The 72,089-nt window shown below is 37.2% G+C and overlaps 1 long non-coding RNA gene across 1 annotated transcript; it reads left to right on the top strand.

The window, feature by feature from the left end:
- The first annotated feature begins 20,108 nt into the window (after positions 1 to 20,108).
- LOC128659501 (uncharacterized) lies at positions 20,109 to 61,397 on the top strand. The gene is made up of 4 exons (XR_008402408.1): positions 20,109 to 20,336; positions 45,904 to 46,002; positions 46,521 to 46,632; positions 60,769 to 61,397. It is a non-coding gene; the product is annotated as an uncharacterized LOC128659501 (long non-coding RNA).
- Positions 61,398 to 72,089: the final 10,692 nt, after the last annotated feature.

Below are 72,089 nucleotides of genomic sequence, written 5' to 3'. Positions count from 1 at the left end.
ACTGTACTACGATCAAAGGCATTGCAAAGCACCTCAATATAAAGTTGTAGATAAGTGCTGGTTGGAGACTAAATTCCTAATTAAAAATAAAAAAAAAAGAATCTTGAAAAAGCCCTAGGAGAGGGGTGAAACGCGTTGATTGTGTTCTAAAGGCGGGGATTTATATACCACCTATTACTAGACTATCCCACTGACCACCAGCTTATTGTTGCTTGAACAGTGTTTGTGATAGAGCGGACCGTCACAGAGTGAACTCTGCTATTATACCACTGCTATAGGGGCAGTCACCTGCATATCTAAGAGGCTATTTCAAGCCAGATATGGGTAAGGAGAAGCCTGATATTCAGCTATTCAGAGGGAAACCCACACGTCATACCGGGGATCTCCCCTATCAGCTGACACGGGTGTAGATTAATAATACACGTGACCTGCACAGTCAGACCCGGAGCCACTGAAGCAAACGAAGATAAAATGACCTTAAGGTAATTCTCATACCTTGAATCGTTAGCCGTATAGCTGTACAGCAGTTGAAGCGGATTGCACTACATATTTGAACTTTGGATTATAAATAAGAGAACGGTGCCTACAGTCTCTTCTTTTTCCTATACTGTGACTTTTTTTTTATCTTTTATTATACTGGACATCCAGGTTTTTTAGACTTATTTGATGTACATTGATGGTGTTGCATATTTTTTACATATTATTTTTAGTCCTTTTGTATTATATTGATTTTTGATTTATGTATAACATATATTTTCTATTATAACCTGATTGTTCAAACTATTTTTTAGACATACTTATTCATTTATCAGATAATTTTGTTGTATACATATTAACTTCTGCCCCAGCTTTATTTTTTAGCGCCAGTACTGCCCTTGTCTGTCAAATAAATTCCTAAACCCACCCATTGCTACAAAAAAATTAGGTAAATTATTTGTTGGACCCTTCAAGATCAGTCAGCTTATAAACGAGAATGCAGTATGCTTGGAATTACCTGCAAACTATAAGATACATCCTGTTATATATGTTTCCCTCCTCAAACCTTTCAAACCTAACTCCATTCCTGATATATAGGAGCAGGAGGTGCGATGTGTCTATGTCAATGATGAACCAGAATATGAAGTGGAGAAAATTATGCCTGGGAGACATAAAATGCTACAAACTTTCTTCTTAAAGGGACATACCTAGGGAGTGTCAGTGCATAGATTGTTTAAATTAACATTTTCAGTAGCTGAGTGTCTATGAAAGATTATTTGTTACAACAAATCACTGACATCTTTGTTTTAATCATATTTGTAAGTAAAACTTTAGCAGGAATTTTTAGCCTATAGCTCAGTAGTACCGGCTATAAAAGGGGATTCACAAGTGTGAATAATAAGCTATAATTAAGGCGTAAGACGAAACGTGTAAGCTTTTAAACAGTGTGGTTCTACTGTCCAAGACATTAACATTAATGTCTTTTATAATAAATGTTAAGTTTTATGCAGCACTTTACTTTGACTGAATTCCTAAAACTTCTACTCCTTCCTTAGTTTTAATTTTAGTTATATATCTATATAAGGGCTTTTTTTATCTTTTGTCAATTGACCTAGATATTTGCCAGATTTTTTTTCAAATCCATTTTAATTTCTTCATTGATATAATCTCTCACATTTTTAGCTTCTATATACTTTTTCAAATTTATATTATTAGGATCATTTTTATATTCTTCAAACAAGTTTATTAATTCATTAGTAAACTGGATTTTCAAAGCTGTGTATTTGTTTATATTTTATTGCAAAATATATTATTTCCCCCTCTTAATACTGCTTTTGATGTATTCCAAAACAAAGTTATATTATTCCTAGATTCACAATTCTGAGAAAAAATTACAAATTTAATATTATGAATTAAATATTTGGGAAAGCAAAAGTAATTTGTTTTTTTCACTTACATCCAGTTTTTTTATTTAAAGAGTTTATTGAATATATAAAAGTAAAGTTACATGGCATGATATATGTCATTTTGACAAAGTACAGATTCTTAGCTTTTAAGTATTAAACAATACAAAAAATTAACAAAAACAATATTGAAAGGTCATATGCATCTTATTTAGCATATTTTAGCTTTGCTAACTTGACAAAAGGATGCTAGTCTGATCCCATCCAGTTTTTAAAGAGATTGAAATTGGAAAGATAGACAAATTAAAGCTACAGAGGACTTGGAAACAAATAAAAGTTAGCAGCCTTAAAAGTTTGTGCTTCTGTTTTTTTCATTTTAAAAAGTTAAACACCGGTCGTTTTTCTTTTACCTTTCATATAACAATAGAATTTCATTAGATTTTTGGGAATTCCTAATACATTTATTGGGCTTATGGTGGAGCCTTTCCTCCCCTTGTTATCTAGTGGTGTTTTAAGGATCTAAGTGATATGTGGGTTTTTACAAACTGCTAGATTTAGTGATCATAGTTTAGTGTTGCATCATTGGGCGCCACAACAAAGACTGGGCCCAGGGCAGCTGCTACTTTTGCCCCGTGTTAAAGATGGCCCTGGTTGCATGTGAAGACTCTTGAAGTTATTTCAAAAGTTGCATAGTTGTCCCACAGTCTAATCTAAATGATTCACTAGGTTAACTGCGTAGTACCAATTATAAATTAACTTATATGTACTTAGCTTTCATATACATAGAAGTAATATGTTATTGTTACTTGCAATATACAGAGCCTCATAACATTCAAAGTGATAAATATATGACAGCATCAGGGAAAAGATCTGAAGCAGCCACCCACGATTATATGTGGGGTCATGTGACATCAGGGTATAGTGTTATAATAATGTTTAAGAAAGGATCTGAAGTAGCCATCCATCAATATATTTGACATCATGTGACATCAGGGTATTGTGATGTAATAATGTTCAAGAAAGGATCTAAAGCAGCCACCCATGAATATATTTGAGCACATGTGACATCAGTGTATAGAGGTGTAATAATGTTCAAGAAAGCATCTGTAGCAACTACCCATTAATATATGTGAGCTCATGTGACATCAGGGTATAGTGATGTAATAATGTTCAAGAAAGCATCTGTAGCAACCACCCATAAATAACTGTGAGGTCATGTGACATCACAGTATAGTGATGTAATAATGCGCTGAGCTCTATATAACATCAGAATGTTGCTTTACCACTAACCACATTTTAGCGACAAAGCATACAGCCGTCTCTAGTGAGACAGAACCATTTCATTTTATATTGAGAGTCGATAACCTATTCATAGATAGAAGACCAGTAACTGTCAGGAAAGAATTCATAATCTTTGAGTCCAGTGAGGATCCAACCACCTTTCATTAGGGAAGGGTGTGTGCATTTATCTGCACTGGTGACTATGCTCTGTTTGATTTTCCTCCTGGTGCTTTCTGAGCTCTATACTCCTCCACTCCCTATAGAGTGAAGAGGAGACTTAGATGAAGAAAATGCTGATGAGGATGTGTTCCATAATTTTCTTGCAAAAGCAAAACACATCAAAGAAACATTGAAAAAACTAGCTAAATAGATTGCAACACAAGCAGATGGAATATTAATGTTCATATGTTTATGTTTACTCTGGGTTAGGCACTTATTGGGCCCATGGATGGGTGGAGCTGAGCTTGGCAGTGATACTGAAAGCATTACCAAGGACTTCAAGCAATCAAAGGCACCAGAGGCATTGAAAGATTAGAAAATTCCATAGAAGCTTTAGTTACCAAGAGTCATTAAAGAGACAGTCTACTTCAAATGTTTTATTGTTTAAAAAGAAAGATAATTCCTTTATTTCCCATTCCCCAGTTTTGCATAGCTAACACTGTTATATTAATATACTTTTTACCTCTATGATTACCTTGTATCTAAGTCTCTGTAGACTGCCCCCTTATCTTAGTTCTTTTGACAGACTTGCCTTTTAGCCAATCAGTGCTTACTCATAAATAACACCACAAGAGTGAGCACAATGCCATATATATGGCACACATAAACTAGCAGTGTCTAACTGTGGAAAAAATGTCAAAATAGACTGAGATCAGAGGTGGCCTTCAATGGCTTAGAAATCAGTTTCAACAAAGAATACCAAGAGAACATAGCAAGTTTGATGATATAGCTGTTCTAAAATTGCATACCCTATCTGAATCATGAACATGTAAATTTGACTTTACTGTCCCTTTAAGGCTGAATCTTCTATGTATATTCTCAGAACTCCCCTGTCCCAATTCCACAAGCCAGAAAACCAGCAGTCACCACAATACTACTGCTAGACCAGCTAGTGGAGAAGAAAATACCTGAGCTCATGTGAACTTAATCAAGATTTTCTTACAGCTGTCTATACGTAGACTGGAACAGATTAGATTTTGTGATATTAGTATATTATTTCATGGTCACAAACAGACAATGAAACAACTAAAATATGAATTATTTGTGATAAAGCAGTGGTCTGTTTATTTCCATTATTATGGATGAGTACAGCTGAGTTTGGAGGTGATACTGAAAAAATTATACAGGGACTTTTAATAGGATTATGGGTAAAATATGCAAATTAAATGTACAATGTATCACCTTTTTGCTTTAATCTGTTTTTATTCAGATTCCCTTTAAGCCATAGCATGGCTGTATACACAGCTGTTAAGCTTAGCCAGGGTAAGTACAGCAATTCAGAACAATCCCAGGACAGCTGTTTTGTGGTATTTGTCACTCATCAGCTGGGAGTAGGTTTGAATTGCTGCTGGGAAAAGCTGATTTCCTAGTGAAAGCCAAAAGCTTTTTAAATTATGGGGAGGCAAAAAGTGAGATTAAAATCCTCCACTATGCAGAAGATGTAGAGAAAATAGCTCACTATGTAACTCATGTATCCAGATATTTTCTGTGGGAAAACCAAGTCTTCTGACTTGTCCAGATTTTTTAATGGGTTACACAATACATTATTAATTATTTTCTTTTTATATATTTATATTGAATTTTTCAAAATATAACAGAATAGAGAAGACATCTCTTACATTGGTTGTTGAGCATTTACACAGATTACAATTACACTCAGTCCTTAAATGATCTGTTTACACCTTCTTATTCATGTAGACTTTATAACATTAAGGCTAAATAAACAGTCATGAAACATTAAACATCATAGCCTTTAAGCATTCCTGTAATAAAAACAGCTAAATTATAATCGTGGCTAGTTTATTCTATTTAAACAGGGTGCTAGGAGTTCCTTAAGGGAAAAGCAACAGCAGGTTATACATACAGTACCTATTAAGTGGTGTGTAAACTTTCTTCCCACAAGAATATTACATTTAGGGGACGAATTATCAAGCTCCAAATAAGCATGATGCACCTGTTTCCGCGCAAGCCTTCAGGCTCGCTGGAAACAGCAGTTATGAAGCAGAGGTCTAAAGACCGCTGCTACATAACTTGTCCGCCTGCTCTGAGGCTACGGACATCAATCCGCCTGATCCTATATGATCGGGTTGATTGACACCCTCTGCTAGCAGCCGATTGGCATCGAATCTGCAGGGGGCGGCATTGCACAAGCAGTTCACCAGAACTGCTTGTGCAATGATAAATGCATAAAACCAGAAAAGGCAGCAGCATAAATTATCACCTAGTTTATTTGGCTATACAAAAGCCCACAACGTTTCGGGGTATTACCCCTTAATCATGTGGATACAGAGTAACACTGAATTTCATCTTTATATACACAGGTGTAATTAGGAAACAATTAGCAAACAGCCATTATTTTAACCTTTTCACATTTACATCACTATCTAGTGGTCAATCCCTAAAATTACATCTTTATTTCTAAATTCTTTAACAATCGATACAAAAAAGAAACGAAGTGCATATTAACTCTGAAAATTACAAATTTAAAATACAGAAAGCAGTCTATTATAAAGAATAGTCATCATCATTAGATAATCTCATAGAAAAATAGACCAGTCCAGGTCTCTATTCATACTCTTGGGTTGTAAAGTTCCTAACGTAAAGATCCAAAAAGCCTCTCTCCTTTTTAAGAGATTCTCCCTATTACCACCCCTCCTGGGTCTATAAACCTGCTCAATGATTTGAAACCTAAGTTGTGAAATATGATGTTTGGCTTTAATAAAATAATATGCAACTGGAGCATCTAAATTTCCCCTCCTAATACTAGATTTGTGTCCGTTCATTCTTTCACGTGCCTTACGTGTCGTCTCACCCACATAGAGGAGCCCACATGGGCATTTAATGATATAAATAACATATTCACTGTTGCAATTGCAATAGCAATTAATGTCAAACTTTCTTCCTGTATGGGGGTGAAAGAACACAGCACCCTTAATCATGTTACTGCAGCTAAAGCGCCCCAAACATGGGTAACATCCTTTATTCGCACTGGTAATATATCTAGTGCCACCAGCTTTAGCTGTCGCAACATCATTCTTCATCAATTTATCCCTAAGAGAGGGAGCTCGTTTAAATTCAGGCATAAAAATATTCTTGAATGGAAGATAAACAAGGGGCGCCAACATAGTGTGAATCGTTCAAACAACAAATATAAAAGTGATGTGCAAAAAACTACTCACAAGGAAAGTGGCACCTTAAATGAATAAGGTGCGATAAAGCAGGCTGACATTCAAATTCCAGCAGTCAGTACGCTGGAGGTCTCACCCAGGGGACCTGTGGAATCCAGATAGGCGTCTAGAAAGTGGCACCCACGTTTTTTAGGGCCAATGGCCGGACCAGGTGAGCTGCAAGATGATAGGTGTTCTCCTGCTGCACTCACGCCGCCGAGACTTTTCTCCAAAACTGACAATGTCAGTGTATGAAAGGTTCCGTGGCAAATGTCCTCACAATATCCTCAGCTCAGCAGAGTAAGTTCTGTGTAAAAAGTTAACTTTTTGCACAGAACTTACTCTGCTGAGCTGGAGAGATTGTGAGGACATCACCATTCACATATTAGGAATGGACACTTATTTTTTACACCACAGAATTTTTTGGGACATTGATAAGTACTTTTATATATATTTTACTCTTCATCACAAATATCATTGTTTATCTGTGATTATCTGATTATTTCAATGTATCACTAATTTCATACAAGAATTGTCCTGAGCACCTGTTTTTTTCACAATTTATTTTCGTCATTATTATTAATTTCTCACACATACCAAACACTGTGCTGTTTATAAAAAACTACATTTAAACACCAAAAACTCTTAACCATCTCCGTGGAGATGTTGCCTGTGCAACGGCAAAGAGAATGACTGGGGTGGGCGGAGCCTAGGAGGGACTATATGGCCAGCTTTGCTGGGACTCTTTGCCATTTCCTGTTGGGGAAGAGATATTCCCACAAGTAAGGATGACGCCGTGGACCGGACACACCAATGTTGGAGAAATCAAGATTACTTTGTCTTTTGAATTCTGTGACAAAAGTTATCCTTTCACCAGGTCCCTCATCTTTCTTAACCTTTTTGTTATAGATTAGATCCTGTCTGGATCTCCCTTCAACCTTAGCCAAATTGCATTTAATAACCTCATCAGGATAACCCCATTCACTAAATAGATGGCCCATCTCATTGAGTCTTAGATTAGATAGGACTGGATCAGATACAATTTGCTTGACCCTCAGGAACTGACTATAGGGAAGAGAATTCAAAATCGCAGGCGGATGCGCACTCTCCAGTGTTAATTTCGTCGACTAAAACTAGACTAAAATGACTATAAAACTAAAGAAATTCTGATGACTAAAATACGACTAAAACTAAAATGACATTTTTGTCAAAAGACTATGACTAAAACTAAATCACAATGACATTTTAGTCAAAAGACTATGACTAAAACTAAATCAAAATTTGCTGACAAAAACATTTTATGCAAGGTGTTATAATCAATCCGTATCCAATTACTGCTCTTTTGTAAAATTTACGAAACTTAATTTTATTAAATTTTAAGATATAGAAAGACATTATTATATACCACAACAGTTAAATCTGTTAAATTTGTATTGCATGTTCAAACCTTAATACCATAAATAAAAACAGGTTAATAAACCTTTACTCCAGGAGTATATAATGAGTTTGGAAGTTCTAGAGCAGTGCTAATATCGTTGCCGAAAAATTTTCAAATCTGTGAAGAATCAATTGATTCTTCCTATAGAAATAAGCATAACCCATGAATAATGGTTTAAGTTATGCTGTGCCTGTGCTAGCTGCAGAAACTTTTTGCTGTGTTGAGTTACTTGATTCTTGTTTTAATTATTAACAGAGAACTGTTAAAGTTTTTATACTGGGTAATATGTTCAATACAGCCAATACAGTTTACAGTTTTGTTTTTTTATATTTTAAAGTTGCACGTCTGTTTGTTTATGAAACTTGGTTTTATTTAATTTTAAGTTTAATAAATATGTTACATATCACAATGGTTAAATCTGTGTCTGTATTACATGTTTAAACCTTAATACCATAAATATTAACAGGTGTTATGTTTACTCCTGGAGTATATAATCAGTTTGCAAATTATAGAAAAATGCTTAAATAATGCATTCCACTTTAACTAAACCCCTTAGATTTTAGTCGACTAAAATCTACTGGAGATTTAGTCGACTAAAATCTACTGGAGATTCAGTCGACTAACACTAGACTAAAACTAAAACAATTCAGATGACTAAAAGACGACTAAAACTAAAATGGCATTTTAGTCAAAAGACTAAAACTAAGACTAAATTGAAATTTGCCGTCAAAATTAACACTGGCACTCTCATAGCGCAAAAGATTATTGCGGTCAATAGGTTTTCTATAAATATCCGCTTTCAAAGAATTCTGTTCCTTATAGATAGAGGTGTCAAGAAATTCACTACGCTCCTCACTCCAAGTTAATGTAAATTGGATATATCTAGAACAGCTATTTAGGTCATTAACAAAACTGTGTAGGGTTCAATGTCGCCCAACCACACGCCAAAAATATCATCAATATACCGCCACCAGGTGGCGCCATATTGTTGAAATAAAATATTCTCAAAAACAAAACGTTCTTCATACATATTCATGTATATGTTGGCATAATTGAAGCACTACGAGATTCCAACAGGCATTATAATAAGAGGCATAATGGGGGGCGGAGCTAGCCACAGCACAGCATGGACGTGCTTTCATTGAGCTCCTAAGTGCTTACAGAATTAAATACTACAAGTACCACAGCTCTATATTGAGACCTACTGCAGAGGTATACCATCTCCGGAGGGTCGGGGCTCCGCTCCGGAGATCTATATAGCCTGGTCACCAGCGGATTTCACTTACCGGCTTCTCACCGCACTGCTCCGGAGGGCCGGGGATCCGCTCCGGCGCATCTACTCACAAGCCCGATAGTGTTTCTGGTAGTGGCCGGGAAGCCGAACTTACTGTCTACTACAGCCTCAAGCCGCTTTTCTCTCACACGGGCAATCCAGAACCTAACCACTGACTTTGCTTTTTGCAGCCCGCTGAGAGGTGTCCGTTATGACAAAGGGCGCGAAAAGGCGCCATCTTGGGCCCACTTACCTGTTCCCTGTCTGGGCTTTAACGCAGATCCACGCTTTAGTTTACTCCCGCTACACGGCTCTGGCCCTTAGAGAATTAGAGAACAGAACAATTGGACTCCCAAGGTAGTGGAACTATCTTACCTGTCTTAGAGGCGACCCGGAGGGTCGGGGCTCCGCTCCGGGGCTGCCGCCAACTGCTGGGTCTTAACTTGCGGGGAGTGCGGGGAGTGCAAGAGGATCGTCTAATTGGAGGAGCGCTGCCTTGGGGGCCGAAACTATAACTACACCCGCTACCCTCTCAATACCTCCGATCGGCTCTGACTGGTCTTTGCGGGGAACACAGGAATCTGACTGGCCCACTAAGAGCTCCTCAACACCTGTGGCGTGCTCCCTTAGAATTTGGAAGCCGGAGCACCAGGCCTGGTCGTGGGCCTGCTTTGAAGTGAGGATTGTCAGGAGCAGATAGCTGGACGCTGTAAGTAGGAATTTTATATATTTAGCCTATACCTTTGGGGCTTTGAATAGTTTCACTTATACCAGACTGCACAGCTACTTAATTTGGAGTGGATTTTTAAAAGGGCCAGCCCACATCTAGAAGGCTATTATTAACTGGGCCTAACCTACTACTTAACCAGCCAAAGCACTGTTACAAGAAAGTTTGACTCTGGAATTAGCAAAGCAGGGAACAGGTGCTGAGAAAGTCAGCATAGTCTCCACAGGGCTTATTTACTCCAGACCTCCTACCTACCTGGCAGGGAAGCCACGTGTACACTGTATCTATAGCAGGCACGTATGAAACGCCAGTGAACTGTTCCCAGGTACCAACTAGCAGCACATCTTTATTTTACTGAGTCAAGCTTCTTGGATACATTTTAACATCCCTTGTGTTTGCTTCACATTGCTGCCTCTTGCCCAGAAACACTGGCCCAGCTCTGTTCCCTAGCTAAGGGACCTTATTTCGTACATTTTCATTCCACTGTGCTGCAACAGCTTTAGAGGAACTTTTTGGCTCAGAACTCTGCTGGTATTTATTTACTAGAATCTACAGTACTGCATTATTATCAAAGGCATAAAACTCAGCATTTGTCCAATCATTAAAGACTGCCCAGTTGCAACCTAGATTGCCTCAGAGGTTGCATATACCACTTAATCTGATCTCTCTCCCCCCTTTCCCGCCGGCCCTTCTTGCCTGCAGGTCATACCCCTAGTGCCTTATCCCATATCGCCCTACAGAGGCAACACCCCAGGAGAGAGATTAGTCACCTAGAAGTATACATTGGGCAAGCTAACAGACTTTCCTATGCTACAGTAGAAACTTGGACCCCAAGAAACACCTATAGTCTCCCCCTTTCTACCAAGAGGCCTTAAGACGCTTTAACATGTAAGCCCACTTACCAACGGCCCATACCCCCGCCAGCCCATGAGCACCTAACTAACATACCAAAGTAAGCGGATTCCCATTGAAAGAAGACAACATAACAAAGGGGAGAAAAGTAAGACGGCTTAAGTCTATGCTAAGGGGCCCTGATACAGGATGTCTCAGCTTCATAAAAGAAAACAAAAATCACACAATACCCCAATGAGAACGGTCGCTGACCATTTCCAGCATCCAAACAGGATGACACATACTAGATCTGAGGATGAGGGGTCTGACACTGGGAGCCTCTCGGATACCCACCCTGGCAAAACATTAACAAAAAGGGCCTCTCGACTACCATCAATAGAGGGTGCTCCAAACAACTTAATGGACTCTATCACAACATTACTAGCATCCCATCATGACTCCTTATCGAGGAAATTCGACAAGTCCCATGCTGACCTTAAAAAAGACATAGGCAGCATTGGGGAACGCACAGATGCACTTGAGCGCAGACAGGAAGATCTGGCAGTGGATCATACGAACCTCCTCAGCTATTCTCAATGCTTGGCTGGTCAGATAACAGACCTAGAACTAAAATTGGCGGACCTGGAGGACAGGTCACGCCGTAATAACATACGAATTAAGGGGATCCCAGAGACTGTCTCATCCCAGGACCTAGACACTTACCTACAGGACCTATTTAAAGCTACACTGGGTCCCGACATGGGCAATGAAACCCTTATCGACAGAGCGCACAGAGCGGTCAGACCTAGATCTGCAGACGAGGGGAAACCTCGTGATGTTATAGCCAAGCTTCACTATTACACATTTCGAGAAAACATCCTAAGAGCTCTTGCTAGAGAAAAGTCATTACCAGACAAATATGCCGACTTGCAGATCTTCCCTGATCTTTCTCCACACACGCTTCAGCTCCGAAGGTATTATGAACCATACACCAAGATCCTCAGGGACAAAGGACTCAAATACAGATGGGGCTACCCAGTGAGTTTGTTCATCACCAAAGATAGCCAACAATTCCTCGCCACAACACCACAACAAGCCAGAGAACTTCTGCAGAAATGGGAACTATTCCCGCCGGACCCGGAAGATCGTGAACCGGGCCCTACCAAGAGCAGTGGACTTAGGGCCTCTGCACCGACCTGGAGACCACTTTCACAACGTCCAACATCTACTTCCAAAAGATCATTGGACTCCAGAGACTTACCCCTAGCTGAAAATACATAGGGAATCCGCTTACAGCCCTATGAACACAATTTGACATTCACTCAGAGACGTTGGGTTTCTCCCACGTACACCCTCCAAGGGGGACTCAAGACCACAGATGAAGATGGGTGAGACTTTCAGATCCCTTGCCAACTTGAACTGTCTGATTTTATATCTCCATAAACTAGCAGTTTAATCGATAACTTTAATATATACAGTAGTTTAAATACAGGTTGTCATTGTTTTGTTTTTTTTGTTTTTTTTACCACCCTAACCATAGAATGTTCAATATATACACCAGTAGTGCCTAATGTAATCAGACTGGACTATTCTTCAACCTATCATGGACTGAATAGAACCTTTACTACAACTTTATCGGAGAGTGGGGCACCATGAAAAGGACCTGGATAGCTGACTCTGTACTATACCTCCTGACCTTTTCCATGACTCCATAACCAGTGAGCCCACATCACCCTTACCCCTACATAACAGTGTAGCAACATTTGACTGCCAAGGGTACTAGATTCACTATGGCTCCTTCAGGACAGCAAGGTCTGAGGTAATAACCCAATTAATGCCGTACTATAAGCTCACCCTTGCTCATTGACAGATCTAGTTTTAGCTGGAGACGGAAGATCTCCTACTACACTTGACAATGCATTGGATATCCAGGGCGACCAAAACATACCGACTCTTTAACCCCGCCATGACTTACGGTCAGATACCTACACAGTTCTGATTACCCGTCACCTCACACCTCTTGCCAAAGAACTACTTGGTTCGATAGTGGAGAGCATTCCCCCTCTGGTTTGATTGCAATTATATGTTCATGTTTATTAATGTTTGCTATGTTACATGTTTATTTGAGTATGTTATGCTATATTCATGTTTGTATTGTAAAAGCAAAGCTGCTTTCTGGGTTTGGCGGGGATTATGGCTGACCTTTGCTAATCTCCGCCCCACAAAAATAGTTGTGTCCCTCTGATAGACTTCAGGGGAGACACTCATTGCGAAAGTGATTTTCTTGACACTTTTTTTCCCTCATCACTCTCTCCTTAGAGTAATATTTAGGACGTTTGATTTTTCATTCTCAGTAGGCATCCCAGTCTGGTAGATTCCCGTGTCTGGCTCCTTGATAGTAAACTTTGTAACCGCCATATTTCCCACCCGGACCTTACCCTTTCCTTTGCCCACAACCGATAGAAATAATGGCCCCAATTCGAATAGCTACCCTTAACGCACAAGGACTAAACTCCCCAACGAAGAGGAAACTTTTGCTTAATTATATCCGTACACACAGGGTTCATATCTTGTTTCTCCAGGAGACACATTGGTCAGGGGACTCTCACACCATTAGGAACTCACGATACTTCCCCATTTGCGAAATGGCTTCAAATACTGCAGGGAAGACCCGTGGAGTGGCAATCCTACTCATCAGATACTTAACCTTCACACTAGACCATATAGAGAAAGATACTGAGGGTAGATTCCTTATACTAATTTGTACACTTAATGGCATACAATACACCTTAGCCTCAGTATATGCACCAAATGCAAAACAAATCCCCTTTGTAAGGCAGTTCCTCGCTAGGGTTGACCAACTCAAGAGAGGCCACCTAGTCATAGGAGGAGACTTCAATATGGTGTGGGACCCACGTAAGGACAAGAGATCCCTCCTCACCACTCACTCAGATAGAAATGTCTTGTCACTCTCCAATGCCTTCCGAAAACTTATGTTCCAGCATAACCTATACGATGCATGGAGATGCTTAGCCCCTACAAATACAGATTTCACACATTATTCCAAAGCCCACAACTCGTTCTCAAGGATCGACTATGTCATATGTGACTCTTGGTCCTTAGACAAGATGACAAATCCAACTGTTCAACCATGCACATGGTCGGATCATGACATGGTCTACCTAGACTTTTCCGAATTACAGACCTTCACCAGCAGACCTCCCTGGAGACTCTCTGACCACCTATTGACTGAGAGAGAGATGCCATCACTTCTCAGGGAGATAACTGACTTTCTAACACATAATGACACAGGAACCACAGACCTAGACATGGTATGGGCAGCCCTTAAGGCGTTTCTGAGAGGGTACTTCATTAAGACGTTAGCCCATCACCGTAAATCAGGTAACCAATCTTTAGCCAAGCTCTATGGAGACCTCTATACTCTAGAGACCACTAACAAATCATGCCCCGAATCCCGATTATCCCAACAGATAGGCCGCATTAGAGAAGAAATAGCCAAACGGGAAACCCTATGAGTGCAAGACAACTTACACAGACTTAAACAGTTATACTACTACAAAGGCAATAGAGCAGACAGACTGTTAGCCAACAAGCTCAGAAAACGCACACAGCAGAGTAGGATAGCCTCTATCACCACCCAACAGGGTCCCGTCCACTCCCCTAAAGCAGTAGGAGTGGCCTTCGCAGATTATTACTCCTCCCTCTATAATATCGCGTCGGCAGAGCAGATCAATGAAGCTACCCCGGATGACATTCGTCAGTTTCTGGGAGAACTGAACTTACCTACATTGGCAGATGATGCCAGAACTGCACTAACGCGGCAATTTACACTGGAGGAGGTCAGCATGGCTATAGCTGATTTGGCCTCCCACAAAGCCCCGGGGCCGGATGGATTCACGGTCACCTTCTATCAGAACCTCAGTTCCATACTTTCTCCAATTCTGCTCCGTCTCTTTAATAGAGTGGCCCAGCGTGGTGAGTTTCTCCCGGAATTTCTGGAGGCCAACATCACCACAATCCACAAGGAGGGCAAAGATCCATCGCTATGCTCCAGCTACAGGCCTATCTCGCTCATTAATGTTGACGCCAAGATCTATGCCAAGATTCTCGCCAACAGACTGAATGTACACCTCCAGTCACTCATACATCTTGACCAAGTGGGTTTTGTCCTTAATAGACAAGGTTCTGATAATACTCGCCGCCTCTTGAACATATATGCAGAGGTGGCAGATTTGGGCCTACCCATGCTCACTCTGTCACTTGACGCTGAAAAGGCGTTTGACAGAGTGAGGTGGGACTACTTAACCCAGACCATGGAGGCGTTTGGTATACCAGATGCATACATCAGAGCCGCTATGGCACTCTATTCATGCCCCACTGCTGTGGTGAGGGGTTTGGGTTTCTGCTCCCCCACAATACGGATAGCGAACGGGACAAGACAGGGATGTCCCCTGTCCCCCTTGCTGTTCGTACTAGCAATCGAACCCCTGGGTGCAGCTATTAGGAAATGCCCTGAAATACAGGGGCTCCAGCTCCATGACACCATCCAGAAGCTGGCTCTGTTCGCGGACGATCTCACAGTCTTCCTCACGGATCCTTTGGATTCCCTCCCTCCATTGTTTCGCTTGTTGCAGAGATTTGGCGAACTTTCCTACTACAAAATAAATGTTAATAAAACTGAGGTGTACTCTCTTAACCTCCCCTTAGAAGAGGAACACAGCATTCGACTCCTATATCCTTTTAATTGGTCCACTAAGGGGATTAGACACCTAGGAGTGTTTCTCTCTCACTCTAAACAAATCACCATTAGAGAAAATTATGAGAAACTGCTGAAGGAGATTACATTCGAATTGACCACCAATAGATATAGTGAGATCTCGTGGTTCGGTAGAGTTGCGGCCCTCAAAATGATGGTCCTACCTAGACTCACATACGCGTTTCGATGTATTCCCATCCCAATTCCAATCTCTCTGACTCGGAAGTTCCAGACTATTTTCAATGCCTATACTTGGCAAGATAAAAGACCTCGAGTTGCAGCCCATATACTACAAATGCCTATAGAGAAGAGCGGAGCAGGTCTCCCTAATGTGAGGAAATACCATGAGGCAGCAATGATCACCCATGCCTCAGCGTGGGGCAACGACCTGCCTGCGACCAGATGGAGAGAGATAGAGCAGGCTTCCTTACCGGCGCTAGTGGAATTAGAGGACCTGCTGTGGCTTCCGCCGCATTGGCGGACAAAAATTCATATCTCTAATGGTATAGTCAAGGGGTGCCAGGAAGCCTGGTTGAAATTGAGACATAGCAGACTCATTGCCCCACACCCCTCGCCTACACATTCTATCCGGGGCCTCCTCCTGGGATTACCTGATATCCCTACCAGCTCGTGGTCTGCCACGGGAGTGGCTTCTCTGGCTGATTTCTATGATAACAGGAGACTGAAAGCCCATACGACCATGCTAGCCCTACCTGCAGTGACCCCGAGGTCCCAATTTACACTTTTGCGCCTCCGAGCACTTATGAAATCCTGGGGTTTCTTAGAAGATGAACTGAGGGGCCCCACATTGTGGGAACAGCGATGGAGGGCCAATCTCCAACTCTACAAACCTCTTTCTGTGCATTACCAGTGCCTACTAGGGGACCCCATCCCCTCTAAAACGACCCATATGGAGGCATGGGAAAAAGATTCGCAACTTTCCTACCCATTGGAAGTATGGGAGGAAACAATCTGCATCACTAAAAGGGCTACTCATTGTGTTACTTTGTATGAGCTCTATTTTAAAATCATTACGAGATGGCATTTAGTACCCACTAAACTGCAAAGACTCTATCCCGATCACTCTCCCATGTGCTGGCGAGAATGCGGTGAACGGGGCACCCCGACCCATATCTGGTGGTCTTGCCCAAAACTGGCAGACACTTGGAAAAGGGTAGAAACCCTATGCAAGAAACTTGGGCTAGTAGAAACACTGGAACCGGCTTTGGCGCTCCTGCATATGGGGGTTGACTTGCTCCCTAGCATTAAACGAAGTTTACTCATATACATCCTCATTTCCACCAAACTGTTAATAGCCAGAAACTGGAAGAAAAGCCAGCCCCCCAAATGGCGGGGAGTAATAGAATGTGTGAACTACATTAGAAGCATGGAGACCTATGTCTATGGTGAACGCAAGAAATTGACAGATTTCTGCCTTATTTGGGAACCCTGGGACACTTACATGTCTGATACAATATACAACCAGACTACATAACACCTGACCTTACCAACATACCCTTAGAGACCTTCCCAGACACTCTGTTAAGTGAGGAAGCCAGACACGGGACGACCAGGAGAGCCAGTGGCTGGATTATTACGGCCTCTCTTGTCTCCCATGTAATGCACGATGTGAGGCTTGACCTCTTAGTTGCCTTCCCACTCGTTATGCCTACAACATCTGTTTTCTTTCCTTCAATAGTCCTAATGACTCTATCTATTGTCTTTAAAGCCGTCCTAGTAACACAACCACTAGATTGGGCAAATGTGTTCTGTACTGCCCAGTTTGATACTAAAATGACGGCCTCTGTAAAAACGAGGTATGTGTTCTATCTGAGGTGTACACACGCCTCCTGTCTTAAAGTTTATGTATCATGTTATGTTGTTGTTTCTATTTGCTGAAATGCATAAGCTGTATGCCATTTGACTTACCTCAATAAAAACTATTTAAAAAAAAAAAAAAAAAAAATAAGAGGCATAATAAAAATAATCTCTCTAAATCTAATTATGCAGCTATTGAGTCATTGAGAAATAGGAAAGACATTATTTTGAGGCAAGCTGATAAGGGAGGAGCCACTGTTATACTTGATAGACAGTATTATATCAATGAGATTCTTATACAGCTAGCTGGTGAGGAGGTATATTGTAGGTTAGACAGAGATCCTGTATTTCAAATTAAAAAGGAAATATCATTTGTGGTTAAAAAGGCAGAGAGGAATGGTCTTATTGATATGAAAACCTTGGAATACCTTTGTGAAGGATGATTATATTACACCAATTTTTATACCTTGCCAAAGGTTCACAAGAATGAAAAAAGTCCTCCTGGGAGAACAATTGTGGCTAGTACTAACTTAATCTTCTCTAATATTGCGATATTTCTTGATAACATTTTAAGACCTTTTGTAATAGCCTCCCAATCTTATATCAGGGATACTGATGATTTTCTGATTAAATTGGAAAATATGCAACTGAAGGATGATAAATATATTCTTTATTCCCTGGATGTGGTTAGTTTGTATACCTCCATAACCCATACTAGTGGTATGGGGGCGGTAGCTAATGTCTTTAAATTTAGTGGTAAATATTCTAATTCACAATGTGATTTCCTTATGGAATTATTGGAAATTGTTTTGAGATGTAATTATTTTCTATTCCAAGATCATTTTTTTGTCCAAAAACAGGGTACTGCGATGGGTTCCAATTATGCCAACATATACATGAATATGTATGAAGAACGTTTTGTTTTTGAGAATATTTTATTTCAACACTATGGCGCCACCTGGTGGCGGTATATTGATGATATTTTTGGCGTGTGGTTGGGCGACATTGGAACCCTACACAGTTTTGTTAATGACCTAAATAGCTGTTCTAGATATATCCAATTTACATTAACTTGGAGTGAGGAACGTATTGAATTTCTTGACACCTCTATCTATAGGGAACAGAATTCTTTGAACGCGGATATTTATAGAAAACCTATTGACCGCAATAATCTTTTGCACTATGATAGTGCGCATCCACCTGCGCTTTTGAATTCTCTTCCCTATAGTCAGTTCCTGAGGGTCAAGAAAATTGTATTTGATCCAGTCCTATCTAATCAAAGACTCAATGAGATGGGCCATCTATTTAGTGAACGGGGTTATCCTGATGAGGTTATTAAATGCAATTTGGCTAAGGTTGAAGGGAGATCCAGACAGGAACTAATCTATATCAAAAAGGTTAAGAAAGATGAGGGACCTGGTGAAAGGATAACTTTTGTCACAGAATTCAATAGACAAAGTAAGAAAGTGTTGAATATTTGGCACATTTTGCATGAATGTAATCCTGATATTAAGGCCTTTAAGGATATTTTTATGCCTGCATTTAAACGAGCTCCCTCTCTTAGGGATAACTTGATGAAGAATGATGTTGGGACAGCTAAAGCTGGGTGCACTAAATATATTACCAGTGCGAATAAAGGATGTTACCCATGTTTGGGGTGCTTTAGCTGCAGTAACATGATTAAGCGTGCTGTGTTCTTTCACCCCCATACAGGAAGAAAGTTTGACATTAATTGCTATTGCAACAGTGAATATGTTATTTATATCATTAAATGCCCATGTGGGCTCCTCTATGTGGTTGAGACGACACATAAGGCACCTGAAAGAATGAACGAACACAAATCTAGTATTAGGAGGGGAAATTTAGATGCTCCAGTTGCATATCATTTTATTAAAGCCAAACATCATATTTCACAACTTAGGTTTCAAATCATTGAGCAGGTTCATAGACCCAGGAGGGGTGGTAATAGGGAGAATCTCTTAAAAAGGAGAGAGGCTTTTTGGATCTTTACGTTAGGAACTTTACAACCCAAGGGTATGAATAGAGACCTGGACTAGTCTATTTTTCTATGAGATTATCTAATGATGATGACTATTCTTTATAATAGACTGCTTTCTGTATTTTAAATTTGTAATTTTCAGAGTTAATATGCACTTTGTTCTTTTTGTATCGATTGTTAAAGAATTTAGAAATAAAGATGTAATTTTAGGGATTGACCACTAGATGGTGATGTAAATGTGAAAAGGTTAAAATAATGGCTGTTTGCTAATTGTTTCCTAATTACACCTGTGTATATAAAGATGAAATTCAGTGTTACTCTGTATCCACATGATTAAGGGGTAATACCCTGAAACTTTGTGGGCTTTTGTATAGTCAAATAAACTTGGTGATAATTTATGCTGCTGCCTTTTCTGGCTTTATCTATTCCTTGGGGTTGCAGGATCCCTGGCAGCGTGCAGTTGGTACATGTATGCTGGACTTTCTTTGATTTTGCATTATTTGTTTCCTGCTTTGTCCTTTTGTCATGATATGTTTAACTTTGCCTTTTTTTGTGTTATTCTGATTACCATTCCTGTACCTTTAAATCATGTTTTCCAATTTGTCTCAGCTATATAAGCCTCCTCCCACATCATTACCTTGCTTGATATTGTTTCGCATTTCCTAAATGTGTTTCAGCTTGCCCTAACAGGGGATCCTGTTGCTCCTAACAAGCTAATCCTCTGCCTTCAGCAGATTTCCACTCTGCTGCAGCTAACCTCGCTTCTGCAATAACCTGCTGTTCAGTACAGCTGATCTCTTCCTACAGCTTCCACCTGCGGTGACGTCACACGCCAACTTCGGCTAGCGCTGCCGCTCTGAACTGCCACCAAGGATTACCCTCTCTAAACCGCTCTGTCTAAGCGCTTTCAAAGTAAACAGTACCAGGTACCTATTGACTCTTATGCTGATTGTATATATTTATCCTGCTTGCTAGAAGTTTACCTTATCTTGATTTTCATTGATTTCTATTATGCTGCCTGTTTCACACATCACGCTGTGTTACTTTACACTGGTATATAGACAAGGGTTTTCTTGCTGCTTGTACCTCCCCAGTTGCCTTTTGCAGCTATAGAAACTTCCTTGCTCTTGTATTACCTGCCAGCAATTGCTGTGATTAAACCTGTGTAATCATTATACATCCCTGCAGTATTCATTGTTACTATCAGGTTCAATCCTTGCTACACATAAACCTCTTATATCTCAGCAGTTGTGGTTCAACAACCTATTACCTATCTTACCAGATTTAATCCGTTGTTACACCTTTGCACCTGATTACCATGGAGGGAGATATCCCTGATCAAGATACCAATGTTTTTGGCTATAGTGAGATGAAAGCAGCCAGAATTACGACTTTAGTGAGGGGCTCCAGAGACTTTTTAACAACCCCCTCAGCTGAAATTTCTGGCAAGGAATATGTGAATTTGTCTAAGAAACATCTAGCTTATGAGCTTCACTCCACAACTCTGGCGGAGTGTCACAGGGTAAAGAGGATTCCTCGGGGTTTAAGGATGACGGCTCGCCCAACACTAATGTTGACTAACAGAGAATACTGCGAGAAGTTTGAGCGTATACTCAACAAGTGCTCTTTGGACCTTATAACCCTAACTGTGGAATGTCTCCAGAAAGAAATGGATGAACAGGAGAAAGCCCTTAAAGATATGGAGAAGTTACAAGTTACGTTACCAGCTGATGGAGTCACGAAGGAGTTAACAGATACCAAGGAGTCGGTTGACGAATTGCACAAACAGCTGGAGCAATGTAAGCGTAGCAAATTCCTGAGAGATACGGAAGACTACCAGACTGGTCACGTGTATCGCTGGACACGTGACCCAACAGCGAGAGACCGGAAGGAAGGAAGAGGCTCCTGGCGTCGGCAGACTCGCAGGGGTAATACCAAAAATAGTGGATCCTCTTCATCCGGATCATCAGATGTACTGACGGGGGACTCAGACAACGATGTCGCCGTGGCGGCATCAGGCACAATCGGAGAGGAAAAAAGGGAAAACGGTGGTACGCCCCATACGACAAACCAGGTCGAAGTTAAAGGGTTATCATCATTGATTGTTAATGCCTCGCCTGTTATGCTTGAGCAGGATGAACTTTTGATGTTAGAAACAGGACTTTCTTTTGTTCCTTATAAGGACTGTGATTACTTTATGTTATACCAAGACCTTTATCGTTTATTCCGTATATTGAAATTAAAAGTGTTTTTTGCAAGCAGTGATATGTGTACTCAGAGTGATACATCAGATATGTTAAATATTAAAACACTGGGGCTTAAAACTAAGATTACTTTTAGCCCAGGGAATCAGAATCACAGTATTGAAACTTTTTCTAAACTTGTTTTACATGATGTTGAAGAACTACGAGATTCCAACAGGCATTATAATAAGAGGCATAATAAAAATAATCTCTCTAAATCTGATTATGCAGCTATTGAGTCATTGAGAAATAGGAAAGACATTATTTTGAGGCAAGCTGATAAGGGAGGAGCCACTGTTATACTTGACAGACTGTATTATATCAATGAGATTCTTATACAGCTAGCTGATGAGGAGGTATATGGTAGGTTAGACAGAGATCCTGTATTTCAAATTAAAATATCATTTGTGGTTAAAAAGGCAGAGATGAATGGTCTTATTGATATGAAAACCTTGGAATACCTTTGTGTGGATGATTATATTACACCTATTTTTTATACCTTGCCAAAGGTTCACAAGAATGAAAAAAGGCCCCCTGGGAGAACAATTGTGGCTAGTACTAACTCAATCTTCTCTAATATTGGGATATTTCTTGATAAGATTTTAAGACTTTTTTTTTAATAGCCTCCCAATCTTATATCAGGGATACTGATGATTTTCTGATTAAATTGGAAAATATGCAACTGAAGGATGATAAATATATTCGTTATTCCCTGGATGTGATTAGTTTGTATACCTCCATAACCCATACTAGTGGTATGGGGGCGGTAGCTAATGTCTTGAAATTACGTGGTAAATATTCTAATTCACAATGTGATTTCCTTATGGAATTATTGGAAATTGTTTTGAGATGTAATTATTTTCTATTCCAAGATCAGTTTTTTGTCCAAAAACAGGGTACTGAGATGGGTTCCAATGTCGCCCCCAATTATGCAAAAATATACATGAATATGTATGAAGAACGTTTTGTTTTTGAGAATATTTTATTTCAACAATATGGCGCCACCTGGTGGTGGTATATTGATGATATTTTTGGCGTGTGGTTGGGCGACATTGGAATCCTACACAGTTTTGCTAATGACCTAAATAGCTGTTCTAGATATATCCAATTTACATTAATTTGGAGTGAGGAACGTATTGAATTTCTTGACACCTCTATCTATAGGGAACAGAATTCTTTGAAAGCGGATATTTATAGAAAACCTATTGACCGCAATAATCTTTTGCGCTATGAGAGCGCGCATCCGCTGCGCTTTTTAATTTTCTTCCCTATAGTCAGTTGGGTCAAGAAAATTGTATTTGATCCAGTCCTATCTAATCAAAGACTCAATGAGATGGGCCATCTATTTAGTGAACGGGGTTATCCTGATGAGGTTATTAAATGCAATTTGGCTAAGGCTGAAGGGACATCCAGACAGGATCTAATCTATAACAAAAAGGTTAAGAAAGATGAGGGACCTGGTGAAAGGATAACTTTTGTCCCAGAATTCAATAGACAAAGTAAGAAAGTGTTGAATATTTTGAGGAAACATTGGCACATTCTGCATGAATGTAATCCTTATATTAAGGCCTTTAAGGATATTTTTATGCCTGCATTTAAACGACCTCCCTCTCTTAGGGATAAATTGATGAAGGATGATGTTGGGACAGCTAAAGCTGGTGGCACTAGATATATTACCAGTGCGAATAAAGGATGTTACCCATGTTTGGGGTGCTTTAGCTGCAGTAACATGATTAAGGGTGCTGTGTTCTTTCACCCCCATACAGGAAGAAAGTTTGACATTAATTGCTATTGCAATTGCAACAGTGAATATGTTATTTATATCATTAAATGCCCATGTGGGCTCCTCTATGTGGGTGAGATGACACGTAAGGCACGTGAAAGAATCAACAAACACAAATCTAGTATTAGGAGGGGAAATTTAGATGCTCCAGTTGCATATAATTTTATTAAAGCCAAACATCATATTTCACAACTTAGGTTTCAAATCATTGAGCAGGTTCATAGACCCAGGAGGGGGGGTAATAGGGAGAATCTCTTAAAAAGGAGAGAGGCTTTTTGGATCTTTACTTTAGGAACTTTACAACCCAAGGGTATGAATAGAGACCTGGACTGGTCTATTTTTCTATGAGATTATCTAATGATGATGATTATTCTTTATAATAGACTGCTTTCTGTATTTTAAATTTGTAATTTTCAGAGTTAATATGCACTTTGTTCTTTTTGTATCGATTGTTAAAGAATTTAGAAATAAAGATGTAATTTTAGGGATTGACCACTAGATGGTGATGTGAATGTGAAAAGGTTAAAATAATGGCTGTTTGCTAATTGTTTCCCAATTACACCTGTGTATATAAAGATGAAATTCAGTGTTACTCTGTATCCACATGATTAAGGGGTAATACCCCAAAACGTTGTGGGCTTTTGTATAGCCAAATAAACTTGGTGATAATTTATGCTGCAGCCTTTTCTGGTTTTATCTATTCCTTGGGGTTGCAGGATCCCTGGCAGCGTGCAGTTGGTACATGTGTGCTGGACTTTCTTTGATTTTGCAATGATAAATGCAGACAGCGTATGCTGTTGACATTTATCGATGTGCGGCAGACATGATACTCTACATCGTATCATGTCCGCTCGCACTTTCATAAATTGGCCCCTAAGTATGTAATCTTTCTTCCCTGAGTAGCTATAGTATATTTTCTCTAGATTGAGCACATGTGATACTTCCATTTGCCACTGAGTAAAAGAGGGAGTCTACTGTTTTTTCCATGCTCTAGGCATCAATTTTTTGGCACATGTGATCATGGTGACAAATAGTTTTCTACAGTTCAGATTGGGAGTGTGGTTGAGTAGTATTGTAAATGGGTCAAGGGTAATGGTGGTTCCTAGCGTTTTATTAATACAGGAAGAGATCTGGTCCCAGAGAGGTTTGAGTAAAGGGCACGAACACCAGATGGTACCTGGTTCGCCACACTGTCTCCAGCAGAGCGGAGATGCTCTAGGATATATTGTATGCAGTCTTCTGGGTGTAAAGTACCATCTAGCTAATATTTTGTAGTTTAACTCCACTAGTGTTGGTGATATAGAGGATGTTTTTGTTTCTTTAAAAAATGTTCACCATTGCGCATCATTTATATTGAGGTGGAGTTCTTGTTTCCATTGTGTGGTGTATGAAGGCCTTCTTTTGTTGGAATTGTGTTTCAAAATATTGTGTATAAGTGTAATGTGGGTTCTGTTAATCTCTGGTGAATGGCAAAGTTTCTCAAATGGCGTGAGTGGTCTTAAAAATTCCCTTTGGAAACCACTAGTTAGGACAAAATGTTTAATTTGGAAATAAAAATAACATCTATGAAAGGGAGGTCCTATTATCTCATTTAGTTCCATTTGTGTTCTGATTTTATCATCTTTTGTCAAATGTAAAATGGGGAGATTAGGTAGAGTGCCCTGCCAGTGGGTCTGTCTTTCTTGGGTAGCCAGGGTAGGTGTGCTAGATTTGGGGTTGCACTTATGTGGCACTCTAATGTGACCCATGGTTTAGAGGAGCACCTATTGTTCCAAGCTACAATACGGGCCAGGGGTGCTGCCTGATAATAGTTTTTCAGGACCGGATCTCCCAATCCTCCTTCTTCTTTAGTAAGATATAATGTTTGTAGAGCTACCCTGGGTCTACAATATGACCATATAAGGGCGTCGATCATTTTCTGTTGGAACGCAAGATAGCTATTTCAGAGATTATAGGAAGGACTTTATAGGAAGGTATAAACATTTGGGTATGATCATCATCTTTACCGTGTTTATGCATCCTGTCCAGGATAGAAGACCTTGTTTATGACAGATGGTTAGAAGTGTTTGCACTTTCCTCTGTAATATGGTGTAGTTGTGGGAGAAGAGGTCGTGGGGGTTAGCCGTGATATGAATCCCTAAGTATTTGAGCGAGGTAGAAATTTTAAATACAGTGCGTGAGGTTAAGAAGTTATGGTCCTGTGGGTTAATATTGATAGGCATCAAGACTGATTTGTCCAAATTTATTATAAAATTTGAAAGTTGGTTGTATTCAGTAAGTAGTTGCAACAGGGTTGGTATGGAGGCGGTCGGGGAGGTAATGGTAAAAAGGATATCATCTGCAAATAGCAAGCATTTCTGTGTGGACTGGCTGATAGACACCTCCTCAATGTCTGGGCGGTTGCGGACTTGAGTTGCTCTACAGCTAAAGCAAACTGCCGGGGTGACAAGGGGCAGCCCTGACGTGTCCCGTTGTTTATTAGGAAATTGCAGGAGGTAGTACAATTTACCTGAACCCTGGCCATTGGGGCGGAGTAAAAGGCCTGTATCCTAGCGGTAAAAATGTGGGAGAAACCAAATTTTGACAGAGTGGACAACATAAAGTCCCAGTCCACCCTGTCAAATGCCTTCTCTGCATCGGTAGAAAACATAAACAAAGGGGAGTTATTATCTATAGCTGATTGTAGGGTTTGTAGGATTCAGATTGTATTATCCTTGGCCTCTCTACCCTTCACAAAACTGACTTGGTCCGTGTGTAGCAGTAGAGGAAGGAGTCTGTTCAGTCAGCAAGCAACTTGATATAGATTTTAATATCTGCGTTTAGCATTGAAATTGGGCGGTAGTTGCCTACCTTGTCATTTGGTTTACCTGCCTTTGGGATTACGGTTATTGATGCTTTGAGTAGGGATTAGGAAAATGAGAGGCCTTGGGCAACAGAGTGGAATAGGGTCAACAAGTGTGGGCTCAGATATGGGTTAAATAGTTGATAGAATTTGGACATGAGTCCGTTGGGACTGGGGGACTTACCAGGGGTTAATTACTTAATAGTGACTTGCACTTCCTGGAGCATGATCGGTGAATCGATGTCAGTTCTGTCATCGTTTGATAATGTGGGTAAGTTGAGCTGATTCAAATATTCATTTATAATATTGACCTTGTTTGGGAAACGTACTGGGCATATATTATAGAGTGACTCATAGTAGTCAGCAAAACTCTTTGCTATGTCCTCAGTTTTATTACAGGTTATGTCACCAGGTCCTGATATGGTCCTAATGAAGCTTTTCAATTGCTTCTTTTTAGAGATCTAGGTAAGAGGCGACCTGCTCTATTATTTTCAACAAAGAATTTGTCTTTGACGTTTAGAGATAGGATGTGTGCATTTTGAAATAAAAAACTGATGCCTCTCTGGCTACTTTTAGTTCTACTTATAATTGCGGTGATCATCAGTTTTATTTGTGCAGATGTTCTGCTCGACTAAGGGCTTCGGTGATGGTGCAAAAATGGGTTGATTTGATTTTGCGGATCCTGTGTGTAATGTTGCAGTATTTTCCCCCTAATGAAGCACTTATAGGCTTCCCATTTATTAGTCAGGGATGTATCGTCAGAAATGTTAAAGGTGAAGAATATTTTTGTGCTTTCTGTTAAAGAATCAACTATTGCAGGATCTGAGAAAATTGAGTAATTAAGTCTCCATGTTGTGGTGTGGAATGTTTTGGACCACAAAATATTGCTTAATTATTTTCTATATAAATCCACTTTGACTATTTTTTGTTCATAATAAATATTCCTTTACTAAGTTTTGCCTTTGCCTAATATCTGAACCACGTTACAGAAGAGGCAAATATAACAGTATTGTGTTAAAATTGAATATTGCAAAATTGTGTTTTTTAATCTGTTCTAGTATGGGATTTATTCAAGATTTCCCATTCAATAATGATAGTGGTAGCAGCAGACATTGTTTAGTGTGGGTGACATAAAAAATGCGAGTTTGGGGCATTTTCTGGGTCTTTCTATTGACTACAGAGTGTCTGTTAACCCTTGCACCCACTAATAAGGTTACAGACTTGCCTAGACTGGCTTGGCTGTGACAATTTAGCTAAAATTTAAGGGTTGCTTAACCCTCTACATCACAAACTTTTGTGGGTTGCGGGGATAGTTTACCCTTTCAGGGATAGCTAGTTTATGATGACAAGTAATATTGATTCTGTTTTAAGCTGCTAAACTACCATCTTTACTGGAGAAAAAAGTGCAGATGATCTTAATTAAGACCATTATTGAAATACTGCAAGATGCTAATACCACAATGTGCTGCATGGCATAGAAGTATTAGTAAATGCCATCCAAGGAGCTTCAAAATACAAAAACAAGAATTATTATTTCAAATAGTTTACAGAAGAACGCATTGCTTTAAAGGGCAGAGTCTTACTTAATTGATTATTTAAATACAGGTAAGTTGAACAAGGGAAAATAATTGGTTCAACATGACACCCTATGTCGATTAGGTTGAATTATCTTATGTTCAAGATGAGTCAATACCATACTTCTGCAGGGTAAGAACACATGTTGATCCCAAAATAAACACAATCTGATAATACGTACACCTATGTTGCTCAGGTTTCCTTTGGCTGTAAAATCCTTGAACCATACAGAATGTGGTAATTTATTAGAATTAAATATTTGGAATATCTCATAGAATACCATTATATAGATTAACCATTTGCAATAATGGCATTAGTTTTAAGGTCCATGAAACCAAATCCACAGGATGTAAACACTGGGTTTGTCGTTCATTAAAAATAGATGTAATTGGTGATGCAACTATATTAAAATAGATATTTTATTCCATGGAGGCAAATTCAAGTCTGTCCATAAAGAGGTGTACCTGAAGTCAGCAGGATTATTAGAACGTATAAAGCAAACTTGCATTTTTTATAGCAATTTGTGTGTTGCTTATGCATGTAAAAGTGGGCAGGTTTGTGTCTGCATTCCCATATGTTATCACATGTCAATGTAATTAAAAAAATAATTTTGTTAAATGTGTATGAATAAAACTTACTTATATAATTATAATATTATGTATTTAATACATTGGTGGTTAAATACAAGCAATTCATTGTATATGCATTGGTAATAACAGCTCAAAATGTTGCTTGACCACGAAACACATTTAAGCGAGAGAGCATACAACAGTCTCTAGTGAGACACACCCATTTTATTCTCTATTCAGAGTCGATAACCTGTTCATAGGTAGAAGATCAGTAACAGTCAAGAATAAAATTGTTTGTGCCCAGTGAAGATCTAACCATTTTTCCTTAGAGAAGGTTGTGTGCATTTATCTACACTGGTTACTATGCTCTGTTCAACGTTCTTGATGATTTTCCTCCAGGTGCTTTCTGAGCTCTATACTCGTCCACTCCCTATAGAGTCAAGAAGAGACTTAGATGAAGAAAATGCTGATGATGATGTATTCCATAATTGTTTTGCAAAAGCAAAACACATAAAAGAAACAATGAAAAAAATAGCAAAATGGATTGCAATAGGAGCAGAAGGATTATTAGTGATCATAGTTTCAGATTTACTCTGGGTTAGGTGCTTATTGCGCCTCTGGATGAGTCCAGCTGAGTTTGGAGGTGATGCTGAACAAAATTATACAAGGGCTTCAAGCAATTCAAGCCCTCAAAGGCCCCAGAGGCATTGAAGGATTAGAAGATGCCATAGAAGCTTTAGGTCATTGAGGCTGAATCTTCTATGGATATTCTCAGAACTCCCCGTCCCAATTCCTGAAGCCAGAAAACAAACAGTCACCACAATACTACTGCTAGACCAGCTAGTGGAGAAAAAAATACCTGAACTCAATGTAAACTTAATCAAGATTGTCTTACAGTTTTTTATATATAGAATGGAACAGATTCAATTTTGTGACAATAGTATATGATCTCATGGTCACAAATGGACAATGAAAGGACTAATATATGAATTATTTGTAATAATTAAAAGTTCATAGCAGGCTTTAATATAGCAAGCTTTAAAAAAAAATGTATTTAAATACAGAATGTGGTACCTCAACAGAAAGAAAGATTTGGAATAGCTCACAGAATGCTATTAACAATAATAACATCCAGGAAACCAAATCCATAAAAAGCTGTGCCTCAAGTTAATAGGGTGATTAGAACGTATGAAGCAATCTTCCAGTTTGTTATAGCAATTTGTGGCCTAGATTTAGAGTTTGGCGGTAGCCGTCAAAACCAGCGTTAGAGGCTCCTAACGCTGGTTTTAGGCTACCGCCGGTATTTGGAGTCAGTCAGGAAAGGGTCTAACGCTCACTTTCCAGCCGCGACTTTTCCATACCGCAGATCCCCTTACGTCAATTGCGTATCCTATCTTTTCAATGGCATCTTTCTAACTCCGGTATTTAGAGTCTTGGCTGAAGTGAGCGTTAGAAATCGAACGACAAAACTCCAGCCGCAGAAAAAAGTCAGTAGTTAAGAGCTTTCCGAGCTAACGCCGGTTTATAAAGCTCTTAACTACTGTGCTCTAAAGCAGTGGTTGCCAACCGCGGTCCTCAAGGACCCCCAACAGTCCTGGTTTTCATTATAGCTGAACCAGTGCACAGGTGAAATAATCAGCTGATGGATGAGAGCAGGTTGGTTACAGATCAGCTGATTACTTCACCTGTGCACTGGTTTAGCTATAATGAAAACCAGGACTGTTGGGGGTCCTTGAGGACCGCGGTTGGCAACCACTGCTCTAAAGTACCCTAACACCCATAAACTACCTATGTACCCCTAAACCGAGGTCCCCCCACATCGCCGCCACTCGATTACATTTTTTTAACCCCTAATCTGCCGACCGCCACCTACGTTATACTTATGTACCTCTAATCTGCTGCCCCTAACACCGCCGACCCCTATATTATATTTATTAACCCCTAATCTGCCCCCCACAACGTCGCCTCCACCTGCCTACACTTATTAACCCCCAAAATAATAAGTATTTAGCTTTAAATAGGAATAATTTATTTAATAAGAGTTAATTTATTTCGTTATATTTAAATTATATTTAACTTAGGGGGGTGTTAGTGTTAGGGTTAGACTTAGCTTTAGGGGTTAATACATTTATTAGAATAGCGGTGAGCTCCAGTCGGCAGATTAGGGGTTAATGTTTGAAGTTAGGTGTCAGCGATGTTAGGGAGGGCAGATTAGGGGTTAATACTATTTATTATAGGGTTATTGAGGCGGGAGTGAGGCGGATTAGGGGTTAATAACTTTATAATAATAGCGGTGCGGTCCGGTCGGCAGATTAGGGGTTAATAAGTATAGGCAGGTGGAGGCGACGTTGTGGGGGGCAGATTAGGGGTTAATAAATATAATATAGGGGTCGGCGGTGTTAGGGGCAGCAGATTAGGGGTACATAGGGATAATGTAAGTAGCGGCGGTTTACGGAGCGGCAGATTAGGGGTTAAAAAAATTATGCAGGGGTCAGCGATAGCAGGGACGGCAGAATAGGGGTTAATAAGTGTAAGGTTAGGGGTGTTTAGACTCAAGTTACATGTTAGTGTGCTAGGTGCAGACGTAGGAAGTGTTTCCCCATAGCAAACAATGGGGCTGCGTTAGGAGCTGAACGCGGCTTTTTTGCAGGTGTTAGGTTTTTTTTCAGCTCAAACAGCCCCATTGTTTTCTATGGGGGAATCGTGCACAAGCACGTTTTTGAAGCTGGCCGCGTCCGTAAGCACCGCTGGTATCGAGAGTTGAAGTTGCGTTAAATATGCTCTACGCTCCTTTTTTGGAGCCTAACGCAGCCATTCTGTGAACTCTCAATACCAGAGGTATTTAAAAGGTGCGGCCAGAAAAAAGCCAGTGTTAGCTACGCGGGTCGTTACCGACAAAACTCTAAATCTAGGCGTGTGTGTTTATTCATGTAAAAGAGGGCAGGTTTGTGTCTGCACTTCCATAAGTTATCACAAGCCAACGTAATTAAACATGTATTTTCTTAAATGTTAATGAATAAAACTTATCTTCATATTATGTCTTTCATACACAGGTGATTAAATACAAACAACTAATTGTGAATGCATTGGTAAAAGGACTTACAACCAGGGATAGGCAAGGTGTCCGTACATGGACACCGGTGTCCGTGACTAGCCCTTGCAGTGTCTGCCACAACCTTATTATATCTTTTCTTTCTGATTAAATAATAGGAAAAAAATTAGTGTGAATAGAGTTAGTGGCTTGTCAAGAGACTGCTAGCAATATTGGGTGATGTTATGGAATAAATAAAGCCTGAGTGAAATACTGGATGTGCATCTGCACAATAACACCCAGCTCTATACAAAGATACACTAGTGACACTGGCACATGCGTATATCCAGACAAGGTCTGGTTATAGGGTCACTGGTATCTGCATCAGTATAATAACACCCTGCGCTATATAATGACACAGTAGTGACACTGGCTCATGGGTATAGCCAGAGAAGGGCTGGTTATAGGATCAGTGGTATCTGCACCAGTATAATAACACCCAGCACTATACAAAGACACAGAAGTGACACTGGCACATGGGTATAGCCAGAGGAGGGCTGGTTATATTATCAGTGGTATCTGCATCAGTATAATAACACCCTGCGCTATATAATGACACAGTAGTGACACTGGCTCATGGGTATAGCCAGAGAAGGTCTGGTTATAGGATCAGTGGTATCTGCACCAGTATAATAACACCCAGCACTATACAAAGACACAGAAGTGAGCCAGAGGAGGGCTGGTTATAGGGTCAGTGGTATCTGCATCAGTATAATAACACCAAACACTATAAAATAATGTTTTTAATTTCAAATGTACCTTGGTGTCCTTCAATACGGTCTGTACTTTGGAAAATGTCCGCCACAGCCTTTGTCTGTGCCTATCCCTGCTTACAACCCAGTTGACAAATGTGTTAAAAAAAACTGACACAAATCTCAAAGGTTTTAAAGATCATCAAACCAAAGGAACTGGGGAAGAGCCTGGCTGACATCCGTTTACAATGCATAATTTTCCTAAATGATGCGAGTTATACTAATTTTCATATTCCACGTCTACTTTATACCCAGTAAATCAAGTTTGAAACAGACATTTAGTAAATTGCAGACATCTAGACTTACTCTTAAAATATGTATTCTAGTGTTAGGACCAGAGGCGGAACAATCACTGGTGCAACAGGTGCAGTGGCACCGGGGCCCCAGACAGTACATATGGGGCCCATAGACATAGCAACTGTGGGGGAGATGCAGCACTCCACTCACTGCTGACTTCATGTCATCTCCTGCAGTGTGTTGCTTAAACACTTGGCTGCTGCTTTAATATAATGCAGCAGAGAGGAGATCAAATCGGTGAGCAGTGACTTTTTACAAGCAGCAGCAGGATTTCAAAGTGTGCCTAAACCAGGAAGAAATTGCACAGTAACCATGATGTCATTGATTGGGTGTGCTCTTGCCTGTTGCCTCAGTACTCTAACAGGGGGTTCTGTGCTGACTGACAGCTGCATCCTCCAACTGTCAGCAAGCAGACTGGAGCCCTCACACTACACTGAGTATGGCTTACACAGGTGCTGACAGGAAGTGCAGCTTCAGGAGGAAATCAAGAGCTAAATAATAAATCTTTATTTAATTTACACTGCAGCATGTTCAGAAAGGCAGAAGTTGTTTAGAAATGAAGATGTATTTGTATTCTTTATTGTAAACTCGTCATGCCTTTACTGTGAAAGGAAAATTGTTGTTCTCATTTGTACAAATAAACATTTCATGCACATAAAATATATATATTTTTTATTTCACTATTTCTTTTGCCACTAATTAAATGAATTCTATTATCTAATCTGTTTCATTCTCTTGGTATCATTTGTTGAAGGAGCAGCAATGCACTAATGGTTTCTAACTGAACACATGGGTGAGCCAATCACATTCAATATATATAGGCTTACCATAATTTTTAGAGGTGAAACTGGGACCACCTGGTGCAGTGCCAGTGGGGGTGTGGTCAGGAGCGTGGTCAAAGGGGCGTGGCAATTACCGGTCCTTTTAAAGTAATAGCTTTTATGTGTGTAATGTTTTGTGGATACTCTCCTCCTCCTCAGTCAAACAAGTGAATCACACAGTTTAAATAAATAGACCATAACATCACCCCCTAGTGAAAAAGGCACTATTACGTTGTCATGGGAAATAAATCATTAATCTAAATCTCAGATTCTAAATAATGCCAAACATCAAGGATAATTATTAATTTCACAATTTAATATCTGCAGTGCTATATTTGTTTTATGTGTCTAATTAAGGAACAGAGCCAAATACTGATAAGGAATAAATACAATATTGAATGAAAGTAAAAAAGAAACACGTACCTGCTAAAGCTGTTTAAGAGGCTACTCTATACCATAATGCAGGAAGATTATAGCCAAAATGCTATCCTCATTGAAGTAAAGCAAGATCCATGCAAAAATCCTTCCTGTATGTACTTCCTAGTCATACCCATATGATTCCCCTAAAGGTGTATTACTGGCAATGTCACCAGGGGTCGGGGGTGTTAAATTCTTAGAAAAATAAACCAAGTAGTACTACAAAATTAAAAAAAAACCTATGCTGCTCACTCAGCCGGTATTACTAAATGTAAACTTTGAAGGACACGAACGTTAAGCTAAGCAGGGCTGTATGCAACAAAGTACCAGCATCCAACTATGCTGGAGAGCCACAGTCCAGTCATTTTGAATAATGTGTCTGGGTTTCAGGCGGTCTGAAACCCGGACACATGATTTGGCAACCCTACTGGGACAGAATGAACAACTGGGTGGGACACTGGGACAGAATTAACAACTGGGTGGGACACTGGGACAGCACCTCCAAACCGGGACAATCCCAGACTGGTAAGCCTAAATATATATATGCAGCCACCAATCAACAGCTAGAACCTAGTTTCTCTGCTGCTCATGAACTTGCCTAGATAAACCTTTCAGCAAATGATAACAAGAGAAGGAAGCAAATTATATAATAGAAGTAAATTGGAAAGTTTTTCAAAATTGTATTCTCTATCTGAATCATGAAAGAAAATTGTTGGGTTTCATGTCCCTTTAAATGGGGCTAAACTAGAACAAAAGTTATTGTAAATATATTTCCTTCTCTATGTATGCCTGCATGTGTGTGTGCTTATATGCCTGTAAGTGTGTGTATAAATGTTATTTATGTATGTGTGTATATATGTATGTGTGTGTATAAATGTATGTATATGTGTATTATGTATGTGTATATATACTGTATATATGTGTGCATTTATTTCTTTATGTGTGTGCAATATGTATGTATATGTATATATAGTGATTATGTATGTATGTGTGTATATATGTTTGTAAGTGTGTGTATATATGTATCTGTATGTATTTATGTGTGTGGTTATGTCTGTAAGTCTGTGTATCAATGTATATATGCATGTGTGTATACTGTATATGTATGTATATGTATATTATGTAAGTGTGTGTGTATACATGTTTGCATGTGTGTATATATGTATGTAAGTGTATGTATGTCTGTGTGTGTATAAATGTATATATGCATGTGTGTATATATGTATGTGTGTATAAATGTATGTATATGTGTATTATGTATGTGTGTATTTATGTACTGTATGTAAGTGTGTATGTATAAATGTGTATATATGTATGTAAGTGTATATGTATTTAGGTGTGTGCTTATATGTCTGTAAGTGTGTGTATAAATGTATATATGCATGTGTGTGTATATGTGTATAATGTATGTGTGTGTATAAATGTATGTATATGTGTATTATGTATGTGTGTATATATGTATGTAAATGTGTGTGTATAAATGTATGAATATGTGTATTATGTATGTGTGTATATATGTATGTGTGTATGTATGTATAAATGTATAAATATGTGTATTATGTATGTGTGTGTATATATGTATGTAATTGTGTGTGTGTATAAATGTATAAATATGTGTATTGTGTATGTTTGTGTATATATATATATATATATATATATATATATATATATATATATATGTGTAAGTGTGTATGTATAAATATGTGTATTATGTATGTTTGTATATATGTATGTAAGTGTGTGTGTATGTATAAATATGTGTGTATATATGTATGTGTGTATGTATAAATATGTGTATTATGTATGTGTGTATATATGTAAGTGTGTATATATAAATGTATAAATATGTGTATTATGTATGTTTGTATATAGGTATGTAAGTGTGTATGTATAAATATGTGTATTATGTATGTGTGTATATATGTATGTATGTAAGTGTGTGTCTGTATAAATATATGTATATGTGTATTATGTATGTATGTGTGTATATATGTATGTAAGTGTGTGTGTAAATGTATGTATATGTGTATTATGTGTGTATATATGTATGTAAGTGTGTATGTATAAATATGTGTATTATGTATGTGTGTATATACAGTATGTATATATAAATGTATAAATATGTGTATTATGTATGTGTGTATATATGTAAGTAAGTATGTATATATAAATGTATAAATATGTGTATTATGTATGTGTGTATATATGTAAGTAAGTATGTATATATAAATGTATAAATATGTGTATTATGTATGTGTGTATATATGTATGTAAGTGTGAATGTATAAATATGTGTATTATGTATGTGTGTATATACAGTATGTATGTATGTATATATAAATGTATAAATATGTGTATTATGTATGTGTGTATATATGTATGTAAGTGTGTGTGTATAAATGTATGAATATGTGTATTATGTATGTGTGTATATATGTAAGTGTGAATGTATAAATATGTGTATTATGTATGTGTGTATATACAGTATGTATGTATATATAAATGTATAAATATGTGTATTATGTATGTGTGTATATATGTAAGTAAGTATGTATATATAAATGTATAAATATGTGTATTATGTATGTGTGTATATATGTATGTAAGTGTGAATGTATAAATATGTGTGTATATACAGTATGTATGTATGTATATATAAATGTATAAATATGTGTATTATGTATGTGTGTATATATGTATGTAAGTGTGTATGTATAAATGTATAAATATGTGTATTATGTATGTGTGTATATATGTATGTAAGTGTGTATGTATAAATGTATGTATATGTGTATTATGTATGTATGTATATATGTATGTATGTATAAATATGTGTATTATGTATGTGTGTATATGTGTAAGTGTGTATATATAAATGTATAAATATGTGTATTATGTATGTTTGTATATAGGTATGTAAGTGTGTATGTATAAATATGTGTATTATGTATGTGTGTATATATGTATGTATGTAAGTGTGTGTCTGTATAAATATATGTATATGTGTATTATGTATGTATGTGTGTATATATGTATGTAAGTGTGTGTGTGTAAATGTATGTATATGTGTATTATCTGTGTATATATGTATGTAAGTGTGTATGTATAAATATGTGTATTATGTATGTGTGTATATACAGTATGTATATATAAATGTATAAATATGTGTATTATGTATGTGTGTATATATGTAAGTAAGTATGTATATATAAATGTATAAATATGTGTATTATGTATGTGTGTATATATGTAAGTATGTATATATAAATGTATAAATATGTGTATTATGTATGTGTGTATATATGTATGTAAGTGTGAATGTATAAATATGTGTATTATGTATGTGTGTATATACAGTATGTATGTATGTATATATAAATGTATAAATATGTGTATTATGTATGTGTGTATATATGTATAAAAGTGTGTGTGTATAAATGTATGAATATGTGTATTATGTATGTGTGTATATATGTATGTAAGTGTGAATGTATAAATATGTGTATTATGTATGTGTGTATATACAGTATGTATGTATGTATATATAAATGTATAAATATGTGTATTATGTATGTATGTATATATAAATGTATAAATATGTGTATTATGTATGTGTGTATATATGTAAGTAAGTATGTATATATAAATGTATAAATATGTGTATTATGTATGTGTGTATATATGTAAGTAAGTATGTATATATAAATGTATAAATATGTGTATTATGTATGTGTGTATATATATGTATGTAAGTGTGAATGTATAAATATGTGTATTATGTATGTGTGTATATACAGTATGTATGTATGTATATATAAATGTATAAATATGTGTATTATGTATGTGTGTATATATGTATGTAAGTGTGTGTGTATAAATGTATGAATATGTGTATTATGTATGTGTGTATATATGTATGTAAGTGTGAATGTATAAATATGTGTATTATGTATGTGTGTATATACAGTATGTATGTATGTATATATAAATGTATAAATATGTGTATTATGTATGTGTGTATATATGTAAGTAAGTATGTATATATAAATGTATAAATATGTGTATTATGTATGTGTTAATATATGTAAGTAAGTATGTATATATAAATGTATAAATATGTGTATTATGTATGTGTGTATATATGTAAGTAAGTATGTATATATAAATGTATAAATATGTGTATTATGTATGTGTGTAAATATGTATGTAAGTGTGAATGTATAAATATGTGTATTATGTATGTGTGTATATACAGTATGTATGTATGTATATATAAATGTATAAATATGTGTATTATGTATGTGTGTGTGTATATATGTATGTAAGTGTGTGTGTATAAATGTATGAATATGTGTATTATGTATGTGTGTATATATGTATGTAAGTGTGAATGTATAAATATGTGTATTATGTATGTGTGTATATACAGTATGTATGTATGTATATATAAATGTATAAATATGTGTATTATGTATGTGTGTATATATGTAAGTAAGTATGTATATATAAATGTATAAATATGTGTATTATGTATGTGTGTATATATGTATGTAAGTGTGAATGTATAAATATGTGTGTATATACAGTATGTATGTATGTATGTATATATAAATGTATAAATATGTGTATTATGTATGTGTGTATATATGTATGTAAGTGTGTATGTATAAATGTATAAATATGTGTATTATGTATGTGTGTATATATGTATGTAAGTGTGTATGTATAAATGTATGTATATGTGTATTATATATGTATGTATATATGTATGTAAGTGTGTATGTATAAATGTATGTATATGTGTATTATGTATGTGTGTATATATGTATGTATGTATGTGTGTATTTATAAATGTATAAATATGTGTACAGTATTATGTATGTGTGTATAAATGTATGTATATGTGTATTATGTATGCAAGTGTGTGTATAAATATATGTGTATTATGTATGTATGTATATATGTATGTAAGTGTGTATGTATAAATAAATGTATAAATATGTGTATTATGTATGTGTGTATATATGTATGTGTGTATTTATAAATGTATAAATATGTGTATTATGTATGTATGTATATATGTATGTATATGTGTATTATGTATGTAAGTGTGTATGTATAAATGTATGAATATGTGTATTATGTATGTGTATATATGTATATAAGTGTGTATGTATAAATGTATGAATATGTGTATTATGTATGTGTGTATATGTGTATATGTATAAATGTATGAATATGTGTATTATGTACATGTGTATATATGTATGTAAGTGTGTGTGTGTATAAATGTATGAATATGTGTATTATGTATGTGTGTATATATGTATGTAAGTGTGTATGTATAAATGTATGAATATGTGTATTATGTATGTGTGTATAAATGTATGTATATGTGTATTATGTATGTAAGTGTGTATGTATAAATGTATGAATATGTGTATTATGTATGTGTGTATATGTGTATATGTATAAATGTATGAATATGTGTATTATGTACATGTGTATATATGTATGTAAGTGTGTGTGTGTATAAATGTATGAATATGTGTATTATGTATGTGTTTATATAGGTATGTGTGTGTGTATAAATGTATAAATATGTGTATTATGCATGTGTGTATATATGTATGTATGTAAGTGTGTATGTATAAATAAATATGTGTGTATATTGTATGTAAGTGTGTATGTATAAATATATAAATATGTGTATTATGTAAGTGTGTATTATGTATGTGTTTATCCAATAAATAAGAGATCTTAGTAGATTATAGCCAGCACAGACCTATTTCAAGCTAGTAACTCCAAATACTGTGTCACAAATGAACAAGACATACCCAGAGTTGCAGTCAAAAAATGAGTGTACTTTATAATTCACTGAAGCAACACATTTGACAATTTGTATTAATAAACAATAAAGAGCATGTACTGAGTGCAAGGTGGGGTACCCCAATGCTAAAAATATATCAATTCATTGCATGGAATAATTTCACCACATATGCAAAATAAAATGCATGTAAGTGTGTATGTATAAATGTATGAATATTTGTATTATGTATGTGTGTATATATGTATGTATATGTGTATTATGTATGTAAGTGTGTATGTATAAATGTATGAATGTTTGTATTATGTATGTGTGTATATATGTATGTAAGTGTGTATGTATAAATGTATGAATATGTGTATTATGTATGTGTGTATGTATGTATGTAAGTGTGAATGTATAAATATGTGTATTATGTATGTGTGTATATACAGTATGTATGTATGTATATATAAATGTATAAATATGTGTATTATGTATGTGTGTATATATGTAAGTAAGTATGTATATATAAATGTATAAATATGTGTATTATGTATGTGTTAATATATGTAAGTAAGTATGTATATATAAATGTATAAATATGTGTATTATGTATGTGTGTATATATGTAAGTAAGTATGTATATATAAATGTATAAATATGTGTATTATGTATGCGTGTATATATGTATGTAAGTGTGAATGTATAAATATGTGTATTATGTATGTGTGTATATACAGTATGTATGTATGTATATATAAATGTATAAATATGTGTATTATGTATGTGTGTGTGTATATATGTATGTAAGTGTGTGTGTATAAATGTATGAATATGTGTATTATGTATGTGTGTATATATGTATGTAAGTGTGAATGTATAAATATGTGTATTATGTATGTGTGTATATACAGTATGTATGTATGTATATATAAATGTATAAATATGTGTATTATGTATGTGTGTATATATGTAAGTAAGTATGTATATATAAATGTATAAATATGTGTATTATGTATGTGTGTATATATGTATGTAAGTGTGAATGTATAAATATGTGTGTATATACAGTATGTATGTATGTATGTATATATAAATGTATAAATATGTGTATTATGTATGTGTGTATATATGTATGTAAGTGTGTATGTATAAATGTATGTATATGTGTATTATGTATGTATGTATATATGTATGTAAGTGTGTATGTATAAATGTATGTATATGTGTATTATGTATGTGTGTATATATGTATGTATGTATGTGTGTATTTATAAATGTATAAATATGTGTACAGTATTATGTATGTGTGTATAAATGTATGTATATGTGTATTATGTATGCAAGTGTGTGTATAAATATATGTGTATTATGTATGTATGTATATATGTATGTAAGTGTGTATGTATAAATAAATGTATAAATATGTTTATTATGTATGTGTGTATATATGTATGTGTGTATTTATAAATGTATAAATATGTGTATTATGTATGTATGTATATATGTATGTATATGTGTATTATGTATGTAAGTGTGTATGTATAAATGTATGAATATGTGTATTATGTATGTGTATATATGTATATAAGTGTGTATGTATAAATGTATGAATATGTGTATTATGTATGTGTGTATATGTGTATATGTATAAATGTATGAATATGTGTATTATGTACATGTGTATATATGTATGTAAGTGTGTGTGTGTATAAATGTATGAATATGTGTATTATGTATGTGTGTATATATGTATGTAAGTGTGTATGTATAAATGTATGAATATGTGTATTATGTATGTGTGTATAAATGTATGTATATGTGTATTATGTATGTAAGTGTGTATGTATAAATGTATGAATATGTGTATTATGTATGTGTGTATATGTGTATATGTATAAATGTATGAATATGTGTATTATGTACATGTGTATATATGTATGTAAGTGTGTGTGTGTATAAATGTATGAATATGTGTATTATGTATGTGTTTATATAGGTATGTGTGTGTGTATAAATGTATAAATATGTGTATTATGCATGTGTGTATATATGTATGTATGTAAGTGTGTATGTATAAATAAATATGTGTGTATATTGTATGTAAGTGTGTATGTATAAATATATAAATATGTGTATTATGTAAGTGTGTATTATGTATGTGTTTATCCAATAAATAAGAGATCTTAGTAGATTATAGCCAGCACAGACCTATTTCAAGCTAGTAACTCCAAATACTGTGTCACAAATGAACAAGACATACCCAGAGTTGCAGTCAAAAATGAGTGTACTTTATAATTCACTGAAGCAACACATTTGACAATTTGTATTAATAAACAATAAAGAGCATGTACTGAGTGCAAGGTGGGGTACCCCAATGCTAAAAATATATCAATTCATTGCATGGAATAATTTCACCACATATGCAAAATAAAATGCATGTAAGTGTGTATGTATAAATGTATGAATATTTGTATTATGTATGTGTGTATATATGTATGTATATGTGTATTATGTATGTAAGTGTGTATGTATAAATGTATGAATGTTTGTATTATGTATGTGTGTATATATGTATGTAAGTATGTATGTATAAATGTATGAATATGTGTATTATGTATGTGTGTATGTATAAATGTATGAATATGTGTATTATGTATGTGTGTATATATGTATGTAAGTGTGTTTGTATAAATGTATGTATATGTGTATTATGTATGTATGTGTGTGTATATATGTATGTGTGTGTATAAATGTATGAATATGTGTATTATGTATGTGTGTATATACTGTATGTATGTAAGTGTGTGTGTATAAATGTATGTATATGTGTATTATGTATGTAAGTGTGTGTATATAAATGTATAAATATGTGTATTATGTATGTTTGTATATATGTATGTAAGTTTGTGTGTATAAATGTATGAATATGTGTATTATGTATGTGTGTATAAATGTATGTAAGTGTGTATGTATAAATGTATGAATATGTGTATTATGTATGTGTGTATATATGTATGCATGTAAGTGTGTGTATAAATATATGTATATGTGTATTATGTATGTATATGTGTATATATGTATGTAATTGTGTGTGTGTAAATGTATGTATATGTGTATTATGTATGTGTGTATATATGTAAGTGTGTATATATAAATATATGTATTATGTATGTGTGTATATACAGTATGTATGTAAGTATGTATATATAAATGTATAAATATGTGTATTATGTATGTGTGTATATATGTATGTAAGTGTGTGTGTATAAATGTATGAATATGTGTATTATGTGTGTATATATGTATAAATGTAATTATATGTGTGTATATATGTATGTATGTGTGTATTTATAAATGTATAAATATGTGTATTATGTATGTGTGTATAAATGTATGTATATGTGTATTATGTATACAAGTGTGTGTATAAATATATGTGTATTATGTATGTGTGTATATATGTATGTAAGTGTGTATGTATAAATGTATGAATATGTGTATTATGTATGTGTGTATATATGTATGTAAGTGTGTATTTATAAATGTATATGTGTATTATGTGTGTGTGTATAAATGTATGTATATGTGTATTATGTATGTAAGTGTGTATGTATAAATGTATGAATATGTGTATTATGTATGTGTGTATATATGTATGTAAGTGTGTATGTATAAATGTATGAATATGTGTGTATATGTGTGTATGTATAAATGTATGAATATGTGTATTATGTACGTGTGTATATATGTATGTAAGTGTGTATGTATAAATGTATGTATATGTGTATTATGTATGTATGTGTGTATATATGTATGTAAGTGTGTTTGTATAAATGTATGTATATGTGTATTATGTATGTATGTGTGTGTATATATGTATGTAAGTGTGTTTGTAGAAATGTATGTATATGTGTATTATGTATGTATGTGTGTGTATATATGTATGTAAGTGTGTGTAGAAATGTATGAATATGTGTATTATGTATGTGTGTATATACTTAATGTATGTAAGTGTGTGTGTATAAATGTATGTATATGTGTATTATGTATGTGTGTGTATATAAATGTATAAATATGTGTATTATGTATGTTTGTATATATGTATGTAAGTTTGTGTGTATAAATGTATAAATATATGTATTATGTATGTTTGTATAGATGTATGTAAGTTTGTGTGTATAAATGTATGAATATGTGTATTATGTATGTGTGTATATATGTATGTATGTAAGTATGTGTATAAATATATGTATATGTGTATTATGTATGTATGTGTGTATATATGTATGTATGTAAGTGTGTGTATAAATATATGTATATGTGTATTATGTATGTAATTGTGTGTGTGTAAATGTATGTATATGTGTATTATGTATGTGTGTATATATGTAAGTGTGTATGTATAAATATATGTATTATGTATGTGTGTATATACAGTATGTATGTATGTATATATAAATGTATAAATATGTGTATTATGTATGTGTATATATGTATGTAAGTGTGAATGTATAAATATGTGTATTATGTATGTGTGTATATACAGTATGTATGTAAGTATGTATATATATAAATCTATAAATATGTGTGTTATGTATGTATGTGTGTGTGTATATATGTATGTAAGTGTGTGTAGAAATGTATGAATATGTGTATTATGTATGTGTGTATATACTGTATGTATGTAAGTGTGTGTGTATAAATGTATGTATATGTGTATTATGTATGTAAGTGTGTGTATATAAATGTATAAATATGTGTATTATGTATGTTTGTATATATGTATGTAAGTGTGTGTGTATAAATGTATGAATATGTGTATTATGTGTGTATATATGTATAAATATATGTATATGTGTATTATGTATGTGTATATATGTATGTATGTGTGTATTTATAAATGTATAAATATGTGTATTATGTATTTGTGTATAAATGTATGTATATGTGTATTATGTATGTAAGTGTGTATGTATAAATGTATGAATATGTGTATTATGTATGTGTGTATATATGTATGTAAGTGTGTATGTATAAATGTATGAATATGTGTATTATGTATGTGTGTATATATGTATGTAAGTGTGTATTTATAAATGTATAAATATGTGTATTATGTATGTGTGTATAAATGTATGTATATGTGTATTATGTATGTAAGTGTGTATGTATAAATGTATGAATATGTGTATTATGTATATGTGTATATATGTATGTAAGTGTGTATGTATAAATGTATGAATATGTGTATTATGTATGTGTGTGTATGTGTGTATGTATAAATGTATGAATATGTGTATTATGTACGTGTGTATATATGTATGTAAGTGTGTGTGTATAAATGTATGAATATGTGTATTATGTATGTGTGTATATATGTATGTAAGTGTGTATTTATAAATGTATAAATATGTGTATTATGTATGTGTGTATAAATGTATGTATATGTGTATTATGTATGTAAGTGTGTGTGTATAAATGTATGAATATGTGTATTATGTATGTGTGTATATATGTATGTAAGTATGTATGTATAAATGTATGAATATGTGTATTATGTATGTGTGTGTATGTGTGTGTGTATAAATGTATGAATATGTGTATTATGTACGTGTGTATATATGTATGTAAGTGTGTGTGTATAAATGTATGAATATGTGTATTATGTATGTGTGTATATAGGTATGTGTGTGTGTATAAATGTATGAATATGTGTATTATGTATGTGTGTATATAGGTATGTGTGTGTGTATAAATGTATGAATATGTGTATTATGTATGTGTGTATATATGTATGAATATGTGTATGTATAAATAAATAAATATGTGTGTATATATGTATGTAAGTGTGTATGTATAAATGTATAAATATGTGTATTATGTAAGTGTGTATTATGTATGTGTTTATCCAATAAATAAGACATCTTAGTAGATTATAGCGAGCACAGACCTATTTCAAGCTAGTAACTCCAAATACTGTGTCACAAATGAACAAGACATACCCAGAGTTGCAGTCAAAAAATGAGTGTACTTTATAATTCACTGAAGCAACACATTTGACAATTTGTATTAATAAACAATAAAGAGCATGTACTGAGTGCAAGGTGGGGTACCCCAATGCTAAAAATATATAAATTCATTGCATGGAATAATTTCACCACATATGCAAAATAAAAATGCAATTTTAAGCAACTTTCTAATTTACTGCTATTATACATCTAACTAGTCTACTTGTAACACAGCTGCCTTGAATCAAATCATTTTATACCCTAATTTTACTACTATATACAGCTGAGAGTTGGCTCTGAGGACGTGGCTCTGAATTATAAGTGGCAGAGTTAAGAACTGGAGTTTAGAAACTGGAGGGGAAACTGCAGACCCCACTAACAGGTAATCCTTACTAATTGTACACCTGCACAATGCTCTCTATGTCCTTTCTGCTCTTTCTGTCTGCCATCTTCCTAAAACTCACTGCATTCCCTTATAACATCAATAATCCCCACACTATCCTTATCTCTCCCTCCCTTCTCTCATCCCCTATGCTGTCCTCTCATGAACTACTCTGTTTCCTTAGCAATACTTCCCCATCTAACTCTCCTGTGTCTAGTCCTACGCGCTCCTACAAGTCTCACTCTCACCTTCTGTCACTCTCACTGCTACTACTGCTTGCTTCTGGTTGCTTCTTGCTTCTCCTAACCCTGGCCCTGCAGCAATCACCACACTCTTACACTCTCGCTCAGTCCCCCACAATACAAACTCAAGGTCACGCGATCTCAACAATCTCATCTCCATGAACCCACAGCGCTTATCCCCTCTCTTTTCTTGTGCCCTCTGGAATGCACGCTCTGTCTGTAACAAACTTACAACTGTTCCCGACCTGTTTGTTTCTAACGCTTTCAATCTTCTAGCAATTACTGAAACCTGGCTTTCTTCCTCTGAGAGTCCTCAATGTACTTCCGGGCTACACAGGGCAGGAGGTCAATCAGGAAACATGCACGGTATTAAAGGAACATATAAATGGTAAGAAAAGTTCCTTGAGGCATCAAAGTAAAATAACAATCTTTAATGGGACAGTGATAAAAACAAGTTCAGAGCAAATGCTCCCTTTTAGCAAAAGGTCGGGGTCACAGCTGAGCAAACCGCAGACATGTTTCGCGTGTAAAGACACGCTTGATCACTGCTGTATGTGAGCTGTGTATCCGGCCTCTATTTAAAGGGACCTTACAAAATTAAGAGGAATCAGGTTAACCCTTTCCTATATATAGCTACAAGAAAGTACACTGTGCTAATTACTTAGAGGTGGGAAATAAACAAGACCTTGTTTTCTAATGCAATATAATTTTAAACTGGCATATTTATAAATGATCAAAACCCTTTTACCAATGTTATGATCAGATTAAGATGTAGGATATCAAAAACTTGTGATTCACTTAAAGTGACGATTTATACCTGGGACCTTAAAAATTTGGAGAATTTGGAGAAATTTAAAGAAATAAGTGGGTGTTTAAATAAATAGATTAACATCACTTTCCTTGTTGATACCCTTTGGTTGCCTAGTGTTTAGTAAGAAAATCCACTTTGCTTCTTTGTAACTCAGCTTATATTCTCTGTCCCCTCCACGTCTGTTTTTAGGGACATGGTCAATAGCCTGTATAGACATAAGTGTAGCATCACTTTGATGCATGCTTTTAAAATGCCTTGACACAGGCGTGTTTACGTCAGGGTCTTCTATGTCTCTTATGTGTTCAAGTGCTCTGTCCCTCAGTAAACGTTTGGTTCTACCTACATATTGGATCTGGCACCCCCTACAGGTCAGTAGGTAGATGACATGGGTTGATTTACAATTTAGTTTGAATCTAATGTCATATTCTGAACCAGTGACAGTGGATTTGAATTTTGAACCTTCTTTTACATGATTGCACGTTTTGCACCTTTGTGCTTTACATTTATAGATCCCAAGTTTGGTTGGGAGCCAGGTTTTATTTTGTATGCTTGGAAGTTCTGAGGGGGCAATTATATTTCCTATTGTTTTACCTTTTCTGGCTACATATCTGCAGCCTTCATTTGCCACTTTCTCCAAACCTGAGTCTACCGCTAATATTGGTAGACTTTCTTTGATGATATTGCAAATTTTATTGAATTCAAGACTATAAGGGGTGCTGAACACTACTTTATTCTTTTGCTTATCATTATTTCTTTGGTTTTTACTTTTATATTTTAAAAGATTTTCCCTGGGTATTTGATCCACCACTTGTTTTGTACTTTGTAATACTTTTTCTGGGTACCCCCTGTCAATTAGTCTTTGTTCAAGTATTTTGCATTGGTTCTCATAATTTGTTGTATCAGAACAGATACGTTTGGTTCTTATAAATTTCCCTTTGGGTATGGCCTTTTTTACATGGCTGGGATGGCATGACCTAAAATTAAGTATAGTATTCCCAGATGTGGGTTTTCTATAAACTGACGTGTTTACCTTATTAGTATTAGGATCTACTACTAATTCTAGGTCCAAGAACTTAATGTTGTTTTTATTAAATTCTGCTGTAAATTTTAAATTCATATGATTTGAATTGATGTGTCTAAGGAAATGCTCAATAGAATTTTCGTCTCCATTCCACACCACCAACAAGTCATCAATATAGCGGCCATAATAAACAAAATGCTGTTTGAAAGGATTGTCATCTCCATAGACGTGGCAGGCCTCCCACCAACCCATAAAAAGGTTGGCATAGGAGGGGGCAAATTTGGCCCCCATGGCCGTGCCACGTCTCTGGAGATAGCAATTCCCATCAAAAATAAAAAAATTGTGTTGTAACAAAAATTCTATAGCTGTTAACAAAAAATAATTAACATCCTCACTATAGTTAGAAAATTTGTTCAAAAAGTAAGAAATGGCAGCCAGACCTAGGTGGTGTGGAATGGAGGTATACAGGGAGGTAACATCGATTGTCAGGAAACTAAAGGACTCCTGCCACTTTAAATCTTCTACACTATTAAGAACTTGCGTAGAGTCCTTTATATAGCTCATGAGGTTCAGTACAAGAGGTTGAATAAATGAGTCAACCAATTCTGATAGAGGTTCTAAAAGGGAGCCCACCCCGGATATGATGGGTCAACCCGGGGGACATTCGCTATCTTTGTGCAATTTGGGAACAAAATAGAAAATTGGTGTAAGGGGTGCTTGTGGTAACAGTGTATCAAAATATCCTTCTTTGAAGGCACCTGCTTGTTTTCTTAGTTCCAAAATATCTTTTAATTTAGTTTTGAACTTCATTGTAGGGTTGAATGTAAGTTTAGTATATACCTCTTCATCATTTAACTGACGTAAGGCTTCTGTCACATAATATTTATGGTCCATAATAACAACGTTACCGCCCTTATCAGACTCTTTAATTACAATGTTATTGTTAGATTTTAATGTATCTAGGGCTTTTCTTTGTTCTACCGTAAGGTTATGGGACAGATGTTGTTTGTACCTTTTTTTAGTACTTACATTATCAGACAGATTTTTCAGTTTCTGTTCTACTGTGCGTTGGAATATATCGATACTTTTGCTTCTACTATTAACTGGATAAAAGATACTTTTTTGCATGCTGGGCCTGAAACTAAGAACTGTATTTTGTGTTTCTATATCAGAATTATCATCAAGCATGGAGGTAAGATCCAATACCAGGCACTGTTCACTGAAGGACAGAGAGTCTTTATTAAGATTGTATTTCTGCACCAATATTTCTTCAGTCTGTTCGGCACCATCCACATGTCCTGCAAAATGTTGTTTAAGGGTTAATTTCCTCACAAATTTATTTACATCGTGGATGGTGCCAAACAGATCGAAATGTGCTGTGGGCGCATACCCTAGCCCCAAACTAAGCACCTCTCTTTCAGCTGTTGTCAACTCATATTTAGATAGATTGACTACATTTTTTATATGTATTTCTTGGTCTGTGTTCGTGTCTGGTATCTTGTTCTTCCTCCCCTTGTTTTTGTTTTTACCTCTCCCCCTACTGCCCCTTCTAGTTTTTTTCTTTTTTGCTTTACATCTGTGCGCCACTCGTTTTTTGGCACAGTTACCTCCTCTTGGGTTGGTATATCTAAAGCTGACATACCTGAAATATCCACTATTTCCTCATTTGAGTCATGATCAGAGGTATCCACATCATATTCAGTTTCTGCAAACTGTACTTTTTCCCCACTTATCTTAGGTGGCATATCTGTTTTGTTTTTATTTCTGTTAAACTGATTCTGATGATGTGGATACCTCCCTGAACTCTGCCATTTGTACACCTTATTGAATTCATAATCTCTTTTATCCCTAGACAACTTTTGTTTTTTGAAGTCCCATAATTCCTTAGTAAATTTGGCCATATTATCCTCAAATTTCTTATCATAGGATACAAATTCCCTATCTGTTTGAAATTTCTGTAAATCAATTTATATACTTTCAATATGTTTGATAGATTCAAGTCTCTGACACTGCTTCCATTTCTCTAACACATGGCTGTCTCCACTTTAGCCACACACCTAGGCCAGGTGAGAGACATGGTGGCGGTGCTGGAATCTTACTGTCCCCCTCCTGCTCCTATCAGCACCTCCATCCTCATCCATCTCTCTCCTTCTCCTCCTTTGAAGTCCATTGCATCCGCATTTTCTCCCCCACTCTCCCTCAAGGTGGCAGTTATCTATTGCCCCCCTGGACCAACCTCCCAATTCCTCGACAACTTTGCTGCCTGGCTTTCTCACTTTCTCTCTACAAATACACCTGCTCTAATCCTAGGGGACTTCAACATCCCCATTGATAACCCATCTACCTTTGCTGCCTCTAAACTTCTCTCACTCACAAACTCCTTTAGTCTTTCACAATCCACCCTATTCCCTACTCACCGTGACGGACACTCTCTTGATCTGGTATTCTCCTACCTCTGCTCCCCTTCTGATGTCACCTGTCACCCATTTCCCATCTCATACCACCATCTGCTCACCTATAATCTCAATGTACAGGCTAAACCTATTTCTTCCCCCCGCCTCCGCACCTGTAGAAATCTGCACACTGTGGAGCCTCTCCAACTTTCTAACCTTATTCAAAAACGCCTTCCCCACACTTCCACGGTATCCTGCCCTGATCTTGCTACAAGCCACTATAACAATACTCTCTCCTCTGCACTCGACACCCTTGCTCCTCCACAAATACGCAAAACCCCACGTCAGCTCCAGCCCTGGCACTCTCAGCAAACACGCTATCTACAAAAATGCTCCCGTGCTGCTGAATGTGCCTGGAGGAAATCCCGCTCTGAACCCGATTTCCTACACTGTAAGTTCATTCTTTATTCTTACTCCTCTGCCCTTCACTTAGCCAAGCAAAACTACTTCTCTTCTCTCATATCTTCTCACTCCTCAAACCCTAAAGTCTCTTCTCCACTTTCAACACTCTCCTCTATCCACCTGCACCACCCCCCTCATCTGACTTTAGTGCTCAAGACTTGGCAGACTACTTTTTCAACAAAACACTTACCATCAGAAGTAACATCCCACCACAAGACTGCAACCTTTCATCTCCGCCCCCGGTCACCCCCTCTATCACTCTCAGTACCTTCCCCCCAACCACTGAGAATGAAGTGAGTTCCCTAATATCTTCCTCACACCTCACTACATGCCCCCTTGACCCTATCCTTTCACATCTAATACCTTCTTTGTCCTCTACCCTCACCCCAGCTCTTACTCACATATTCAACTGATCCCTTACTACTGGTTCATTTCCATCATCCTTCAAACATGCAAAGGTCACCCCCATCCTCATAAAACACTCCCTCAACCCCAATTCTCCTGCAAACTACCGCCCCATATCACTACTTCTGCTAGCTTCTAAAGTCCTGAAAAAAACTAGTTTTCGATCGCCTAACACACTTCCTATCCTCCAACTCATTTCTTTACCCCCTGCAATCTGGCTTCCATCCCCAACACTCAACTGAGACTGCCCACACCAAGGTTAATAACAATCTTCTTTCTGCTAAAAACAATGGCCACTATTCTATACTTATCTTACTTGACCTGTCTGCTGCCTTTGACACTGTTGACAATCCCCTCCTCCTACGGACTCTCAGCTCCCTTGGGCTCTGTGACATTGCCCTCTCCTGGATCCACTCTTATCTCTCTAATAGGTCCTTTTCTGTCTCATTTGCTGGCGACTCATCCTCTCCATTGCCTCTGTCTGTTGGAGTACCTCAAGGCTCTGTTCTAGGCCCTCTACTCTTCTCTATTTATAATCCATTCCCTAGTAATTTCCTGGCTTGACTACTGTAACAACCTACTAACTGGCCTTCCTCTCTCCCGCCTCTCCCTCCCTTCAATCCATCCTAAATGCCACTGCTAGGCTAATCCACCTCTCCCGACGCTCTGTATCTGCCGCACCCCTCTGTGAGTCCCTTCACTGGCTCCCCATTCACAGCAGAATTAAATTCAAAATTCTCACTCTGACCTACAAAGCCCTTACCAATGCAGCCCCCCATACCTGTCCTCACTCATCAACAAATATACTCCAGCCCGTCCCCTAAGATCCAACAACGATCTACTCCTTGCCTCTTCTACCATCACCTCCTCTCATACTAGACTACAGGACTTCTCTCGTGCGGCACCAACCCTCTGGAACGCACTTCCTCGAGCTGTCAGACTTTCCCCCAACCTCTCCTCCTTTAAACGCTCCCTAAAGACCTTCTTGTTCAGGGAAGCCTATAACCAAATCAGTAACTAATGAATTCCACTTGCCTAATAGTTGCCCTCATCTAACTTCACACTAACATCATTCCCACCTTTGCAGTCCCCACCTCCTGTTTCTCTCCCTCCTACCCATCTAGATTGTAAGTTCCCACGGGAACAGGGCTCCCATTCCTCCTGTATTTGTTTGTTAAATTTTGTCTGGTGTCTCATATTGTACTGTCCTTTTATCTTTGTTACATATGAACAGCGCTGCGGAATCTGTTGGCGCTTTATAAATAAAGAATAATAATAATAATAATATTTTTTCTTCATTCTTAGCTATCTTTATTTAAAAAGCAGGAATGTAACGCTTAGGAGCTGGCCCATTTTTGGTTAAGAACCTGGGTTACACTTGCTTATTGGTGGCTTAATGTAGTCACCAACAAGCAAGCGCTATCCAGGGTGCTGTACCTAAAATGGGCCTGCTCCTAAGCTTTACATTCCTGCATTTTAAATAGAGATAGCAAGAGAAAAGAAAGAGAAAGAAAAATTGATAATAGGAGTAAATTAGAAATGTCATTTTATATATATATATATATATATATATATATATATATATATATATATATATATATATATATATATATATATATATATATATATATATATATAGTAAAAATGTTATTGCTTGAATCTGCTCAGTCCAACCTACAGTAAGGTTTAAAAGTAAACAGCATCTTAAAACTCAAAAACAGCTCAGCAGTTAAGAAGTACTTAAAGGGACACAAAACACAAATTTTTTATTTCATGATTCAGATAGAGCATACAATTTTAAGCAACTTTCTTATTTACTCCTATTAGAAAACGTAAGCATAGGAGCCGGCCCATTTTTGGTTTAGGGCCTGAGTATCGACCTGCTGATTGGCTATTGGTGGCTATTATCAATTTTTCTTTGTTCTTTTACATTCAGCAAGCGTTACCCAGGTGCTGAACCAAAAATGGACTGGCTCCTAAGCTTACATTCCTGCTTTTTTTTTTCAAATAAAGATAGCAAGAGAACCAAGAAAATTTGATAATAGGAGTAAAATAGAAAGTTACTTAAAATTGCATGCTCCACTGGAGAGGTTTCCGGGGTGGAGTCTGAGTACAGGCCTTGCAGTGCTCGCTCTCTGTGCTCCCAATTTTGCTGTTGGCGGGAATTGCCGCGCTGAAGCCCTGAGGCCTAGGATGGCTACTGGTAGACCATTATATTGTCACCGGAACCTCCGCTGTGCCTTCCATTGCACCAAACAGACTATCCATGTAACCCTGACTGAAGGTATTTTTTCCTCCTGGATGGTGCTACTCTAAGCAATTGTGTACCTCCTTACCCCCCCCCCCTTTCCCACCGGTGCTGCGTGAGAGGGGGGCGACAGACGAGGGGAGGTTGGAGACTACTGAATGAGGCTGCTAATCAGAGGGATCCCTGTGCGTGTTGTGAACGCTACCCGTGGCGTGGCTGAGCTTGCAGTTTACAGGGAACCTTCCTGTAGCCCACAATAGTCACTGCGACCCCTAAAAGAGATACCCATGAATCAGCAGGCTGCATGTCAGTTCCTCCTCCCACTGGTGCTGCGAGCGGAGGACAGAGTGAGTCTTAGTATTTCTTTCACACTTAGCTGGGTAAGGTCCTTTGGGGTTCTTCCAAACACTGTGGAAGTGAATGAAGATCTGGTAGTACTGTTGCACTACACAAGGTACTGTTTTAAATTTCTTATCCCTGATTTGTTAGTCCCGCAGTAAAATTGAATACAAGACTTACCTACAGGAATGGTACATTAGCAAGGGGATCTTCATACACCAGAAGGGGGAAAACAAAATTAAAAGAGTATGGAACTTTGCATAAAAATCTTTTAACTCATTGCAGTATAACTGCTGCTGGTTGCAATAAGTCGCACAGTCTCACTTCTCTGCATTTAACTTTTTATATCTCTTGCTCTAAGAAGAAAAGGATATATTGTATTTATTAACTAAAGAGAAGTTTCTATATATTGTTTTTGCATAAAAGAGGAACATATGTATCTTCTTTCTCTCTGGCTTTATACTCATGTTCCCTTAAGTAATCATTGTTAGGATTAAGGTGATTTTGTGAAACCTTAAAGTTTTTTTTTTTTTTTTTTTTTATGATAGGAATATATATAATTAACAAATAATTTTTGGGCTGGGTAATACAACATAGCCAAATTCTTATTAGTAGTGAATAGTAATTTTTTTAGTTAAATAATTTTCAAAATCCTCTTGTGTATCCATTTATGCTAGTTTCCTCATGTTATTTACCAAGTCTTATTTAATAAGTGTGTTTTGGGAAGTGAACAAGAGAGAGTAAAGGACAAGAGAAAAATTTGCCTTCTCATTGCTAGTTCTGTTCCTTAATTTTCTGCTTTAAATAAAACCTAGGTAAAAGGGGGTTTCCCTTCAACTGAAGCAACCCCCTGTTAGATCCAATATAATTATCTAGTATTCCTAAGTAACAATGCGGTTCATAACTACTATGTAATAATTGTAGCATCAAAGGCAGTATCATGGCCCAAGGGTCAGCTTCTTATACAGAACATAAGTTGAACTTTGCAATTTCTGTTCTGAAAAAAGAAAGAAAACTCTTTCACTGGTCTTAGCGAAGCCCTATCTATTTGTTATAATATCCTATTGTAAAGGTGGTAATTTATAAAGCATTGTCTGCCACAAATTTAATTGACCCTCTTCATTCTCTGTCACTGCCTGCGTTCGGTTGGTCTAGTGATTGCCCTCCACTTTTAATTCTTTTCTCCTTCGCAACTCACTAAATTTGAGCACTTCCTCACGCTCCAGGTCCCATTCACCATTCACTCCCTTCCTCACGGTTCCCTTCTCCCCTCCCCCCTTCCTTTTTTTTTTTTTTTCTCGTACGTCACAGGGCAGAAATCTCCTTTTAACTAGGTGGATTTCCCTTTCCTTCTTTTGCACGTAATATTTTCACAGCACATGGATACATTCTTTCACAGTCACTCTAGCCATGGCAGCTAAGCAAAGGGATAGAACTAAAATCACTACTGATACTCTGACAGACATGCATCTGGCTCCTGCAAATTTAATACCTACAAATGAGGTGACCAACATACAAGTTTTAGTAATAAATATTTCAGAGGCTCTAACCTCCAAATTTGATGCACTCAAAACTGAGATTAAACAGGATATCACCCTTTTAATGCAAGAAATTATACATTTTTCTAATAGGATAAATGAAGTAGAGCAAAGGGTGTCAGATCTCGAAGACCTCACTACAACACAAAGTTCAAGCTTAGAAGAAGCTACTGCAACTATTTCTAAGATGCAGGCTAAAATTGAGGATCTTGAAAATCGCCCAAGGAGAAATAATATTTGAATTATAGGGGTACCTGAGGGGAAACAATTTGAAGACTTAAGCATATTTATCTCAGAGATACTGGTTCAGCTTCTTAAAATATCCCCCACTCACCATCAGATAGTAGTTGAAAGAGCACATAGAATAGGAAAACCTCAGATAGAAAACCTTATAGATAATAAGGGAAATAGCAGACCCAGACCTGTAATAGCTCAACTTTCAGGACAAAGTTACTCTACTTCAACATTTCCGTAAGAATCAGCCTATTGCCATTAAGGATGCTAAAATTCTCCTATTTCAAGATTACTCAGCTGAAACAGCATCCAAAAGAAGAAACATGGCCCCAATTTGCACTAAATTCATACAAGGTTTTTAGGCCTTAATTATTTATCCTGCAAACTTGAAAGTTTATGTCAGAGGAGAAGCTCACCAGATCCAGAGGGGAGATTTGTGATGTTAAAAATTAAAATTGATAAGTTGGTTTTCACTCTTTGCAATATCTAATGTCCTTGATCCAGAATTTTGGAATCTGTTACAATCCAAAATTCTCTCTTACTCTGAGGGTTATTTGATCCTTGGAGGAGATTTTAATATGGCTCCGCATTGCCCTCTTGATAGATTAAGGCAGAATGCTAAACAATTAAAACATAAAAAGGACTTAGAAACTAAATTGCTTGCTAAAATTATGCAGAACTTAGATATCAGGGATATCTGGAGAATCCAGAACCCTGATCTAAGGGACTTTACGTGCTTGTCTAAGGCCCACAAAACGTTATCAAGAATCTATCTCTTTTTAATTGATGAAAGACTATGTACAATGAAGGTAAAAGCATGAGTAATGCCTATTTTTTTTTATCAGATCATGGACCGATTTCCCTAGACTTTCAGTTGAATCACCCCAAACTCAAACTCTCGCAATTCCATTTTCCTTCCTTTCTGGTATCTGACTTAAAATTTAAGTGCTGGCTTATGAACAAATTCAACGACTATACCCATTTTAATCATGAATACAAAGATTGCCCTGTATTATTTTGGGAAGCTGCAAAAGCAGTTTTAAGAGGTGAAATTATTGCATATAATGCCATGGTGATTAGGAAACAAACTGAGAGAGAGAGAGTGAATTATTTAAATCAGTAACAAATTCATATAATCGACTTCTCGAAAAAAATCAGATTAACTGGGCGAAATACATTAGAGCCAAGAGCAATAGAGATACATTTGCACTCTATCAAGAAACTCAAAAAGACTTAAAACTTCAATCCAAACTATACAGGTACAGAAATAAGTCTGGGAAGCTATTGGCCAAATTGGTAAAAAGTGATAAAAAGTCACCCTTAATCGAGAAATTACACTCAAAGGGGAAGTCCTTCTTTAAAATTGAAGAAATATCTGATGTTCTTGTAAAATATTATCAAGAAATATATGCCCCTAGAAATTCAGACACAGCCCAGGCTGATGATTTTTGGAGCAAAATTATCTATCCTACAATAACTCTGGAATCAGTAGAGATCCTCAATGCCCTGATCACAGAAGTGGAAATAAAGAAAGTTATCTCTGACCTGGCTATGAATAAAGTATCTGGGCCCGACGGGTTACCCAATGAGCTTTATAAAATCTTATCTTCAGAGATCACATTATATCTCTGTAAATTGTACAATCATAAGTACATTAATGGAGAGCCCGTGGCTAATTCTTTCTCCGCTTCACATACAACTCTAATTCTTAAGAGTGGGAAAGATCCCACTCAGAAAGAGTCATATAGACCTATAGCCTTATTAAACTCCGACTATAAGATATTTATGTCAATTCTTGCCCAAAGACTTCAGGTAATACTCGCTAACATTATTCATAAAGTTCAAGCCGGGTTTTTAAATTTACGAAACTCTTAAGCGAAAATTAGAGAGGTTCTGGTTGTGTTAGAGTACTTCTATAACACTGAAACCTCTGTGCAAGAGGGAGGCGAGGTCAACCCGGATCTAGCTGTTATCTCAATTGACGCAGAGAAAGCATTCGACTCCGTACACCATGATCATCTCTTTCTTTCTTTAGTTAAATTTGGTTTCAGAGGAGGCTTTCTTAACTTTATCAAAAGTTTATATAATCAGCCTCATACGAAAATGATAGTAAATAATACTCTGTCCCCACAAATCACACTGGGCAGAGGAACTTGTCAGGGATGCCCTCTCTCCCCTCTCCTCTTCAATCTTTGTATTGAACCATTAGCAATTATGATCAGACATCAAATAGAAGGTATTAAAGGAATAGTCTAGTCAAAATTAAACTTTCATGATTCAGATAGGGCGTGCAATTTTAAACAACTTTCCAATTTACTTCTATTATCTAATTTGCTCAATTCTTTAGATATCCTTTGTTGAAGACATAGCAATGCACATGTGTGAGCCAATCACACAAGGCCTTTATGTGCAGCAACCAATCAGCAGCTACTGAGCATATCTAGATATGCTTTTCAGCAAGTGATATCAAGAGAATGAAGCAAATTAGATTATAGAAGTAAATTAGAAAGTTGTTTAAAATGACATGCTCTTTCTAAATCACAAAAGAAAAAAATTGGGTTTCATGTCCCTTTAAGATAGGTAAACAAGAGTTGAAAATCGTCCTATATGCCGATGATATACTTATCTATTTATCAAATACTAAATGTACCTAAACTCCTTCAGATTATAAATCAATTTGGGTCATTTTCTGGTTACAAAGTAAATGCTGCAAAATCAGAAAAAATAGCAGTTCTCTTTCCAATATCCCTTTTGGAACGGTTAAAGATTCATTTAAATATCTAGGAATTTTAATCCCAAGTAAGCCAGATGATTTATACAACCTTAACATATCCCCAGTTTTAACAAGCTTTAGGGAGAAACTGAGAAGCTGGGAAAATCTACCGCTCTCTATTTCTGGACTAATTGCTCTATTTAAGATGGTCCTCTTCCCCAAATTGCACTATATTTACAGAATACTGCTCTAATACTGTTAGAGAGGGATATTCAAGTACTTAATAGTATGCTTAGAAGATTCATATGGCAGAATAAAAGACCTAGGATATCACTGATCAAATTATCGCTTGCAAAGGATTATGGAGGCTTTGCTCTGCCTGACATACGTCTGTACAATTTTGCCTTTTTAGAACGCATAGTGGCAGACTGGATCTTCCTCAATAACTATGTCTTGAATAATCCACTTGAGGAAAGTATTTGTAACCCATTTCTTCCACGAGCATTAATTCATTGTGAGTCAAAAGGATTGTCAGCTAGTATCAAGAGACTTAAAATGTTTTGTAACCCATTAAGGGCCTGGTGGAAGATAGGAAATCTTCTATCAATAAATTGTAAGGTCTCTCAATACTTACCTCTTACGGGAAATCCAAAATTTCAAGCTGGTCTAAATTCATCAGTTTTTAAAAAATGGCATTCACTACAGTTGGATAGTATTGTACAATTTATTGATCAAGAGAAAAAATGTATTAAAACTTTGAGGAACTTAATCTCACCAACAGAGTTTTTTGCATATCTGCAGGTAATGCATTTTGCCTCAGACTTAATGAAGGAAGTGAATTGGTACTGGGCTTTGGGTAGTCTGGAAAGTTGGTTCACTCTGGTCAAGAAAGGGCGCATGTCTATTACTCATTGCTATCATCTTCTGGGAGCTGGTAAGGGAAATTCTATTCTTGAGAAAACTGCTTATGAATGGAATTTAATGTTACCACAGGATAATATTGACTCTAAATTTATACAAATATCCATTTGTAAAGTATCACAGGCTACTCTTTCAGCTACTCGGAGAGAAGCATATCTTAAACTTCTACATACATTTTATTTTACTCCTGAAAAAAGGACATAAGTTCCGAAATTCAAATTTTGACAAATGCTCCAAATGTTCTATTATTGCTGCAGATCTTTTTCACATGCTCTGGAACTAGAATTCTGGATGAATTCATCACTTAAGATCTCCCCTCTGGTTATATCACCGATTCAGGTCTTATTTTGTTTAAAAGACCAGGACGAACATCAACCCAGTGAAAAATTAATTATCTTATCTCTCTTGGCAGCCAGGCATTTAATCTTTAAAAAATGGAAAACAAGAGAGATCCCAAGTGTTTCAGAGATTAAAAATTACCTCAAGAAGCAATGTATACTAGAACAGCGAGATACCAATATAGATAATGAATCTGGTATTAGACAATTCTTTAGCAAATGGGCAGTATTTATTAAGTCACTTCCGACCACGGAAATTGATTATATAATATTTCCCTTCAAAAACTCAGGATTGGTACTTCTGGGTATATGGTAACTATTAATAAGCTCTGTAAACATGGAAGAATGGAGGAATGATGTTGAATTCCTTTTTTCTCCCCCCCCCTCCCTTTTTTTTCTTTTCTCTTTTTTTCTGTTTTGGTGGGTTGATGTTTTTTTTTTTGTGGTTGACTTGATTATAAGTAGAGGGTAGTATTTAGTCATTGTTAATTCAGTCTATATCACTAAGGTAGTTAAGATCTGATTTAAACTATGTTATATGTTCTGTCTTTATTTATTTTTTTCTATGATCACATTTACTATTGGCCTTGCATGACGTAAACGATTTGTGTGAATTTATTATGCTGAACAATAATAAAAAAAAAATTGAATGCTCTATATGAATCATTAAAGAAAAAATTTGGGGTTTGTGTCCCTTTAATACCATACTTTCACCATGACAATATTATGAAACATAACTTTTTGTTTCCTCAGGTTGTCAAACCCCTCCAATCTTTGGTCTCAGGGGCTCAAATTTCGCATCACCTTATGTTGGAAAAGGAGGTTTATAACAGTAATAATACATTTAGAAACAAAAGAGAGACAAAATTAAAACTGAGGACTTGGAAACAAATATCCAGTAAATGTTAGCAGCCTTAAAAGTTTGTGTTTTTGTTATCATATTAAAAATGGTAAACACTAGTCATGTTTCTGTTACCTATGATATAACAATAGAATTTCATTACATTATATTTTTGGGAACTGCTAATACATTGAATGGGCTCATGTTTATCAGCACTGGTGACTATGCTCTTTTCAACTTTCTGCTTGATTTTCCTCCAGGTGCTTTCTGAGCTCTATATTCGTCCACTCCCTATAGAGTCAAGGATATGAAGAAAATGCTGATGATGTATTCCATAGTTTTCTTGCAAAAGCAGAACACATTAAAGAAACAATGAAAAAACTAGCAAAATGGATTTCAATAGGAGCAGAAGGATTATTAGTGATCAGTTTCATGTTTACTCTGGGTTAGGCGCATATTGCACCCCTGGATGAGTCCAGCTAAGTTTGGAGGTGATGCTGAAAACATTATACAAGGGCTTCAAGCTATTCAAGGCATATAAGGCACTGAAGGCCTTATAGGATTAGAAGATGCCATAGAAGCTTTAGTTTCCAAGGGTCATTAAGGCTGAATCTTCTATGGATATTCTCAGAGCTCCCCTGTCCCAAGTCCACAATCCAGAGAACCATCAGTCACCACAATACTACTGCTAGACCAGCTAGTGGAGAAGAAAATACCTGAGCTTCATGTGAACTTTATCAAGATGTTCTTACAGCTGTTTATACAAAGAATAGATACTATTTTATGACAATAGTATATGATCTCATGGTCACAAATGGACAATGAAAAAAACTACTATATGAATTATTTGTGTTAATAAAAGGTTCTTATTTTAGGAATCATGAATAAAGCAGTGGTGTTTATTTCCAGTTTGGATTACACTGAGGCACATATTTCTTGAAGGTTCGTTATTAACCTTAGTACATTTTATCAGACATGTGTGACACAACAAGGATATTGGCATAGGCACATTTGTACTGTATGTATGTTATTTGCATGGGTGTACATATATTTAGCTTTATCTCATTTTAGTTTGGAAAAACTGTAAAACTTATACTCTTTCAACAAGCAGCGTTGTGTATTCGTTCTAATAAGGCTTAGTTCTCATGCTCCAGTTGTACTAAAACGTATTGCATTAAGTTTCTTTAGAACTCAAAAGTTAAACAAGCCTTAGGGCCAGGCTAGCCAGGGAACATGAGTATATTTTTTCCGAAAGCAAAGACAAAGCAAGCTTAAAGTGATAGTAAAGTGTGTGTGTTTTTTTTTAATAGGCTGCACATCCAATTGGAATTAATAACACACACCCCAATACAGTCAATGGAGACTTACTCCTGACCTCACAGAGACATTGTGAATACAGAGATAGCACTGAAGACAAACTCACTTTGAAACTATGCAGTCGTTACCATCACTTTCATTGATTATTTGTTTGGAATAATTTCTATCCCTTAAACCCAGTCCTCAGGATCAGTTCACCTGTGCTCTAGTTAAGATATAATAAATATGTGGCCTGTTAAAGGTCCTGAGGACTGGAGTTGGGAAACACTGCCTTACACCATGCTCCTTTCAAAAACTGTCCTGGGAATGCTGGGGAAAAGTTGTCAACCCTAAACCAGAACAAAGGGGGTCTCTATACTGTTATAATAGGCCATCAACAAGTCTAGAGATCCTGAAGACCCCTTGTTTTGAAGCCCCTCTTTAAAGTAAACCCCTTATATAGATTTTAATAGCCAGGTGATTGTAAGGGGTGTAACTAACCCTGACAAAGTGCCTTTTCGGCATGAAACACATAGGATGTGTTTAACATGCATAATAGTTTTGTATGATTTTCTTTACTGCACGTTAATAAAAGTGTTCACTACGAATTAACCACTGAGGATCGTTTCATGGATTTTGTTATGTCTATACCTTGAGGAGTTTGGGATGCTCCTTTTTTGACCCAAAGCTGTAAATCTAAGATTTTCCATACTGTGTTTCCTGGAAGGTCACATGACCATACCTGACGAGTCATACGACTCCTCCGAGTGAAGTGCCATACTACGGGAGCCTGACAGGCTGCTGGCATCCTCCGCACACACTGTGGAACTCAGATATTACAATCTGTGGGACACCAAATCCAAGTCTTAGAGGTACTGCTACATTAGAGGGTTAACGCATAAGATACTGTTTCCCTGGCACACTTTTGATCAGATGTACACTGTTTTGTGCTACTGATGCATGACACTACGTTGAAACATTATAAACTTTGTTACAGTTTGTTGCTACTCACAATATACAACGTAACCCTGGGTTGGTAATTCACTGTGTGGACTCAAAAATAAGTATTTAAAGCTAACAGCTGTTTAAACTTACAATCTGGGCTGTGTTGTTTTCATAAGCAGTGAGCTTTGTCTTTTTGAACTGGTGTAACTAAACCTTACTGGGCCTCAGTGCAAAGCCTGCAACAGCCCCGAGTTTCAACAGAGACCTTTATTGAAATCAGCAGAAACTGCCAAAAACAAGCAAATTACTTCTCAGTGATTGTGAGTCTTCCTTCCCTCTTGGTTAGTCCATACCATTACATATGCACTTGTGTAGCCTTCTTGAACAAATATGGTGGCAGTTTTTTTTGTAAGCCAACATTGTGATGGCCATCTTGGAAAGCCTGCAACTATATTTGTAAATGCAAGTTCATATACTTTTCTTACACTGTGACTTCTGTTTTGCAGTGGGTGCCCACAAGAGGACATGATGCAAGTGCTGATAGCAAAGTCAGATTGGGCCCCCTAGAGCTGCGAGGCTAGTCTTGATTGAGATCTCTGAAGCCCTTGTAGTTATTCTCCTAGTATGCATATACATTTCCTATTCTAGAAAAACAGCCAAGCTCCATTTTACCATCATTCTAAAGTTTTGAGTTGGTTTCCGTTAGACCGTTGCTTCATAACTTCTGTTTGGGGCATCAAGCTCCATACGGAGCTTGATAAATTGGCCCCTAAGACTGGGTTTAAATTGGTGTTGTTAATTTTGAGATGCAAGACTTGTATAGTGATATTGACTTCCATTTCTCCAACATTGGTGTGTCCGGTCCACGGCGTCATCCATAACTTGGGGGAATATTCTCTTCCCCAACAGGAAATGGCAAAGAGCACAGCAAAAGCTGTCCATATAGCCCCTCCCAGGCTCCGCCCCCCAGTCATTCTCTTTGCCGCTCTGAACAAGTAGCATCTCCACGGAGATGGTAAAGAGTATGTGGTGTTTAGTTGTAGTTTTTTATTCTTCTATCAAGAGTTTGTTATTTTAAAATAGTGCTGGTATGTACTATTTACTCTGAAACAGAAAGAGATGAAGAGTTCTGTTTAAAAGAGGAGTATGATTTTAGCAGCAGTAACTAAAATCAATTGCTGTTCCCACGCAGGACTGTTGAGCTGAGAGAACTTCAGTTGGGGGGAACAGTTTGCAGACTTTTCTGCTCAAGGTATGACTAGCCATTTTTCTAACAAGACTGTGTAATGCTGGAAGGCTGTCATTTTTCCCTCATGGGGATCGGTAAGCCATTTTCTATATAGACTTAGAAAGAATAAAGGGCTTATTATGGGCTATTAACTGGTGGACACTCTTAAGGGCTAAATCGATTGTTTATTTAAGTTATATTTTGCAAGTTTGAAGTAATTTTCACACTTTTATTGTTTGGGGAACGTTTTTATCGCCAGGCACTAGTTTAGACACCTTCCCAGTCAGGAAGGGCCTTTCACTATAGTAGGCAGAGCCTCATTTTCGCGCCATTGTTGCGCAGTTACTTTTGAGTACAGTGCATGCAGCTGCATGTGTGAGGGTCTGGTATCCACTGAAAACGTTCCTAGAAGGCTTGAATTGGTATCGTATTCCCCCCTGGGATTGGTGAAGTCGCAACAAAGGCTGTGGCTGGGACTGTAGTGGGGTTAAAATTGCAAACGGCTCAGGTTTCCACATTTTAAGGGTTAACAGCTTGAAAATTGGGGTGCAATACTTTGAATGCATTAAGACACTGTGGTGAAAATTTGGTAAAGATTGGATAATTCCTTCATAGTTTTTCACATATTCAGTAATAAAGTGTGCCCTGTTTAACATTTAAAGAGACAGTAACGGTTTTGTTTTAAAACGGTTTTTGTGCTTTATTAACCAGTTTAAGGCTTTTTAACATGTCTGTACCTTCAGATGGATCATGTTCTGTATGTATGGAAGCCAATGTGGTTCCCCCTTCAAATATATGTGATAATTGTGCCATAGCGTCCAAACATAGTAAGGACAGTACTGTCACAAATAGTAAGGTTGCCCAGGATGATTCCTCAGATGAAGGAAGTAGAGATAGTTCTACATCATCTCCTTCTGTGTCTATACCAGTTATGCCCGCGCAGGCGACCCCTAGTGCTTCTAGCGCGCAAATGCTTGTTACTATGCAACAATTGACGGCAGTAATGGATAACTCCATAGCTAATATTTTATCCAAAATGCCAGCATTTCAGAGAAAGCGCGATTGCTCTGTTTTAAACACTGTAGAGCAGGAGGGCGCTGATGATAATTTTTCTGTCATACCCTCACACCAGTCTGAAGTGGCAGTGAGGGAGGGTTTGTCAGATGGAGAAATTTCTGATACAGGAAGAATTTCTCAGCAGGCCGAACCTAATGTTGTGACATTTAAATTTAAATTAGAGCATCTCCGCGCATTACTTAAGGAGGTGCTATCTACTCTGGATGATTGTGACAATCTGGTCATCCCAGAAAAATTGTGCAAGATGGACAAGTTCCTAGAGGTCCCGGTGCACCCTGATGCCTTTCCGATACCTAAACGGGTGGCGGACATAGTGAATAAGGAGTGGGAGAAGCCAGGCATACCTTTTGTCCCTCCTCCTATATTTAAGAAATTGTTCCCTATGGTCGACCCCAGGAAGGACTTATGGCAAACAGTCCCTAAGGTCGAGGGGGCGGTTTCTACACTAGCCAAGCGCATGAACATTCCCATTGAGGACAATTGTGCTTTCAAAGATCCTATGGATAAAAAATTGGAGGGTTTGCTTAAAAAGATTTTTGTACAGCAAGGTTACCTAATTCAACCTATTTCGTGCATTATTCCTGTCACTACAGCGGCGTGGTTCTGGTTCGAGGAACTGGAAAAGTTGCTCAGTAGGGAGACTCCGTATGAGGAAGTCATGGACAGAATTCACGCACTTAAGTTAGCTAATTCCTTTATTTTAGACGCCGCTTTACAGTTAGCGAGGTTAGCGGCGAAAAATTCAGGGTTTGCAATTGTGGCGCACAGAGCGCTCTAGCTAAAGTCCTGGTCGGCGGATGTATCTTCCAAGACAAAATTGCTTAATATCCCTTTCAAAGGTAAGACCCTTTTTGGGCCAGAATTGAAAGAGATTATTTCAGACATCACTGGGGGAAAGGGCCATGCCCTCCCACAAGATAGACCTTTCAAGGCTAAGAATAAGTCCAATTTTCGTTCCTTTTGCAATTTCAGGAACGGACTGGCTTCCAACTCTGCAGCCTCTAGACAAGAGGGTAATGCTTCCCAGACTAAACCAGCTTGGAAACCAATGCAAGGCTGGAACAGGGGTAAACAGGCCAAGAAGCCTGCTGCTGCTACCAAAACAGCATGAAGGGGTAGCCCCCGATCCGGGACCGGATCTAGTAGGGGGCAGACTCTCTCTCTTTGCTCAGGCTTGGGCAAGAGATGTTCAGGATCCCTGGGCACTAGAAATAGTCTCTCAGGGTTATCTTCTAGAATTCAAGGAACTACCCCCAAGGGGAAGGTTCCACATGTCTCACTTATCTTCAAACCAAATAAAGAGACAGGCATTCTTACATTGTGTAGAAGACCTGTTAAGGATGGGAGTAATACACCCAGTTCCAACTATGGAACAAGGTCAGGGGTTTTACTCAAATCTGTTTGTAGTTCCCAAAAAAGAGGGAACTTTCAGACCAATTCTGGATTTAAAAATTCTAAACAAATTTCTCAGAGTTCCATCGTTCAAAATGGAAACCATTCGAACAATTTTACCTACAATCCAGGAGGGTTAATTTATGACTACCGTGGATTTAAAGGATGCGTATCTACATATTCCTATCCACAAAGATCATCATCAGTTCCTAAGGTTCTCCTTTCTGGACAAACATTATCAGTTTGTGGCTCTTCCATTCGGGCTAGCCACTGCTCCAAGAATTTTCACAAAGGTGCTCGGGTCCCTTCTAGCGGTTCTAAGACCAAGGGGTATTGCAGTGGCACCTTATCTGGACGACATTCTAATCCAAGCGTCGTCTCTTTCCAAAGCAAAGGCTCATACAGACATTGTTCTAGCCTTTCTCAGATCTCACGGGTGGAAGGTGAACGTAGAAAAGAGTTCCCTGTCTCCGTTGACAAGAGTTCCCTTTTTGGGAACAATAATAGATTCTTTAGAAATGAAGATCTTCCTGACAGAAGTCAGAAAGTCAAAGCTTCTAAACGCTTGTCAATTTCTTCACTCTATTCTGCAGCCTTCCATAGCTCAGTGCATGGAAGTAGTAGGGTTGATGGTTGCAGCAATGGACATAGTTCCTTTTGCTCGAATTAATCTAAGACCATTACAACTGTGCATGCTCAAGCAGTGGAATGGGGACTATACAGACTTGTCTCCAAAGATTCAAGTAGACCAGATGACCAGAGACTCACTCCGTTGGTGGTTGTCCCAGGATCACCTGTCTCAGGGAATGAGTTTCCGCAGACCAGAGTGGGTCATTGTCACGACCGATGCCAGTCTATTAGGCTGGGGCGCGGTCTAGGATTCCCTGAAAGCTCAGGGTTTATGATCTCGGGAAGAGTCTCTTCTCCCGATCAACATCCTGGAACTGAGAGCGATATTCAATGCTCTCCGGGTTTGGCCTCAACTAGCGAAGGCCGGATTCATAAGATTCCAGTCAGACAACATGACGACTGTAGCTTACATCAACCATCATGGGGGAACAAGGAGTTCCTTGGTGATGAGAGAAGTATCCAAAATCATCAAATGGGCGGAGGATCACTCCTGCCACCTATCTGCAATCCGCATCCCAGGAGTAGACAACTGGGAGGCGGATTATCTGAGTCGTCAGACTTTCCATCCGGGGGAGTGGGAACTCCACCCGGAGGTGTTTGCCCAGTTGACTCAATTATGGGGCATTCCAGACATGGATCTGATGGCGTCTCGTCAGAACTTCAAGGTTCCTTGCTACGGGTCCAGATCCAGGGATCCCAAGGCGACTCTAGTGGATGCATTAGTGGCGCCTTGGTCGTTCAACCTGGCTTATGCGTTTCCACCGTTCCCTCTCCTTCCCAGGCTTGTAGCCAGGATCAAACAGGAGAAGGCCTCAGTGATTCTGATAGCTCCTGCGTGGCCGCGCAGGACTTGGTATGCAGACCTGGTGAATATGTCATCGGCTCCACCATGGAAGCTACCTTTGAGACAGGATCTTCTAGTACAAGGTCCATTCAAACATCCAAATCTAGTTTCTCTGCAGCTGACTGCTTGGAAATTGAACGTTTGATTTTATCCAAGCGTGGGTTTTCAGATTCAGTGATAGATACTCTGGTCCAAGCCAGAAAACCTGTGACTAGAAAGATTTACCATAAAATATGGAAAAGATATATCTGTTGGTGTGAATCCAAGGGATTCTCCTGGAGTAAGATTAAAATTCCTAAGATCCTCTCCTTTCTCCAAGAAGGTTTGGATAAGGGATTGTCAGCGAGTTCTCTAAAAGGACAGATTTCTGCTTTATCTGTCTTGTTACACAAACGACTGGCAGCTGTGCCAGATGTACAAGCTTTTGTACAGGCTTTGGTCAGAATCAATTTTAACACAATACTAAAATCTCAGCGCTCCCTGGAATATTACTTTGCAATAAAAGTGAAACAATTAGAAAATTAAAACTTAAATGAAACGTCAAAATTTAACTTTTCTACTATTTTGTATAAAATCTCACTTAGAGTTAAGTATTTCTTGTATTACATATAGATTACTCTGTCTCTAAAAATACATATATAGAGATCCTTATAACTCTATACAGTTAAAAGCTCCTTTCAAAATTGGTCTTAGACAAGTGTTATAATTGTAATACTGCAAACCTATGTAGTTAGTTACCCATAAAATGTTCTTTGATCAAATGTCCAGACCTATTGTGTTTTTTTCTTTTTGAACTGTTCAATCTTGAAAAAACGATACAGCTCCTTTGTGGTTACCCAAATCTGATCGGTTGCTGCCTGGTGTGTACTCCGGATGTCTTTGTTCCGGCAGAAATGAAACAGCTGAAATGAAATAGAAAACACACAGCGCCCACCGAATCAAGGTAGCTTTTTTACAACAATTTATTGTGCGCAAAAAGTAAAAGTATACACTTACAAGATAGTAGTGTTACATGTGCCTTTAAAAAATAGTAATTGTCTTCAGCAAATGTCCGTTTTACCACTGACAGCGTGTAAGTTCAGAGTTCCGTGTTTGAATACTGCTCACACAGTCTTGCCGCCTCAGCTGTTCTCTCCTAACAGCGTATGGTGTTCTCCAACGAGAGCGGCTTACCTAAGCGACTCTTTGGTCAGAATCAAGCCTGTTTACAGACCATTGACTCCTCCCTGGAGTCTAAATTTAGTTCTTTCAGTTCTTCAAGGGGTTCCGTTTGAACCCTTACATTCCATAGATATCAAGTTACTATCTTGGAAGGTTCTGTTTTTGGTTGCTATTTCTTCTGCTAGAAGAGTTTCTGAATTATCTGCTTTGCAGTGTGATCCACCCTATCTGGTGTTCCATTCAGATAAGGTTGTTTTGCGTACCAAGCCTGGTTTTCTTCCAAAAGTTGTTTCCAACAAGAATATTAACCAGGAAATAGTTGTTCCTTATTTGTGTCCGAATCCAGTTTCAAAGAAGGAACGTTTGTTACACAATTTAGATGTAGTCTGTGCTTTAAAGTTCTATTTAGAAGCAACAAAGGATTTCAGACAAACTTCTTCTTTGTTTGTCGTTTATTCTGGTAAGAGGAGAGGACAAAAAGCTACTGCTACCTCTCTTTCTTTCTGGCTGAAAAGCATCATCCGATTGGCTTATGAGACTGCCGGACGGCAGCCTCCTGAACGAATCACAGCTCACTCTACTAGGGCTGTGGCTTCCACATGGGCCTTCAAGAACGAGGCTTCTGTTGATCAGATATGTAAGGCAGCGTCTTGGTCTTCTTTGCACACTTTTGCCAAATTCTACAAATTTGATACTTATGCTTCTTCGGAGGCTATTTTTGGGAGAAAGGTTTTGCAAGCCGTGGTGCCTTCTGTTTAGGTAACCTGATTTGCTCCCTCCCTTCATCTGTGTCCTAAAGCTTTGGTATTGGTTCCCACAAGTTACGGATGACGCCGTGGACCGGACACACTAATGTTGGAGAAAACAGAATTTATGCTAACCTGATAAATTACTTTCTCCAACGGTGTGTCCGGTCCACGGCCCGCCCTGGTTTTTTAATCAGGTTTGAAAAATTTCTTTCTCTATACACTACAGTCACCACGGCACCCTATAGTTTCTCCTTTTTTCTCCTAACCGTCGGTCGAATGACTGGGGGGGGGCGAAGCCTGGGAGGGGCTATATGGACAGCTTTTGCTGTGCTCTTTGCCATTTCCTGTTGGGGAAGAGAATATTCCCACAAGTTATGGATGACGCCGTGGACCGGACACACCGTTGGAGAAAGTAATTTATCAGGTAAGCATAAATTCTGTTTTTGTACCTGATTCAACTACCTTTCTTTTGTCTTTTGCAACTGCACACAAATTTTATCAGGTGCTGAGCTTCAACCTAACCCACAATTTTCATTTATCATTCAGCATTCTGATAATTTTTAGAGGACAATAATTATTTCAGAACACGTTGCTTAGCAATCTTTTACCTGTGATCAACTCAGCTGCAATAGACACAAACCTATATTTTAAGATAAATACTAAACTAATTATTTTACACAGCTGTGGGATTCCTATGTTTAGTTCATATATTTTTATTCATGGTTTTAAAGAATGAGGATATGTGCATACATCAGGACTTACCTTCCCTCGGGTTCTGATGGCCTCCTCCTTTCGGGTCCAGCTAGCGTCTTCCCAGGAGCCCCCCTCCCCATTTCCACTGCCATCCTTCTCTTGGACCCCACCAGCAGCTTACAGACAGGTCCTAACAGCTTCTTTATCCAAGACTGCCTCTTTGGATAACATTATCAGGTGACTAAACACTTTCAATTCAAATTCTACCAAGCAGACAATATTCAAAATATTCAATTATTGTAGGGTTCTATCATTTGTGATTCCTAGCATTTTATTCCTGGTTTCCTGTTTCCTCCGTGTGTTTCCTAGATCTTTGAGCTTCGGCTTTGTACTGTGAACCATTATTTATTATTATTATTATACTTTATTTATGAAGCGCCATCATATTCTGCAGCGCTGTCCATTGATACAGTTAATTTAAATAAAACAATAATATAAAACTTCTAAGAGACCGGACAGAATTTACAAACACATACAGGAGGAATCGAGGGCCCTATTCCCGTGGGAATTTACAATCTAAAAGATTTGCATGATTTTGGATTTCTCTTGTAAATTACAATTTGGCTAACTCAATTACAAACTTATGGCTAGATTACGAGTTTTGCGTTAGGCTTAAAAAGCAGCGTTGGCCGGTCCTAACATTGCTTTTTAACACCCGCTGGTATTACGAGTCTTGCAGGTACAGGTGTACCGCTCACTTTTTTGGCCAGACTTGGAAATACCACAAATCCACTTAAGTAAATTGCGTATCCTATTTTTTCAATGGGACTTGCATAGCGCCGGTATTACGAGTCTGACAAAAAGTGAGCAGTAGACCCTCTCCTGTCAAGACTGGTACCGCATTTTAAAGTCAGTAGTTAAGAGTTTTATGGTACAACGCCGTAGCATAAAACTCAACTAAAGTGCTAAAAAGTACACTAACACCCATAAACTACCTATTAACCCCTAAACCGAGGCCCTCCCGCATCGCAAACACTAAAGTTTTTAACCCCTAATCTGCCGAACCGGACATCGCCGCCACTATAATAAATATATTAACCCCTAAACCGCTGCACTCCCGCGTCGCAAACATTAGTTAAATATTATTAACCCCTAATCTGCCGTCCCTAACATCGCTGCCACCTATCTACATTTATTAACCCCTAATCTTCCTCCCCAACGTCGCCGCCACTATACTAAAGTTATTAACCCCTAAATCTAAGTCTAACCCTAACCCCCCCTAACGTAAATATAATTACAATAAATCTAAATAAAATTCCTATCATTAACTTAATTATTCCTATTTAAAACTAAATACTTACCTATAAAATAAACCCTAAGATAGGTACAATATTACTAATAGTTACATTGTATCTAGCTTAGGGTTTATTTTTATTTTACAGGCAAGTTTGTATTTATTTTAACTAGGTACAATAGTTATTAAATAGTTATTAACTATTTAATAACTCCCTAGATAAAATAAATACAAAAGTACCTGTAAAATAAAATCTAACCTAAGTTACAATT

Source organism: Bombina bombina, chromosome 5 (assembly GCF_027579735.1).
Source record: "Bombina bombina isolate aBomBom1 chromosome 5, aBomBom1.pri, whole genome shotgun sequence".
Classification (NCBI taxonomy): domain Eukaryota; kingdom Metazoa; phylum Chordata; class Amphibia; order Anura; family Bombinatoridae; genus Bombina; species Bombina bombina.
This window is presented reverse-complemented; position numbering and strand designations above follow the sequence as displayed.